Source organism: Populus euphratica, unplaced genomic scaffold (assembly GCF_000495115.2).
Source record: "Populus euphratica unplaced genomic scaffold, PopEup_1.0 scaffold2.1, whole genome shotgun sequence".
NCBI lineage: Eukaryota > Viridiplantae > Streptophyta > Magnoliopsida > Malpighiales > Salicaceae > Populus > Populus euphratica.
Window position 1 is genome coordinate 274,881 of NW_011499846.1, and position 72,089 is coordinate 346,969.

At 30.4% G+C, this 72,089-nt stretch overlaps 6 protein-coding genes and 1 non-coding gene across 10 annotated transcripts in view; 3 read left to right on the forward strand and 4 right to left on the reverse strand.

Annotated features, from left to right (window-relative positions):
- The first annotated feature begins 15,990 nt into the window (after positions 1-15,990).
- Positions 15,991-19,961, forward strand: LOC105128633 (cytochrome P450 84A1-like). The gene is made up of 2 exons (XM_011030395.1): positions 15,991-17,050; positions 18,983-19,961. The coding sequence occupies exons 1-2, from the start codon at positions 16,127-16,129 to the stop codon at positions 19,601-19,603; spliced, it is 1,545 nt and encodes a 514-aa protein (XP_011028697.1). The 5' UTR covers positions 15,991-16,126; the 3' UTR covers positions 19,604-19,961.
- A 5,754-nt stretch (positions 19,962-25,715) lies between these two features.
- Positions 25,716-31,383, reverse strand: LOC105128642 (uncharacterized). Its single transcript, XM_011030406.1, has 5 exons — positions 30,980-31,383; positions 27,568-27,731; positions 27,117-27,186; positions 26,251-26,347; positions 25,716-26,174 (listed from the first exon to the last, which is right to left on the reverse strand). Exons 1-5 carry the CDS (start codon positions 31,173-31,175, stop codon positions 26,054-26,056), a joined length of 648 nt encoding a protein of 215 aa, XP_011028708.1. The 5' UTR covers positions 31,176-31,383; the 3' UTR covers positions 25,716-26,053.
- Positions 31,384-36,267: 4,884 nt separating this feature from the next.
- LOC105128667 (zinc finger CCCH domain-containing protein 44-like) lies at positions 36,268-45,601 on the reverse strand. The gene is made up of 10 exons (XM_011030441.1): positions 44,999-45,601; positions 44,673-44,752; positions 43,729-43,916; positions 42,328-43,294; positions 42,087-42,214; positions 40,472-40,531; positions 40,338-40,388; positions 40,098-40,168; positions 39,292-39,446; positions 36,268-39,182 (listed from the first exon to the last, which is right to left on the reverse strand). The coding sequence occupies exons 1-10, from the start codon at positions 45,406-45,408 to the stop codon at positions 36,508-36,510; spliced, it is 4,785 nt and encodes a 1,594-aa protein (XP_011028743.1). The 5' UTR covers positions 45,409-45,601; the 3' UTR covers positions 36,268-36,507.
- A 6,902-nt stretch (positions 45,602-52,503) lies between these two features.
- On the forward strand, positions 52,504-56,593 carry LOC105128651 (UPF0183 protein At3g51130-like). 3 transcript variants are annotated; one of them, XM_011030429.1, is made up of 15 exons: positions 52,504-52,804; positions 52,902-52,984; positions 53,090-53,164; positions 53,263-53,330; positions 53,419-53,524; positions 53,617-53,677; positions 53,770-53,936; positions 54,159-54,221; positions 54,468-54,515; positions 54,852-54,965; positions 55,067-55,157; positions 55,261-55,313; positions 55,745-55,849; positions 55,971-56,044; positions 56,342-56,593. In XM_011030429.1, exons 1-14 carry the CDS (start codon positions 52,681-52,683, stop codon positions 56,016-56,018), a joined length of 1,206 nt encoding a protein of 401 aa, XP_011028731.1. In that variant the 5' UTR covers positions 52,504-52,680; the 3' UTR covers positions 56,019-56,044; positions 56,342-56,593. The 3 variants fall into 3 exon arrangements, with proteins under 3 accessions (XP_011028731.1, XP_011028720.1, XP_011028726.1); XM_011030418.1 differs by having other exon boundaries at positions 52,505-52,804; positions 55,067-55,166; XM_011030424.1 differs by having other exon boundaries at positions 52,505-52,804; positions 55,067-55,166; positions 55,971-56,033; positions 56,348-56,593.
- Positions 56,594-64,708: 8,115 nt separating this feature from the next.
- TRNAE-CUC (transfer RNA glutamic acid (anticodon CUC)) lies at positions 64,709-64,781 on the forward strand. Its single transcript has one exon. It is a non-coding gene; the product is annotated as a tRNA-Glu (tRNA).
- Positions 64,782-66,252: 1,471 nt separating this feature from the next.
- LOC105128677 (B-box zinc finger protein 18-like) lies at positions 66,253-68,477 on the reverse strand. 2 transcript variants are annotated; one of them, XM_011030460.1, is made up of 5 exons: positions 68,051-68,471; positions 67,476-67,572; positions 67,237-67,352; positions 66,907-67,146; positions 66,253-66,502 (listed from the first exon to the last, which is right to left on the reverse strand). In XM_011030460.1, the coding sequence occupies exons 1-5, from the start codon at positions 68,141-68,143 to the stop codon at positions 66,494-66,496; spliced, it is 555 nt and encodes a 184-aa protein (XP_011028762.1). In that variant the 5' UTR covers positions 68,144-68,471; the 3' UTR covers positions 66,253-66,493. The 2 variants fall into 2 exon arrangements, with proteins under 2 accessions (XP_011028762.1, XP_011028754.1); XM_011030452.1 differs by lacking the exon at positions 66,253-66,502 and having other exon boundaries at positions 66,716-67,146; positions 68,051-68,477.
- Positions 68,478-71,093: 2,616 nt separating this feature from the next.
- Positions 71,094-72,089, reverse strand: part of LOC105128688 (uncharacterized) — a 1,201-nt gene continuing 205 nt past the window's right edge. The window contains exons 1-3 of the mRNA XM_011030473.1: positions 72,034-72,089; positions 71,820-71,937; positions 71,094-71,700 (exon numbers count right to left, since the gene is read on the reverse strand). The exon at positions 72,034-72,089 is cut by the window's right edge and continues 205 nt beyond it. Of these exons, the coding sequence (XP_011028775.1) occupies positions 71,410-71,700; positions 71,820-71,937; positions 72,034-72,089 (465 nt within the window). The 3' untranslated portion in view covers positions 71,094-71,409. The remainder of the gene's footprint in view (positions 71,701-71,819; positions 71,938-72,033) is intronic.

Below are 72,089 nucleotides of genomic sequence, written 5' to 3' on the forward strand. Positions count from 1 at the left end.
CTTTCTTGTTTTTTAAAGGTTTCGATTTTAGCAAATTTCGCTCTCCATCAATTATTTCCTTTTCCATAACTATAAACAATTCCAGGAAATTGTAATCTGAATTATAAAAAATTGTTATCTTATATATATATATATATATATTGGCCAAACAACATCAATGTCTTTTATATAAACCGTCTCTAATAAAAAAAAAATATCACCAAAGAATTCCTTTGAAAACCCTATGATGACAAAAAGGAGAGTCCGAGGGAGCTGTATTGGAGTTTCATCATAGTAAGAAGTGCTTTGGGCCGGTTAAAGCTGAAAGCAGGCCAGCATGAAATCTGTTCATGCTTAGCAGGCCATGAGATTATTTCATTGCGCTAAAAGGCATTCCTCCTTTAATATCAAAGTTCAAATTTTAGAATAGAAGCAGAATTTCTTTAAGGATATTTCTTAATTCTAAATGATCTGATTTAAAATGGATAAAAAATATAGATTTTGTTTCAACATATAAAATATATAATTCATAAGAAACGGTCCGAATGTACCACCGAATTTTAAAATGAAGACAAGAACCAAATCAGATGTTATTTACTGATGGGCACTGGGCAACTAAGAGTGCTACGTTTCATGACTCTACGAGGCCCAACTTTCGGTTCTAATCTGTCGTTTGTTTTATGTTAAGAAAAGACAAGGATATATATTATATAGACATAATTCACCCTCCTGGACTGTTCGAAGCCCTAAAGTTTTTTCTTCCTCCTTGTGATCAATAAAGCCTCTCCAGTTTCTCTCGTGCATCTCTCTCTCTCTCTCTTTCTCTCTCTCTCAATTAGTGGTTCGAGCTCATATAATTAGGAAGAAAGAAAACAATAGGATGGAAAAAAATAAAACAGATCTAGAAAACTCTTGCTTTTTTTTTTCAATTCAAGAAAACTCCACTCCTAAAAAACATACTTTATAAGTTTAAATGAGTTAATAAAATCTCAGTTATTCTAAACGTTTATAAAAGTTATATATTCTGATTCGAACTTGAAATCTATTGTATAAATTTTAAGTTCTTTATCATCATGCTATAACCTTTAAAAGCAATTCTTGTTTTTTGGCAAGTGCAAAATACAAATATTGAACTTTTAAAAATTTGTTGGAAGATTTTGATTAAAAAAAGAAAACTTGATAACATAAAGATGTATATATGAAAGAATGGTCTTTGGTAAGTGCAAAATACAAATATTGAACTTCTAAAAATTTATTCAAAGACTTTAATTAGGAAAAGAAAATTTGATAACATAAAGATCTATCCAGGAAAGAATGGTCAATGATTATCAATGAAATTAAATTATAATTATAGCACAGGGACTAATCAACTACTGTTGATGAAGGTAAATAACCAAATATTTAGGTTTCACTCGCTTAAAAAACACTTACTTTCCATTTAGTAGCAGTGAAGATATATATAATCTCTTCCAGACTCATGGTGATCATTAGCACAGAAATCAAAAGAGCATAACCGAATCATATATGTTATGCTTCAAAATTAAAATATTTCTAGACAATTCTTGTGAGCATCGCATGGAATTGGAACGTGATAATCAAATCCTGTCCTCATGCGGTACAAGTCCAACCCTTTATTTTGTTGTTGTTTCAATCCGCAGTTGCCTGAATGCGACTGTAGTTTATACCACGTGCCCTCGCCTCGTCTTATTGCTTAGATTCCCGGTTTGAAATGGATGAAAATTCATAGATCTGACCCCATCTCCGTTAATGACCACAAATTCCTGGTAGCTTGCTTGCAAGTGGCTATGTCGAAGTCAAATATTGGACAGCAAAAATCACTAGTTATATAACTTTGATTTTCGAACTTTTCACGCAAGACCATTCACACTTGATATACCTAAAGGTTAAGTGAGAAAGAGGAGTCTTAAGAAGCTAAATTACATGAAAAGGACGTAGCAGTGAGAGCTTCCCGCTGTTAGAGGGCACAAGCTCGTTGCCCCCATAACCATCACAGACTTGCATTATTGAGAAAAGCAAATAGAGATTCAAGTAAACGGTTTAATTCATCAATGATGATGAGAGCATTATGCAGTAAAAAAGAGAAAAGAAGAAAGAATTTAATATTTTCTGCCAAGATTTGGAAGATGAAATAATAAAGGACAAAGAGGCGAAAAAGATAGTATTACTCCTGGTGAGGTCAGGGTGACTAGAAATTGAATTAAGAAACCATGGATATATAGCTAGCTACGAAATTAATTAACTTTTAAGAAACAAATTTCTAAATTTCTCTATAATTATTTGTGTATTACTGGTTCCAAAATCATGTGTGTGTAATGAGTTCACGTAGATCATCAGGAGACATACTTTTTTAAAATAATTTTTTATTAAAAATAATATATTTTTTAAAATTAATTTTTGATATAAACACATCAAAACTATTAAAAATATTTACAAATTTAATTTTTAATAAACAATTAAATTGTAACCAACTTATCCTAATTGAAAAAAAAAATTCACACATCATTGAACAAGAAGGGTTGAGAATATGATTATAATTGTTTTTTAAAGTATTTTTTATATAAAAATAATATTTTTTATTTTTTAAAAATTATTTTTGATATTAACATATTAAAATTATCTGAAAATATAAAAAATATTAATTTTAAATAAAAGTTTAAATTTTTTTTAAAATTATTTTTTAAAAATAAAAATAAATTGATGCTAATGGCTTACATGTAACTTGGCATGTAAGAAATCTCTCAAATGAGTTGATTTGACATCTCCTTGAACAGGGAAGGATTCGGTTGACAAGACTGTGCGTTATTTTTTGAATATTCTTGGAGCGTTAATTTTTTTTTTTAAATAAAGTTAGGCCAGGTATAGCGCCTAACTTGCGTTTAACCTGCTTCTTTGTTTTAATTTGTTTTAATTTTTATTTTTTAAAAACAATACATTGCTTGTATATATTTATTTCATATTCTTGATATTTATTTTTAAGTTTTAAAAAAATAATCTGAATAAACAAATGGACTAGTTAGGTTTCAAGAACATGTAATTGGACACAATCTTAAGTTTTGAAATTCAAACTATTGAATCATTTGCCTATTCATTTTTACTAATTTTTGTTTTCATGATTCTAATCTACGTGAGAATTTACACTAATCTCTCTCTCTAATAAGAAAAAGAACTTATGCCATTTAAATCATATTTTTGTTATCAAATTTTATTTCTTTATTGTTTTAATCTATCCTTGTAAGTTATGTTGACATCATTAAGTGTGTTACAATTAGCTTCTCTTTGCATGTTCTTGTATATGCAACATGCATGAGAATATCCTAACGTTAGATTATAGATAGATATTATAAAATAGAATTTTATATCATAATTAAAAAATATTAAGAATAATAAAAAATAAAGAATTATAAAAAAAATCATTTTTATTTTCATTGTTCAAAAGACATAGCAATGCTTTCGGTCATTCTAAAAATTAAAATTTATATATTATTTGATTTTTATTATTTTAAAGTTTTATATTTTAATTTTAAATCACATGTCAACCATAAAATGCTAAATTTTAATAGTGATGGGTTCTTCTAAGGGTTCAATGATGGCGATTTTTTCCTACAAATATGTTTAAAAAACAAATTAAATTTGTGAAGTTTTTTTTATTGGGTTTGAGTTTTTTTAGAAGTGCTTTAAGGGTATTTCAAGATTAAAATGACTTTTTTTAGATTTTTAAGATTTTTTAAACTATTTTTAGATAAAAACCTATAAAAATTAAATTTTTAAGATCCTAAAACTCAAACCTAATTATCTACTCGCTAGAGATGACTGAAAAACATTCTAGGGGAGTGCCAGAGTTTATGCTTTTAGGCCACTTGCAAGGCCTGACCTTCTAGATCAAGAGACGCTTAGCCTATTTTTAAAGGAAAATTTTGACCCATTACCTTTTTTTAATTAATTGTTATGTTTTTAATAAAATGTCTTCAAATAAAATTATTAATATGATCTTTGAAAAATTATTCAATCATGCCATAATTTTAAAATTATTAAGATTATTGTTTTATAATAATATTAGCAATTATTTTATGAATGATTATATAATAATAAAATATGCATAATGTTTTCAAAAAATTCATATAACATATTTTATTTTTATTTTTTATTTTCAATTTTATATATATATATATATATATATATATATATATATATATATATATATTATAAAATTAATTATTCTTTTATTTTTATGTGTAATAATGTTGAAAATATTGAACATGATTTTTGTTTTTTTATTCAAACTATGATAAGTTTTTATTTAACAAATGCATATTTTTATTGAAAAACAAAGAAAATAAATACATGAATAAAAATAAAAGGAAATTTTGACTAAAAATATATTTTCTTGCTTGAGAATGTATAAATCATTGGAGTTGTTAGGAATATTTATTTTGATTATCACAAAATTAAATTGAAATAGTTTTGAAATCTAGAAAAAAAAAACTAGTTTAATCTAAGCCAATTTATGTAAATTAAAAATAGTAAATAAAAAGAGTTCTGTTGAATGAGAAGCCGGCTAAGTTAATTTAATTATCAAGTGCATATAACAAATAAACTAAAAATAAAGGGTCTTTTAAAAGTGTCCATTTGAAATTAAGCCTGGTAATTTTAATTTTTTATTATCAAATTTATAATTAAATTACTAAAATGCTTTTAAAATAATAAAATAAAACTTTGCAGGTTTAGGCTGGCTGGCATCCCAACTAGGGTTGTTGATTTAGTTTGGCAAATGTTTACATCCATGGAAGCAGTTAAGAAATAAAAGAGCCACGTCATTTTGTTATGGATAAATTGATTAGAGGAAGTAATAACATGAAAGTTGAAAGCGAGACAACGAAATTATATATGAAAACAAACTACATACGAGCACCGTTCCCTTTGACATTTTCTTTTACTTTTGTTTCTATACTTTTGTTTAACCTTTCTGATTTAAATTTGAGATTTTAATTTTATTAACAAAACGATGTTTAAATCATTATAATTGTACTTGCTAAACACTATAGGTAGTATTTTTTTTTATCTTTCAACAACTTAATTTTTTTATTTAATTTTTTAATTAATTTTATTTTGAGAATTGAACTTTATACTTTTTATTTTGTTTTTTATAAGGATTATATACTGGTTTTATGAATTTATTTATTTTTTCTTGATTTCAATATTAGATATATTAGAATTGAAGTTTTATAATTATTTTTAATTTGTTTTTAATAAATTTATCTTGATCTCATAATTTAAATAATAAATTTAATAGGTTAACTTGAGTTTTTTTTTTGCCATTTTTTTCTAATTGATTTTTTTATTTTATCCTTTAACATTAAGTTAATTGGAAATTGGACTTCATAATGTTTTTATTTTTTTTATTTTCTTTAAATATAATTATCTTGATTTCATGAGTTAAGTCATAGAATGTTTTTATTTTTTTATTTTTTTATTTTCTTTAAATATGATTATCTTGATTTCATGAGTTAAGTCATAAATTTGGTAAGTAGACTAAGTTAACTCAATTAATTTTTTAGTATTTTTTAATTCAATTTTTTTTTTAATTTCACTCTCTAATAACTCAATCTTCTTTTTGTTTAATTTTTTTTCAATTTAATCCTTTAATATTATGTTATTTGAAAATTGGACTTCGTAATGTTTCTCAAATTTCTTTTTATAGAGTTATCATGATCTCTTGAATTTAGATTTTTTTTCCCGATTTATACCTTTAACATTGGATCTGTTGAAAATAGAGCATTGTATTTTTTTTATTTTATTTTTATGAGATTATCATAGTCTAGTAACCCAAATCACAGGTTAATTTTATTTATTTATTTTCTATGGTGTTATCATGATTTTATGACTCAAGTCGTATTTTAGCAAGTTAACCTAGGTATTTTTTTTTTAATTTAATATCTTATTTTTGAATTTTATTCTTTATCATTAAGTTGATTAGGAATTCACCTTCATAATTTATTTTGATTTATTTTCTATAGTATTATCGTTGTCTCATGACCCAAGTGATAAATTTAATATGTTAACTTGAGTTGATTTAATATATCGTCATCTGAATATTTGAAAATACAATATTATTGAATATGTCATCATATTAATTTTTAAGAAGTTTTTCATTTATTATGCATCATATTTTTAGTTCAAGATTAATTTTTTTGTATTATTAGAAAACATGTTAGTAATACTTGGATTTTTATATATATTAAAAGAATAACCTGACCAATAGCCAATTTCTAGTAGTTCTTGTTGGGTTTCCCAAAACACTCGCACACAACAAAAACTATAAATTTAAATTTTTTTGGGAGTTTCAAGGATCTTGTTAAATAGATCTAAGGTTATTTAAGATTTATACGAAGATTACTTGAAGATCAAATATTCTTTTTAGCTTTAAATAATTGTTTCAAGTTTTTGGCCTCTAATAATAATCCACATGAATCATGAGTGATAAATCTCTTAAACTCTTTTAAGAGAAAGATATTGATACACCTTTGAATACTAACTCTTTTTTTATATATATTTTAGATATTTTTCTATTATACTCTACTCACATAAAATAAAAAACATAGCTTTCTATTTATAGATAAATATAAAAACTCTATATGATAAAATATCGATTTTCCCCTGAATAACATTACATATATTATTTCAGAATAATTTTAAAAATTTTATAAACCCCAGTTGAAAATTAGGTAGAATATATATTACTGGCTGTGAGTTACTTGAAAATAAAATTATCAATATATAACTAAATGAAATTCAAATTCACTTGGGTAAAACTGTTATATAGACAAATGTTTGGATCCAAGATTTTTATCCCGGGAATATGAAATTTACTATTTAAGATATAGAGGAAATTTGAAAAAAAGTTAGCATGTGCGTGTGCGCGCGCTCGGGAAAAAAAAAGAGAGAAAAAAGAGGGAAAACTACCATTTACATGTGATAAAAATAAAATTGTAAATTAAATATAAAATCTTAAGAAACGATCTTGAGGGAACATTAACTAAGCTTAGAGAGCATTAATTGAAAGGAGGAAAAATCAAGTAAAGGTGAGTAGAAAAGGAGAGAGGAAGTTCAGCCAGGATTAAAGAAAAGGAGGAATTGGAGGCTTGATTTGGGAAATGTTTAGAGTTTAATTACTTGCTTGGGAAGACATTGTAAAGACTTTTGATTTGATTTTAATGGTAACCTTTTAGAATGGTACCTTTAAGTAAGTCGGATCTAGAATTGGGTCTCCTAAAAAGAAAAGATGTTGGTAGCGAGGTCTGGGTCGACAATTAGATTAGGAACTACTTGCTCGGATGCTTACTCTTATCTTGCGGCAAACTCTGCCCTCGCCTACATTGCTGATATATAATGGCATCTTTACCTTTACTGTGGGATGAACCGATTACGATTCAAGGTAAATCACTGAATCTATTGTTGGAACCGATTGAATTGCTTAAACAAACATCATACTCCTTTGGTTCCTTTTTTTTTGCTTAAATAAGTTACAATTCTTTCTAACATAGTTGTCTCTATATCCCTTAAAACTTCTAGGTCTTTAAAAGCTTCCTTCATCCTTGGTAGGGCAGTTAATACTTTTTTTTATTGTATTTCATCTCTATATGCTCGGTACCAATCCTCCACCTGTTCAAGTCGTTTCAATATGACTTCTGGTTGTGGATTAGCCGGTGCGGTGCTTCCAAGTGTTTCTCATGTGCGTTCGTTATTCCTATAATTTTTTGTAATGAGTACTTTTCCTATACCCTGACTTAGACAACATTTAGATCTAGCTCTACTCAAACTTTTCTGATTCACACCCTAGCATTCTCTACTTGTCTGACTGTTGCTGAGTTTAATTGATTGAATTTTTAAAATTTAAAAGTTAGGGTTCTTGAATAAATTTAGGGAAAATAAAAATTTATTATAATTTATCATGGGAAATAATATGAAAATTAGAGTAAAGTGATTAAATTTGTAAATGAAGTAAAAATTTTGTAGACTTTTTTACAAAAGAAAAAAAAACCTTAAATTAAGAGTATATCCCAGGATCTTTTACCGTTGGGTTGTTACAAATTTATTCAATCAAGTTCCTACTTGATTTTTCTAAGTTTAGAATTATAATTCCATGTATAAATTATACTATAGTCCTCCATTTCTAAAACTTATTTACAATTAAGTCACACTTGATTAGTCATCCAATTTTAAATTATGATAAATGGTTATTATGTTTGTGATCCATTAGGTTGCTTAATAAGTGAAACCAAATAATAATCACAATCCTAAATAAAATAGAATTAAATAAATTAAACATATGAATTTATTATTAATTCAATAATTGATTAATGTATATTTGAATATCAAGTACAATGTTTAACAACTTGTTATGTTTTTCTAAATATTAAAAAAAGTTATAAGTGATTTAACTTAACATTTTAGTGATCAGTTTCTCAGTGTAATTATTATTCTTTCATCAACAATATTTTGATTTAGATATTATAGTATGAAGTGTGTCTGCTCTGTCAAATCATGTTTGTTCTCAACACCATAATCATTGATTTTTTGAATAAGATTTGAAACTCTTTTCAAATTTCATTTCACTTTACGCAAAGACTTACAATCAATACTATTTGATAATATATGAAATAGTTTTCCTTTATTTACCTAGGATGATGAGTCATTTTTTAATTACTTAAATACTTTTATAGAGTTTATATTATAATCAATATCTGTACATTTGTTACCCTTGAATATGACATGTAGCATGATAAAAACATAGTGTGTGTGTGTGTGTATAAGATAACTTAGTGATCTCAAGTTTAAGAATCACTTATATAACTGTCACGAGAGTCTTTATATAGACACAAGTGATCTCTTCATGTGAAATCCATGCGGGTAAGTTCAATGTATATATCATTTAACAATCATTTATAAATTAATTTTAGGTATCTCTTATACCCTAGAATATGAGAATAATTTCTTTTTTTATTAAAAAAATAAATATATTATATATATATTAGTTTTAATGACTCTAATTAATGTTTGATTTTAATAGAGTATTGATTGGGAACATTTAAAAATAATGTTTTTACAATTTTCTTTGTAAAATATTTTTACCCTGAGAACTTTTTTTTTACTCTAAATTCATTAATAAAATATTTGATGAATATTAAAGATAAATAAATCCTTATTAATAAATTAAATATATTTATATAAAAAAATAACATTACATGTAACCAATCAATTACCTATAAAATATATATACTAATAATTTATACATTGAATAAATACAGGAATGTAATTTTGCATCTTTATTTTTTTTTTATGAGTAGTGACATTGCAACCACTTGGATATCTACATTAGGAAGCTATTTTATTATCCCTTTTACATCAATAGATATCACTTTGTTAACATGTTGAGGTAAAGAATGTAAAATGTTTGTCATTATCAGAACATGCCTTGTTATATTTTGTCATCTCTTTTACCCTGTTATATTTTAACTTAGTCGTAGTCAAAATGCCTCTCATTATCAGAAAAATGTTTAATATTTATGTTACTTGTGGTTATATTTTAACTTAGTGCTGGTCAATGCGTCTCATTATCATAATAATTTGTTAAATATTCATGCTTTGTCTGGGGTGAATAAATAAACTGAGGTCGAGCGAGAGGTGACTTAAATATCCAATCTTAATGATTTTTATAGGGGAGGGGAGGGCCGGGCGATAGGTGATAGCCTGACTGTTCTATTTTTTTATGGCAGTTTACTTCGGGTGCTGAGAAGGCTTGCTTGACTATTGATATATCAGTAACGTCACCCCTTTGCCTCTGCACAGAAGTTGCAAGAGTTGTCACCATGTTTGAATACAAAAAAAAAAAAAAAAAAAGAGATAGATCTCAGCACACAAGGAGAAGGAACATAATATACTTTAATTTTTCAGAAAACCAGAGTGACAAAAAGAAATTAAAATTCATTATTTCTTTGTTCAATTGTTTGTTGTTCTATGGCAGGTTGATATCAATTAACTATCTTGTCATTCATGAGGTTAAAATCATCATATATTCATGTACTGTATTAATTAAGCAAGATCAACAAATCTATGTAAAAGAGGATAAGATTGACCCCCCCACCATATAAATTAGACAATTTTCAACCTACTTCTATGGAATCAGGACATGTGTCAGTGTTCAACTCGCCAACAATTGGTCATATAACATTTTTAATTGGAATCATAACTTCAAAATAATCTAAAATCATTAAAAATAATTTGATGTAAAGAAAAAATTAAAAAATTTAAAATTTTTAAAACATAAAAATAATCCGAGCTAAATCTTTCACTCAAATTTAATTGGTTTCAAACAACGGACAAGAAGCATTTTCAGCACAAGGCAATATCATGGTCTCGTATGGTTTTGTCTCTTTGCATCTTTCTAGATTAACCAACCTACCACCACCTTTCTCCGGCTTGAAAATGGTGGTGCTACCAACCGCGATCCATGACTACTCTAATCAAAAGCCATCTGTCCATTTTGGAAAGGAAATGACGTCAATCACAAAATTGCATCTCTTCTGATTGAAATACCTTTCAAATGCTGACTTTTCTTTTTAATCTTCTTTTCTTTTTTGGATAAATGGTATTTTCGAATCCTTTTATATACTAATAATATTTATTTTTCATGCATTTAGAAGAATTACTTCTCCTTAATTATGACTCTAGAATTTGAACTTGTATACCAAGATAGAAACATACTTTCTTGACCACCGACCATGCTTTTTGAGATTGAAACTGTGTTTTCACCTGGAAATGAACATTCAGAACTCGCCACACGCGATGGCAACTCTTAGATTGTGAAAGACAGGAGAGGGTGATTTGCAGTCCAAAAGGCAAAATTGCAAACTTCTTGGGAAGAACAGAACAAATTTGTTGAAGACTTTAACGGCAACGATATTTTAACGGCAACCATATTTTGATTATTGTCAACTTTACTTAATTACATGGTTGAGCAAAGCTGCCACGCCATTAATACCGAAAAGAATCAACAAGGGCCAAACCCTGCATTCTGTGACAAGATCTGGCAACGCCTTGCTTTTTCTGGTCCAATAATATTATTACAAATCACCTCCACTTGACAATGATGTGCGTTGAAGCTTTGAACATGGTGGCTTTCACTGTGTTGCATAATTGTTGCAAAAAATCTAAAGTCCAGATTATTATTTCTACTGTTTAAGAAACACTGTTTTATACAGCCACGTATAGTACCGTGGATACACTGTTGAATTTTTTTCTTCTAGTCCTTAAACTTTAGTTTTGGGTTTTAGTCGTAATTAATGCCAATTGTTTTTTATTTCTTAAGAAAAGATGGGATTGTAAAAAAATGAAAAAGATATTAATTATATTATTAATTATATTGGTGTGTTTAATGTTTTTCAAACCAAATACACTTAATTCCTTAATATTTAAAAATAACACTTTTTTAATTTTTTAACCATCATAATAGTGATTTGAATTTAACAGCTTATCACTTACTTATGTTTTTTTTCCTAATAAGTTGTTTATCATTTAAAAAAGTTAAAATTGAGCTCAAATACGTGTGTCTGAACTTGAAGGCATACCTAAGTACTTGGACTTTTCTTTACAGCAACCCAAGCCTGTTCGGCTAAAAGCTTGTGCGCCTGAATTTTTATTGGGTTTTTTTTTATATGTTTAAATTAAGTATAAATTAAAAAATAATTATTCAATATAGTTTTGGTTTATGATTCAGATTTCAAGTTTGATGGTTAAGCCACAATACCCAAGCTATTTTATTTTATTTTTTTAATTGATACATTCATGATATGATATGTCTTTTAAAAATATTTTTTAAATTCTTGTTTCGATTAGTGTCCCTTCTTGTGTGAATTTCTTTGAGGCTTATTTAGGCTTATTTAAATTGATATTTTAAAAAAATTATTCCATGTGTATTTAATTTTTAAAGTGATTATTTTAATTTATCTATAATATTTTTTTATCTTTTATATAAATAAAATTTCTTTCTAAAAATAAAAAAATATTTATTTTTAAATAATGTTTTTAGCTTGTTTAGCCTTGCATAATATTTTTTTTAATTAATTTTATATGTGTATCTATTTCTTTTATCATTTGGTTGAATAAAAATTTAATTTTAATAAAAAAATTAGCAAACACAACTAGGTAAATGCTCCAAGTTGCACTGTGAAATTTTTTACCTTCTGTTTCTCTCTTGATTTTTCTAATTTTATTTTTAGTTATAATTAATGATTTTTTTCTTTTATTTTTTTGCACTTATGATATTTTATTTATTTAATTTGATATATGTATAAACTTTTCAATTTACATTTATAATTGTTTATGTAAGAAATACATCCAAAAAGCATGCATGTCTATTTTTTAAAAACAAACCTGACTCGTGGCAAAACTCATATCAAATAGATAGTATTAAAAAGAACTAATTGGAAAGTTTTTATAACTACATATTATATGTATTAGCACTATTCACTATAACAATATAATAATGTTTTTGCATCTCTACCCAAACAACTTAACACATACTTACAAGGATATTAAAGTTTTTTTATATGACCTATTAATTATTATCAAATAAAATAGGAACAAATAAGTATTTTTTTTTTATTTTAATTGTACAATAAAACAACATAAATACCATTGAAAGGAAGAAAAAAAAAAAGTAAACCTAGTGTCAAAAGGTATTTTGGTATTTCCACATTACTTTTTTTTTATTATAATCAAAACTAAGGGGCAATTTGATATTTGTGCATATATTAACAAAAATAACAAAAAATTAAAATGCATGATAAAAGAACTAGAATACCCGTTAAATAAATAATTTTAAACCTTGAGATGCATTTTCAACTTTACATAATGGCTTTTTTATAATAACAAAATCAGCTCAACAATAATTTTATATTTAATTAAAAAAAAAAACATGCATATGTGGCGCACCTAGAGGCACGAGGGAGGTGCCTCCACCCTTAGAGCAGTGCGTACAGTGCCTCTTGATATCTAAAAATATCCTTCTTTAATGTGGTCACATTCTTTAGATTTCTAATTTCTTTTCTTAGGTTTTTTTGTAAAAGTTTTAATAGTTTTTGATTTCATCATTAAATTCAAATTAATGGTATTATATTTTTCAATATAGTTTTCATTGTTTTGATTTTTTTTCCTTGATCATTATGTAAAAGTTATTATTCTTTTCACTTACACCCTTTAATTACAACAATTTTTTATGTCAATTTTAATTCTTATTTTTTTATTTTTTTGTCCTTTTACTAAATTGATTTTTACTTTCAATTGCACCCTTCAATTAAATATAAATTTTATATTGTATTTTAATTTTGATTCTTATTTTTTAATTATTATTTTCTTAAATTCTTTTGTATAATTCAACTTTTTATTTTTTAATTTTATCATTCAATATTTAATTAATTGAGAATTGAACTTCATAATTTTTTTAAATTGATGCTTTGAGTCTGATGATTTCAATCACAAGTTTAAAAAGTTAATTTAATTTAAAAAAAAAACTTTATAATTATCTTTATTTTTTATTTAATTATTTTAATTATTTAATCTGAGTTGCAAATTTAACATAATATCTTAAATTAACATGATTATAAGTTTATCGTTGTTAATTTTTATATTTTTTATTCAATTTTAATATTTAAACATTATTTTTCATATAAAAAATAATCCCTCCAGAAAAACACGGAAGCAAATTTGCTGATAATATATGACACTGTGAAGTGTAAACAGAAGAGTAAAAAACAAAAGTGTCGACAGATCACAACCCACGAACAGGAAGATCAAATTCCCTGTCCGTAATAACAAGGCGTTATGATGATGCTGCTGCACGCAACCTAAGTATATTATATATCTTTGATAATAAGTATAATCATCTTTCAGTGGACATGCTGCCACAATGACATATCACAAATGTCTACTTTAATGTTGATATATCTCTTTTGTTTATTATTATTATTATTATTATTATCCTATCATGGGAAATGAGATTAACTTTTTCAGAGGAAAACTAATTAAAATATCATTTCCAATTTAATCAAAGATATGCAATCTTTAATTCACTGAAGATATTATTATTCGTAAGAATTTGACTTCTTGCATTATTTATTAAAATATATCTTCACCCTCTTGCAATTAGTCCAATTTACTTTCATCAAGTGTTTCATAGACTCCTTTTTTCCTTGTGAAAGTTTGCCGTTTAAATATAGAAATATCTCATGCTTTACAAAATATAACAATCCCCCCTAAGGTATAATAAATTGAACTGAAATGCAAGTCGGTTAAAAGGCCTAAATACTGCCAGGGAATAAAATTTACTCAAAATATTGGGTTTTTCCCCGTCTTGAAAGCTAACTATTATCAGCAAAAATAGGTTTTGAAAATTGTCGATTTTTACTTATATGGTGGAATAAAAACATCAATGGTTCCAATGTCAAACCACGAGAATGACTTGTAAAATTTATAATAAGGTCTATTTTTTTTATCAAGCAATAATAATAAGGTGAGGCATCAAAATCTCTCACTTTCTGCTTCCGATCAAAGATCACTAGGCAGAACTTGCATGGAACACCCACCCCCCCTCTCTATCTCTCTCTATATATCTATATATAAATGCAATCACCCTGCACGAGTGCGTGGCAGTTTTGGATATGCTTTAATAACGGATAACACCGACAGTAGAAAACAAAATATGGGCAATTATAAGTAATTGGAAATTCGTTCGAGGGTAGGTAGGTGGCTCAATTGCAACCAAATAATACTAAGAATTTTTTTGCTGCAAGCAATTAAGAAAATGAAAGATTGCGCATATGTCAACCACTGGGTTAATATTTATGATCTTAATCTTTTCTTTTTTGTATAATTTCTTTTATATGAGTAATTAACATATATAATAAGCCGTGGAATGAAGTCAATCCTTAAGTTTTACATATATGTTTAGGTTAATTAGAAAGGAATTAATTCAATATATAATAAGTTGTTGATTGAAACAAAACATGGTCTGTCAACTCTCTTTTTCGGTGGCTTTTTATTGCGTACGTCCGACCTATTGATTCAGCAAACCCTTTCATACTTATAATATAATAAAGGAGACCTTCAATAACGTTTTGAAATTTAGTATTATGAATTTTATATTCTTGACTTTTTATCCTCGTTTTGACAACATAAAACCTGTATCAACGTGCTCTTGTTTAGGGTTTTCTTTAGACAACTTTATATATAGAGACGACATAACAGAAAAATGTTCGGTCCGAACTCTGGACTACTGATCGAAGTTGTTTCAAATATGATGAATGGTATATCTTACCAAAGTAATTAACTGAGTTATTTCAAGATAACACACAGACAAAACATGTTAGTTTTCGTATAGTGATGTTCAAGGTTTGTGAATACAACGACTTTTGGCATATTTCTTTTTTATCTCTTACTAAAGCAACTGAGCTATGTGAGCACATGATGCTAGGAGCATTAAATCAAAGGTTTTTAGATTCTCAATAGAATGTGTTAATTTCGAATCCTAAAAAATTGAGATGTGGAGATTTGGGGGAAATCTATTATCTTCTATTATTGTTGAAAAGAAAAGGAAAAGGGCACGGTTTTTGTTTTGTGTTCTCCGATAAAATATTTTATTTAAACATAAATTAAAATATTTTTTTATTTTTTAAAATTTATTTTTAATATTAACACTTTAAAATAATTTAAAATACAAAAAATTTCACAAATATATTTTAACTACAAAACAAAGAAATGTGGAAATTAACGTTCTTGATTGTTCTCCGTCCAGATTTTGGTATGCGTTCCCAGTGTGTACTTGTTTCTGAAAGTCTACTCTTATTTTTCAACTTTTCTCAAGACATTGAATTAGCAAACCAAATTTTACGAATTGGATACGAAACCTTCCAGTAATATATAGCGGGGTGGGGGTGGGGTCAACAAAAAACCTGTATATAAAGCCCCGTAATATCTTTCTCAGCTTAGCAACGTCTGAAAGTTGCAATTAATCAGTGGGGTGTACTGTGATGCACACAATACATACCATAGACACAAACACAAAAAACCATCCATGGATTCTCTTCTTCAATCTTTGCAAGCTTTACCCATGTCGTCTTTCTTCTTGATCATTATCTCTTCGCTTTTCTTCTTAGGTCTCATCTCTCGCCTTCGCCGGAGATCACCATATCCGCCAGGGCCTAAAGGGTTTCCACTTATTGGTAGCATGCATCTGATGGACCAATTAACTCACCGTGGCTTAGCTAAACTAGCTAAACAATATGGTGGGCTATTTCATATGCGTATGGGGTACTTGCATATGGTAACTGTTTCGTCTCCTGAAATAGCTCGCCAAGTTTTGCAAGTCCAGGATAACATTTTCTCCAATAGACCAGCCAACATAGCCATAAGCTACTTAACCTATGATCGTGCCGATATGGCCTTTGCCCACTATGGCCCGTTCTGGCGCCAGATGCGTAAGCTCTGCGTCATGAAGCTATTTAGCCGGAAAAGGGCTGAATCATGGGAGTCTGTGAGAGACGAGGTGGACTCAATGGTTAAGACAATTGAATCCAATATAGGCAAGCCTGTGAACGTTGGGGAATTGATTTTTACACTGACCATGAATATCACTTATAGAGCAGCTTTTGGGGCCATAAATGAAGGACAAGATGAGTTCATCAAGATTTTGCAGGAGTTCTCCAAGCTTTTTGGAGCATTCAACATTTCGGATTTCATTCCTTGGCTTGGTTGGATTGACCCCCAAGGGCTCACAGCTAGACTTGTCAAGGCTCGAAGAGCACTTGATAAATTCATCGACCATATCATCGATGATCATATCCAAAAAAGAAAACAGAATAACTACTCTGAAGAGGCTGAAACCGATATGGTTGATGACATGCTTACCTTTTACAGTGAAGAGACAAAAGTAAACGAATCAGATGATTTACAAAACGCCATCAAACTTACTAGAGACAACATCAAAGCCATCATCATGGTAACTTCTATTATCCCTTCTCTACCATAACGTTATCTAATTAATATTTTATATTGAGATGCACACACACACACGTTTTGAGGACATAATTCTTTAATTAGTAATCACTTCATATTTTTTTTCTTAACTTTATTGTCACGATATTGTATTGGTATCCAATTTCCTTTTCGATTTGTATAAAACAAAGAAATTAATAACGTGCACCCATGCTTTCATTTAAACTGTGGGTAGATGAAATTGAAAAGAATGACATAAACACTAAGCGGTGCGGATGCTTTCCGATTAGTTATCTTGGCTATAATAAAATTATTTTTTTGTTCAAAAATATTAAGTCTCGTGAGTAGGTGGTGATGTTTTTTTCTATTTTTTTATAATAAAAATATTTTTTTACTTTTAAAATTAATAAAATATAAAATTATTTATTAAGAGTTTTATTAACTTTGTATAAGTTTTTTAATAACAAAAATATGAATTTTCTCCTGGAGTAAAAAAAAATTATTATATTACTGGATGAAAGTGTTTAATTTTGAGGTTCCCAGAGTTTACTGTGTAATGTAAGTATATTTTTAATTAAATTAAAATGACAAATTATAGGTTTAACATTTAGGAGTTTTTTTTTATATTTTTGTATAGATATTTCATGTAATTGTTAGAATTATGGAGATATTTTAATATTTTTTAATTTATTTTAAATTTTTTAATATTTAAAGTTGCTGGAGTGTGCTCTACATATCCCAGCACATGGATGGTTTTTCACGTTATTTATATAACGTATGTGACACCATCTAATAGACGTAATTAGATGTTTATTGTTTCTTTAAATATGTTATCATATCCTTTTCTATTTAAAGTGATGCATGTTAGATTACAATAGTTGAGTTGTCATCGATAGTCATTTAATTTTTCTTTAATTTTCTCTCACTTAAGAGGTAATGTATATTATTATTCTATTTATTTTTTACTTTTTAATTTCATTTCTCATTCTATTAATTTCTCATTTTGTTTATTTTTTATTTATAAAAGTTTTTATTCTTTTCAATTTAGTCATTCAATTGCAATTTATAATATGTTTAATTTTTTTATTTCGGTCTTTATTTTTAAATTTTTTAAATTTTGTCCTCAACACTTTTGTTGAAGCTTTTTTCCCTTTCAATTTCATCATTTAATCAAATTTTTTGTTGTCTTATTTTTTTCAGTTTGATCCTATTTTTTTATATTTTTTATTCTTTTATTAAAAATATTTTCCAATTCAATTAAACCCTCCAATTAAAAATTCTTATTCCTCTAATTAATGTTTTTTTCACTCTTATTTTTTTTTGTATTCTTTTGTGTAATTAATGTTCTTTATCTAATTCATCTTTCAATATTTAATTTATTGGTAATTTAGCTTCGTACGATGTTATTGTTCTGTATTTTTTAAATATTAATTTTATGATTATTTTCAAGTTTTTTCCATGAGTTTATCTTGTTCTCATGATTAAGGTTATAATTTTTGTATGTCTTTATTTAATATAAGTTTTTTGTTGTTGTTTTATTTTTCAAGATAATATTTTAATTTATCTATAATATTCTATACAAATAAAGTTTATTTTTTAAAATAAAAAATTTATTTTTAAATTATATTGTCATGTATTCAACCTTGCCTAATATATTTTATATATTTTATAGGTATTCAACCTTGCCTAATATATTTTATAGTGTGTGAGTTTATTCAGTTAATTTTATTTATATTTATATTTTAAATCATGAGTTTTTTTATTATATAGATTTATTATTTATTTAAATAAATTTTTAATTTATATTTAGAATTTTTTATATAAAAAATATATGGAATCAACATCCGTTATCTATATTTTATTAAAAACAATTGATAACCCGCCGCTTGTTGCTTATTAATCTATGGGATCAACTCTGTGTATGCATCTATGGCAGGATGTGATGTTTGGTGGGACAGAGACAGTGGCGTCGGCTATAGAGTGGGCCATGGCAGAGCTATTGAAGAGTCCAGAAGATATAAAAAGAGTCCAGCAAGAGCTCGCCGACGTGGTGGGTTTACAGCGGCGCGTGGAGGAAAGTGATTTTGATAAACTAACATTCTTGAAATGCACGCTTAAAGAAACCTTAAGACTTCACCCACCAATCCCGCTTCTCTTACACGAAACATCTGAAGATGCTGAGGTTGCGGGCTATTACGTTCCAAAAAAGACAAGGGTCATGATCAATGCTTATGCTATTGGCAGAGACAAGAATTCATGGGAAGATCCTGATTCTTTTAAGCCTTCGCGGTTTTTGGAACCAGGGGTGCCTGATTTCAAAGGGAATCACTTCGAATTTATTCCGTTTGGGTCTGGTCGGAGGTCTTGCCCTGGCATGCAACTGGGGTTATACGCCCTTGATTTGGCTGTTGCGCATTTGCTTCATTGTTTTACTTGGGAGTTGCCTGATGGCATGAAACCAAGTGAACTCGACATGACTGATATGTTTGGACTCACTGCGCCAAGAGCAACTCGACTCGTTGCCGTCCCGAGAAAGCGCGTGGTCTGTCCACTTTAAGGAAGGGGAAAGAAGAGGTAAGGAATATAAATGGATGGAGTTTCCTCAATTTGTCTATTCTATAAATAATTAGGGCCATGTTGGAGAAGGTGACAGCAAGTGTATTTGCATGTTTTTCCTTAGTTTTTATTTTTACTACTTTTTATATATAATTGAAAAAAAAATCTGACAATAATGAAGAGATAAAATATGGGAGAGATTGTATTTTTACTTGCTGAATATGTTTACAAAGACTCCAATTTCATTTGATTTATGTGGAGATGTGTCTTTCTTGTTGTATCTCTTTCTTTCTTTGCCTTTTAACTTGCAACATTCAAATAAAGCTTGTAAAAGAAGTTCTATTTTGATCAATGAAAGGGGTAAAAAAGCTGCTTCCAAAGGAGCAACTGTTTGTGTCTTTCCATTCTTTGGATCTTCCTCGTCTTCTTGTCTATTAGTTTGGGTCATAGCATGATCCAGTCAAGCGAATATTGAGTAGATGTATATATGGTGCGTTGAAGGATTCAAGCGATTCTCGTTTTCTCGGCGCCAGAAGAAGTTTTTTCGAAGAGAGAACAAATGGAAGGGAAGGTAGAAAAAAGAAATTTAAAAACAAACTAAACATAAAAAAGGTAAAAAAATAAAAAATTCGGGGCTCAGGGAGAGTTGCTCGCTCAAGTCAATTTAATTTTAATAAATTTACTAGCTTGGTTACTTGCACTGTAATACGAGTCAGAGTTATTATTTTTTCAAATACCATAAAAAAATTTAGGGATTGTAAACCTGTCTCATAAAAAAAATTAATTATAAATTTAAAATCAATTATATATTAAATAATATTTTTATTTAATATCAAAATAAAAATATATTAAATTTACTAAGATTAATAGATATACTGAATTTACTATGGTTGATCTGCGTTGATATAAAAACAGTTGGAGATAATCTTAAAATAACAAGCTAGAAAGTTTAATATTAAACTAACGAAAATGGTAAAAGAATAAAATTTAATTTTAAAAAATAACATATGAATTTGATTTAATTAACTAATCTTGTGGTACGAGTCATGCATGCTATTATATTCAATAATTTACTTTTGTTGTGTAGATTATTTTTTTATTAAATAGATTTATATGATAATAAAATATATAATAATTATTTTATATGGAATAATTTAAAAATAAAAGCGTATTATTGATAACAAATAGTCTAATTGATTTATTTTTTAAGTTAAGTAAAAAAAATAATTATCAATAATAAAATTATATTTTTTTTTAAATTAAGGATTAAGAAAATGTACTAAACAAAAAAATAACCTAGATATTATGAATTTCAAACTTGGAATCTGAATCACATACTCAATCAAGATATACACACACTAAAAGACAAAAAAAAAAAAAAAAACTAAAAAAATACATAATAACATGGACCCACGGCTATTATTCTGGGGTTATGAAAGAAAATGCCCAGACATCTGAGCTTTTAAGTCTAGACCTGCACACCTTGGCTTGTATTTCCTTTTTTTTTTATTTAAAGGTTGTTCTTATTCTGTTTTTAGGAAGAAGATGACAAGTCGCTGATTGTTGCAAACGACCAGTTATTTGCTAACTTAAAATCTGATAATTATTATGGTGGTTAAAAAATGAAGTTTGTAAATTTTTTATTTATAAAAAATTATTTTAATATAAAAACACTTTTAAAACATATATAACCGAACATATAAATCTAAAAATAAAAAATAATCAAATTATAAAGTTAATCCAAATAAATTTTTCATTGTTGACTTAAATCTATTTTTATAAAATATTAAAATTTTAAACATTTATTATAAAACTCTCGTTGTTGAATGAATTTTATTAACATCAACTTTAATTATTTTGATAGTTAGAATAAGTATTAATAACAATTATTTTCTTATATCAAATTTCAATAAATGTCTCTTTCATCTCATAGAAAAAACTAAAGAATATAAAAAAATTAATACCATAATAAATTTTCTAACACCTAAAAGGACCACCCATTTATTAACTAAAAAGACAGGAGACCAAACAATTTGTATTTTTTTGGAAAGAAATTCAGAGTCAAAACCTATTTTCTTTTTATTTTTCACCTCAGTGATTTGATTTCATTATCTTGAAAAAACAAGATGAGACTGGCTATTAATTCGGGATTAGAAGAACTTAATTATATATAAAAAAAGAATTAAATTGAATTTTTTTTAAATAAGTGACCATTTCAATCTACGATTTGTGAGGTAAAGCACAATGCAGCTTCAATAGTGAAATCATCACAAGATTCAGTTTTTTTTTTTTCTTTTTGTAATATCATTTGATATCATTCCAAAGAAATTTATTTATAATTTCTTGAATGATATATCATTCAAGAAAAGTGAATCGTCACCAGTGTCATCAGCAAGGCACAATTCTTTGTATAATCCACTTCACATAGCGTGTACTCATCTCCCGTCTCTCCGGGTCTGTCCATTAATTATTTATACTACAAGAATTACTTCAAATCTGTGCACCGATTCTTAACAATGATAGAATTGGCGAGGCTTGATTAAGATATACGCAGTACTGTCATGTTCAAAGTAGCCGTGAAACATGCAAGCGCCGGATCTGCAATCTTTTTCTATTATCTACACAGATTTTAAACCCATCATATCTTCGATCTTCGGATCCTTCTTGCATATAATTTTCGACACCCGACAGGACCCACTACTCGGTTTCCTCTCCTCTTCAATTTTTTTTTTTTTTAATTTTTTTCTGGCTACCCTTTCCCCTTCAATCGATAGGGCCTGTCAGTCACCTTTATAAATTATATACCTAACCGATCTCCCAATCATGCGGGTCCAGGAACGTCAAGTCCAGTTGGATGGATGCCAGTGCCTGCCTGCCTGCTTCCATTTCAAAATTCAAATCCTCTTCTATAATATTGATATCGGTGTAAAAGTTGTTTTTAAAATTTTTATGAATGTATATTGATATTATATACCTAACCGATCTCCTAAACACAAAGGAATGTAATTGAGATTCCTAGCCATTTATGTACGAATCATTTATTAAATTGCTAGTCCTCTCATGTTACATTCCTTTATGTTTTTAGGTATGTTTGGTACGTTGATGGCAATTTTTATTTAAATATATATTTAAATAATTATTTTTTTATATTAATATGTCATAATAATCTAAAAGTATTATAAAACTTTACTTTGAGTAGGGGAACAATGATTTCTCCTCCTCAATAAGTTTTTATTAATGGTCCACTAAAAAAAACATTTTTTAAAAAATTAATGGTCCACTAAAAAAAAATTCTTAAAAAAAAATTCAAATAGTTTGAACCTAAACAATTAAAATTTTCGAGCCATTTAAGCCATTTCCAATCATTCAAGCTGGCTTAAATGACTGAGATTTTCAACAGAAAACTCATTCAGACCCCGTGTTAAAATGGTCTAACAAATCCTACCCATCACATTCTTCAATGCATTTTCTTTGTTTCTCATGAACTGCCCGCATAAACTTTTCATGCACAAATTTTTTTTCTATATAAAGTAGGGTGTCATTTTTTATGCCAATGGCAAACCATTATTGATAGTTTTTACCAATAGCATGCTTGGAACAACACCGATGGATAACACATCAACCAACAACAATCATAACTAGTTAGTGATTTTTTTCCTATCATGGATAACACTCATAAATCATCAATTTTTCACTAATAATATGTTTCATTCTCGATGAATAAACTCTAATGCCTGAATGCATAAAATACACCTATTAACTCACGTAAGGAGCGCAATTCTAGCCATTATCATATAAAAAGAGCATAGCTAGGCTTACAAGTTAGAGAGCAATCTCTAGCAAAACAAGTCTTAGCTGAGGCTAGTCAAAGACTATAAAAGTCAGTTAAAGGTTATGAAAGTCAAGCCTAATCATTGAAAGCTAGACCAAATAGGCTATGGCATACAATTTCTAGGCCAAATATATACTCCTTAACTTTTATTTTATTTTTTTTCTTGTTTATATTTTTTTCAACTACATATACATATTGACTTAACTATTAGAGAGTTTATTGCTTCTCACCAGACTAAAGTTTTTTTAAGCAAATCAAATGGCCACCTATCAACCAATCCAACAAAACCTATTTTTTTGTAAAGTTCTTTCATGATTTTATTAGTGGCGTTGTTTTTTTGGAACATAACAAAAGGCTAGTTCTTTCCTTTCAGTCCTTACTAAAAATAGTTTTCATGGATAACAAAATTCCTAGTTAATGGAATGTAGGTGATCTCTTTACAACTAGGACCCTATTTCCTTTATGTCTCCAACAACTCTCTAAAAAAAATTATTCTATCGTACAAAGACATCTTCGTACTTTTCTGTTTGATAAATAAGAAAGTTAACAAATAACTTTATTATGTGCACTAAATGCACAAAACAAGCCTAATTCCATGAAAGAACAAGGCTAAAGGACATACAAAATATGCATAATACTCTAACTTTGTGAAGAAATCATTTTTGCTATGAAAAGCACTTTTTTATATATTCTAACCACAAGTTTGACTATCTTCATCAACCCTTCTCTAACTTGCATTCATATACTCCTTGAAGAAAAAGACCTAGACGTGATAAAAGATCAACTTTTAAAAATAAACATCATTCCCACAAGGTGAGAGACTCACTACTTTATTATAAAGTATTGCACACTTATTTCTCCAAAAAAAATAGTCTTCATAAAGGTCAATTTAGACAATCATAATCACATATAGCATATATAAAAAACTAAGAACATCCTAGAACTCATAACATAAAAAAGTGATACCATGTATAAAACTCTCTCCACAAGCTTTTATGTATTTGCTAGGGTACACCACAACCTTGAACTTAGCTTTATCCTTGACCTTCATGATCTTTATATGAAGTTCACCTTTCATTTTAGCACTAGCATTTCAACTAAAAAAAAAAACATAATTGAGCTCTTTTTAATCAAGTAATGAGAAGATGAAAACACTAGAGTTTATCTTTAAAGATTCAATAAGAAAATGCTAAACTTGAAAAATATACTCGAATTAATTGCCACTAAAGCTTTGATTAGTGAAGTCTATAACTACTTATTATAGAAACACATAAATACACTTCTTTACAAGAATCTTCTTAATGCAAAATAAGAAAGGGAGAATCATATTCGAGTAGAAAAGGTATCACTATATACAAACCCTCATTTCCAAATAGTAGAATCTTCACAACACCATGAGTCTTCTATTAGAGCATAAAAAAGACATCAAGGGAATATTTATTAGTGTTTAATATTCTTCAATATCCTAACAACACCTCTCATTACTACACATGTTAAGGTATTAGCTGCTATCAAGAGAAAAAACTTCGTGTAATACCCATCTCTTGTAAGAAGTGGTTCAAACAAAAAAACACTAACAAATTTTTCTTTCTACCATGATCATGGACATGATAATTGTTATTACTCAATTTTAGGTTCCTAAAATTATCATCTTCCTTTATAAAAGAATAATAATAATAATACAAAAATAATAATATAAAAAGGATTAAAAAAATATATAGGAGAATAAGCCACATGGTTGGCAAGAACAAATTAAAAGGCATTCTAAATGTATAAATGAGAGATGAAGGGACCAAACTGAATCTTTGACAATATTATAATCTTAATTACATCATTAAAAGACTTAAATATGAAAGACAATGCAAATCCAAAGTTAAGTAAATACTAGATGTATTTACATAAAAATTAAGTACGAGAACTTAATTATATTTTTAATATGTTGATTTGATTTAAACATGAACCTAAACAAAATTTACAATTTTAATTAAGTTTAATAATTAATTTAGCTAAAATTAAAAGAATTAATTAAATATAAAGACATAATTAGACTTTTAATGAATCAAATTAATTTTATTAAGAACTTAATTGTTAAAAAATTAAGTTTAGAAGTTTAATTTAAACTTAATTAAAAATATTAGAATTTCAAAGAACCAAATTTAACTTTGGCAAGCTTAATTAGATGGTATCAATGATAGAATTACAAGAAAATCAAAATTTAGAAGTCAATTAAAAATCAAATCGAAGATTTTCATAACTAAATTTAAAATAAAAAATTATTTTGAAATATATTCTACATCACATTATCATCAAGAAATTTAAGATCAGCTCACTGTATCATACGAAAAGAGCTTTTTGTCATCCCCACCAACCCCACCTGGGCTTTAAATACAATAGATGACATTAACCATATGTATCGTGTTCTGGTGCATGAATAACAGCATGTCAAGTACCACCAGCAACACTGTTTTATTGGTATGAGGGAAGGGTGTGAAGGGGTTTTAAAGGAGTAGAAGTGTGCATGAATCAGAAAGTCGAACAGTACAGGTAGGGATGAAGCACTTTTTTACACCATCAAGCCAATTCTCTTCCTCCGTGCGCATCAATTCAAGAATTTATGACCTACTTGGGTCGCCTTCTGTATGGGTACAAAATATCATCCACACTATCTTTTACGTAATTCCCCACTCTTCGCATGTTTCTGGCCACCCCTGATGCGACCAGGTTTGCATTTCTCGTATACCTGCAGTTTTGCACGAGTCGGATATTTAATGTTCATTCATTAATATATTGAAGAACATTATTAACTGTTTGCTTGCCTGCTCAGGAAGTCATCTGCAGCAGAAATCACTGGTTTCTGTGCTCGGGGCTGAGGTAATTCACGTCGAGGCTGAAGCTGAGGTAATTCACCACCATCTTCAAGAAAACAATTGCCAACGATTAAACGGGTGAGATATGGACAATGAAGTGATTTACCATTCCAGAAAATGACCGAACTAAAAGAATGTCATTGATGCCTTCAGGAAGTATCAAAGAATGCATCAATTTTGAGAAAATGGTCATATTTCATTTTTCATTATCCAAGTTTACCATCAAAAAGGCCCTCGCACAGTTACAATTCCACCAAAGTGGTTCCTAAGAAGGTAAATTCTGAGACCATTTTGCAGTTTAGAATGAAGTACTGCCTCTTGAAGACCATAATTTGTCAAATGTAGATCCCATACCAAACAGTACTGTCATGGCCTGGCCAATGAGTAGCATGGAAAACATATTCACTGTTGAGGTCAAGAGCTTACTGAAGCATGTTGCATTTTTTGTGCTTCAATATCTTGTTGTAAGGACAAATTGACCCAAAAAAAGGAAAGGAAAGAAAAGAAAAAACATTATCAGAATGTAACAGAAATGAAGATTCATCCAATAAAAAGTGAATGGGATCCTCTGATAGGATTTGAATGACAGAGAGAACATATTGTTTTAGTATACAAGACATGACAATGACTAGCATAGCCCTTGATTTTAACCTTACAAGAGAATTGAACCATCAGCTTTGTACATCTGAATAACCTGGGACAGAATAAAAAATCCAGGCCCTACAATTTGCACATCAGGAAATGTGCCTGGAGAACTTGACATCACTAACATGTACATGAAATAAGATGCAGCATAAACATAACGACTTGCTTACCTTCTTTGTGGTGGATATGAGCTGGAGCTGAAGCACTATCTTCAGAAGCAACTCTTCTATCCACTAAAAGCTGCAAAAACTTGTGTCAGTCAGATTATCAAAAAAGCAGATAAAACATGAGATGATAGTACGAATATTCTATTCCCGTTCAAGCAACTTGTCACATGGCCAGAGACAAATTCAAGAAAGCAAGTCTCCTAATTATTTTCACAACGATTATCAAGGTTCAGAAGTGACAAAAAACATATTCAAAAGGTAGTAGTAGTCATGACGTGAGTTACTGGGAGAGTTACTAATTATTTTCACAACTGATTATGGATGGAGTATGATGATCACAAAAATAATTATACAACTTCAAAGTTATTTAAAACAATAACTGCCACGAAAGTTAAAGGCATAGGCCACCTAATAATTACAAACACAGGTGCACACATGCAGAGAGAGAGAGTACCTCCAGACCTACACAGACAGGAAGTTCTGTTTTCGCCACTTGCTTATCAGTTGAGAGGTCTTTATTGACATAAACAGAGTAACCAGCACAACCATAATAAAAATCTATAAGAGTCCGCCCATCTTTTGAAGCTTCAACCTCAGATTGCCCAACATAATTAGGAACTGACCATAAAACCAAGATATCAGCACATATCAAAAGGCCTTGATATTCAACAGCAACAACATGCATATATAACTACTGGAATTGTCAAACACCATGGAACTCAACCATGCAAAAAGTCAAAGAAATGTCTTCTCAACACAATAAGCAATGGCAGAGTAAGGAATTCCTTCCATATAAAATTACTCTAGGAGACATTTAGATCTCCTGACTCTCAGTATGTCATGATGAACAACTCATACCATCACCATCTACACTAGAAATAAAACAATGCACGATATTCCATGTATTAAGTATATAATCTCTTGCATAATCTGACCTCCATCATATTCATTACATGCCTTAATAAAACTGAATTAGATTTTATACTCAACTAATCAATAACAGAAGAGAAGGTACATTGATAATCCAAACTTTATAAGAGTGATAAGGGGACCAAACCAGTCATTAAAGTATGGAAAAGATCATGCATTGCTTTGGTGTGTGTTTGGCATTGTAATAGATTTTATGGTTCTGGTTTGAAAAACGTAGGTTCAAGAAAATCACTTTTAGCTGTGTTGGTTGGGTAAATATACGTGTTTAGTTAAAACTGTAAATGAAGTTATTGTTGAATAAAAAACAATTAAAAGGTGTTTGGTTAAAACTATTGTTAAAAGTATTGTTAATAATAAAATGACTAAAAATGACATGTAGTTCGTAGTTTTGAATTATATTATCGTGCATTGGATTATTAATACATCAAATACAACAATGCAACATTAAGGTCCTGCTTTTATTGTTCCATTAAATTTGCTGCAATCTCAACATGAACATAATCCATTCAAGAAAGCCTTTAATATTCCTGGCTTTGCAAGCATGCAACGACATCGGTTAAAAAATCTTCTCCTCTTGAGCTAACATTCAAGTCATTAGAGACTTGAAAGTTGGTTGGTTGTGTTAGTCCAAAATAAAAGAAACGAATAACATTGATATGCTTAGGGTATTTCTGTTAGTTACCAGAAAAAAATAATCCAAGAGTTACTTAGAATTTTGAAAAAAGATACTATCCAAAAATTGCAATTCAAGAAGTTTGTTTAACTATGAAACTTGACAAACATCTTCATTCATGTTTTACTGATATGCTTTCCTAGCTATACTTCTTACTACTTTTCTAGCATCCATCAATTTCTCTTTAATTACCTCCCATTTTCTGTTTTCGACAAAGCATGAAACAGGCAATCTCAAAACAGAGTAGCCCCAAAACAAAATCACATCCTCTAAAGTAATAGTAGCTTCTTCCCATGGAAAAACAAATGTAATGGTGTTAGATCACGATTTTTTCTGATAAAACAATAATTAACTTAAGCCAATCATAGCATTGAAGGTTTGAACTTTAAAAATATTCAACCAAGCAAAGTTCAATAAGGTAGAATGCTATGCTCAAGCTGGCAACAAAAGTGAATATTAGATTAATAGATTTAAATTGCTATTGACAATAGTACATACAAGAATGCATGACTTCATCACTTAAGAATCTAAGATCATTTGTTGTTGACTATCCATTATCCAACCTTACTATGACTGGACAACCTGGAAAATGATAGTCAATAGACACAAGCAACATAAAGAAAATTATATTAATAACTAGTGGGTTGCCAATAGAATAAGTGAACAAAGAATGGGAACGAGATCAATAAGGTAAAAGTCAAACCACCATTCAAGTGCCTAGTTTCTTCAGCTACAGGTCCCGAAACAAACTAAGAAAGGAACTTACAGTGGAAGAACATCAATCAAGTAAGAAGAGATTTGACTTTTATCTTTCTTGTTGTGTTTATTATTTCTCTTCATATGATTTGAGAAGAGCTAAAGGGTGCTTGAGCAAAAACTTTAGCAAAAGGATAGTGAGGGTTGTTTTGGGTATGTGTATTGTCAATGGTTCTCTCTCTCTCTCTTTGTCGACAAGGTCTCGCTGTATTTTCAACAATTCTCTCCTCGTTTTGGAAAAATAAACTTGACAAGAGAAACTAGTAAATGAGGTCGGACCTCAATAAAAGCAAGTTAAAGTTGTTTCACAATAACTGGGGCAGACCTCAGTTATTGGTGGGACCCACTAGTTAAACCACAACTTCTTATAATTAACCAGACACTATGTTTTTGTGGTTTAGAGGAAAAGCAAACACTAACTCACTCTCAAACAGGCTCTTAGGTTTGAGTCAAACAAAAATGACAAACATACCTAGCTTACTTTTCATAATAGTTAGCAAAGGCAGGCAGTGTAGGAATTTCTGCCAACAATAGATGTCTTTAGAAATCATCAGCATCGAGTTGTTTTCTCTAATCTCCCAAACACAATTAGCTCCCCCAGCTCTCAGAATATCATAATGAGAAGGTAAAATAAAACAATACAAATAGATCAATGCAGCTCAATCGCAGCATTAAGCGTAGAGACCACATTTTGTTCACTTTGGATTGGGACTGGAATGGGAATCACTCAGCAACCTTGTTTAGTCCAACCAATAATGATTCAGATAATAACAAAACGTACTTCTATCTGGAACAGAATCTGGAAGAATCCTACTTCCCATTTCATTCCCTATTCCTTAGTGGAAAAAAATGAGCCATAATCAGTGAAAACCAGTAAATAAGCTCAGCAAGGATATCCTTTCCTACACCCTTTATCAGTTGCTCCAACACCAAGAAGATTGATTCCCAATGTCTGCATTTCGGAACACTGAACTGAATGTCAGCCATAATGTCTCAAATTAATTGGATTACAATCTTATTAGCCTTGCTACAACCAAATCAAATTTTACAATCAGATGATCAAGAAAAAGTGCATTGCTATTCCTAACCCTTATTCATTCAAGGAATAAAGATCATATATCTCTTGAAAAAATCTATAATATAAGCATTTTCTTGTTCAACTTTATGCAATAATCAAGAGTTTCGATCACCTAATTTCTACAAACACAAGGAGAGACTGAAACCCATCAAACCTCTCAAATTTTGAAACCAATCACACTTCTCTAAACACCACGAAATAAAATAAAAACCCAAATTTGATTCCTATAAGCCTTCCAAAAAAAAACCCATCTTCCCTTTTCTCTCATTCTTTTCAAGAACCCAAAAAAAACCTATTCCACACCTAACCTTCCCTTTCCCTCAATAATTCACAGATTCAATAAAAAAGAAACCATTGAAACTCCAACAAGTCGACAAAACATAAAACAAACTTACATAAAGAATGGTAACTGTAAATGACAATACTTACTTTGAGGGAGAGAACGAGGGATTCCAATACAGCGAGGATTGATGCCGTTTGATTTGAGTGTTGAAGAGTAATAAAGATACCCTTTGCATGATTTCCCTTTCAAATTAGAACCCCCTCCTCCTTCGTTTTGGATTTGTTTTCGTTTCTCAGTTTGCTTTTTCTCTTCTTCTCCCCCTTCTTGTTTACCCCTTTCCATGCCGATGCCGATCTCTCTTCTCTGTGTTGCTCTTTTGTCTGTTCTCTCTCTTATTTGTTCGGCCAAATTGTAAAAACTCTCAAACAAATACCCTTAACTAACAAATCTTTGGTTTTCCACCCTCAACATCATGATTTTTTCAATGTGCTCTTTTTCACCCTGAATAATATGATTCTGTTCAATTTGCTCCTCCATTAGAACTACGTTGAGAAATTGAAGAAAAAAACCCATTTATATCATCTCTGTTATTTTTCCCATTATCTGTATAAGCATGTTTTCCCATTACCTGCATGGCAAGGAGCATTCTCGAACCCACTTGTCCTAATTAAAGGTTGGTTTGTTTTGCTTAAATAGAAAATGTTTTTTAGATTTTTTTTGTTTATTTTTAATAAATATTTCTTAGAGAATATTTTCTTTTTGTATTTGTTTCTCCTAAAATATTTATAATCAATATTCAAAATTATTTTATTTACTAAAAAACATTTTCCATACATAAAATTCTATAAAATATTCTAAAAATAATAATCTATTTATAATATTATCTAATCAATTTAATTATCATATTTTTCTAGTCATCACTATTTAATTAGAAAATAATTTAAATGTACAATACTTTTTAATAATAAAATATTTTAAACAAAACGAATAATTCATCTTCAAATTATTTCGAGGGTGCATCCCTCGTATTAAATTGGATTGATACATATAAGAAAGCTTAACATTTTTTCTTAAAATTATCCATAAGAGTTAAATCTATAAAATTAAGAAAAAGCATACCTCCTCAATCACCAAACCAACCCAACATAGTGGCCTTTGGAATCTTTGATTTCTTTCTCTTTTTCGGTCAAAATGAAAAAAAAACATTATGAGTTGTTATTAAAGTTTTTATTTTTATTTTTCCAAATAATGAATTCTTTATAGAATGCTTGTGAGATTTTGTGTCACCTTCATTCGAAGGAAAATCCATGGGTTTTTTAAACTATATGGTATAATATTGATATTTCTCGATCAAGGATATGGTACTATTTATACTAATAGTCCTTATATTTTGTATTAATAATTAAACGATGATCAAAAGAAAAAAAATTATTTGATAGAGCTTCTTTCTATACTTATAAATTCCAGAAATAATACATTGAAAGAATTTTATTTGTTGAGTCTTTTATTTCGCTGCTCTAAGAGTCGTTTACTCTTAATTTATTCTGATTGAAAATCCATGCTCTTATGTATAGCTACGAATTACTAAGACTATGATCATAACTCCTTTTCCTTTTTGTTTCTTTCACAAAAGTCCTTGAGTGAGTAGAGGCTATTGGTAGAAACTAGACGTTAGTTTCTAGAGTCAGATAATTATTTGTGTTGATTTTCAGAGGATGTCTGGGAATGTGGTGTATATTATGTTTTTTTAATAATTTTTATTAAAATTTAATATGTTTTATATATTTTGAATTGTTTTAATATATCAATATTAAAAATAATTTTTTAAAAATAAAAAAATTATTAATATATATTTCAATATAAAAAATTATTTAAAAATCACTTCCAAACACCCATAACATCAGGTAATGTCCACACAAATCTTTCACCAGGTCACCATCTGCAAAGCAGCAGGATGTAAGAAGAATTTCCCAGACGATTGAGTATGAAGCAAAGACACGAATTTGGTAAGGAAACAGCAGAGAAAACGCTTTCACGGAGAGATCTCCTGTCACCTTTCTTGCAGCTTCCCACTTCTCGTCCTTAATAGAGATGGGTTCTCCAAGAAGAACGGCTCTATCTACAACAACTTCAGCTGTCAATTCAGTCTAGAATCCCAATAACTCGCTGTTCAAATTATCGGTTTAAACTGCCATTATAATGGTTGGTCTCGGGGTGATCTTGTTATGAACATGCATGTATTGCTTGCACTGCATGTTGAGATTTTTTGTAATAAATTGATATTTTATTTGTCATGGTGATTGCTTGAAATCTAAATCTGCTATGAAGTTTCACTTTTTATTTTGGTTTGCCTATCATTTTTTGCAATTTTGGTTTGTAGAAAAATGACATGTATATGCAGTATTAAAACAAATCTCTCAAAGTTACAGATGATGACGATGACGACATTTTGGATGAGCTTGCATCATATGTTTTTTATTCAATATTTTAACTTTTATTCTTGTATTATCCAGTCATGAGATGAGGCCACTATTTTTTCTAATGAAAAGATTTATTGTTGTTCGTCTTCACTTTAATATTAAACATACCATTATCAGTGTAGGCAACCTTGACATAGGCATAATTCATAATTTTTTTCTTTTATAAATAAGGACGAATTAGCTTACCATAGCTAAAGTACTATGGTTTTATGAGAGATCATGAGCTCGAGAGGTGCGGGGGTTTATGTAGATTCTGCTTTTCTTTTTTTTCTTTTTCTTTTTTTTTTAATATTTTCTAGCATCAAGTTTTTTTTAGTGGCTGTCCTGCCTTTCTTGGCCAAAATTTTTCAATATTTATAGGCCAAGTATTTTTTTTTTTAATTGATTCGTGCTTCAGTACGTAACTTGGTTTCACTTGGTCCTTCATTTTTTTTTTCTTTTTACTTTGATTCTTTTGTATTTTAATTTTTAAAATATAGACAACTTTAACATCAATTTAATAAAAAAATCAATTGAGATTTTAAAATGAGTGTTTTGATAATTGAAGGTATTGAAAGCAAATTTTTTTAATTTTAAATTATTTAAAAATTTTAAAAATGACACAAATGCATTAAAAAATATATTTTTTTATTGTTATTTTATCACTTTTTATTTTTAAAATAAATAAGAGTAAAAAAATAAATTATGATAGCGCTTACCTACTTGTGTGCTTATTAAAATGATAACAAATAAAGATAAATCTTATCCTTGAAAAATAATGATCTCATAACTCAACAACGTAGGAAAGGAAACAAAACATGCAGATTGGAACATGACACGTTCTTCACCTAAAATATCATCATCAGCCACCACCTCCAGGGATTTATTTAATTATATTATGTATTCATGCAAATAAAAAGCCAAAATGCAACACCATGAACCCCATCACTTCAAATATTGCACGATGTATTAAAAATAATTCTAAATATACAAAAGGGTTGAAAACACCCCCTCGGAAAGATGCTGAGACTCGGTTGGAAAAGTGGTGGTGCGTGGAACCACGCGTCTAAAGTCGGTGGAGTGTGTCGGTTTAGGAATCGGTACGCCCAATCTCTTCTACTTAATTATTGATGATGGCGCGCGGTAGATCTCATCACTATCCAACGAGGGAGATCATGCCTCTTTTTAGTCGGGTCGTCCTCCTCTATTCTCGATCAAAGCTACTGTCAAGGCTGTTGTTGTTGCCACTATTAATGTTGTTACCGTGCTACAATTCATTATTGATGTGCTGCTATTAATGTTGTTATCGTGCTAAAATTCATTGTTGATGTGCTGCTATGCGTGTTCAAGCTAGCTATCTGTTATGTGTGTGGACACAAATGGACGGTGGCAGCCATGGTTGACATGGATATAGTCAAATGGTGGGTGCCTAACTTGCCCACCATTGTTGAACAATTGTCTCCCTCCTCAGCTATAAATAGAGAGTGTATTGATAGCTGAGATAGAAAACGAGATAGAGAGAAACACAGAGAGAGAGCTAAGGGTGAGAGTTGAGTTGAGTAGAGAAGTTTTCTCCTCCTCCTTGTTTTCTTGTTTGTATTGCTTTTGAGCTTGATTAATACAAACCAGTAGCTCCGTGGAGTAGGCAAGTTGCCGAACCACGTAAATTTATGTGTGGTTGAATGTTTGGATCTCCTAACACTATCTTGGTGTGGTAGCGTTGTGGTGGTGACGGTGGCTGCATTTGTGGGTTTGAGGTGAGAGAAAGGCATTTAAAGGGTGATGTTGTTGACGCTGTCATGGCTTATATATTAGGTCGGCATGCTGCTGTTGGATGTGGGATTACCTGTGGTGCTGGTGCCGGCAAGTTTTGGGAGCTGTTTAGTGGTGGTTAAGGTGGCCTTTTGGTGACTGAAACTGGCGAGGTCTAGGGGGCTGTTTTAGGGTTGACATCGCTACGTTTTAGTTTCAAATGTTGGCGATTGGGAAATGGTTGTCAATTGTTGTTGGAGCTTGGAGTGGGAGACAGGAAGAGGACCGGATAATGGTATTTTTTTTATGGTGGCTTTAGGTTCTATGGGTGGTCAGCATAGTGGAGAAAAGGAGGTTGGCTGGTGGTGAAATGGGTCAACGGAGTTGCAGTTTCTTCTTTTGTATATTGGGTTTTCTGACCCACTTTAGCCCTTTTGTTTCCTGTTCTAGATGTTCGCTCCCTTTTCTTTTCTTTTTTTCTCTCTGTGCTCAAGCTCATCCGTTTTTGCTTTCTATTTTTTCAACTAGCATGATTTTTCTCCCTTATTTTCTTTCTTTTACTATTTTTTCGCTTGATTTTTTTTTCTTTTCAATTTTTTTCATAATTTTCTTGAAAGCTTTGTGTGAAATACTAAGAATAATGAAATGGTCAAAAGTTTTAAAAAGAAATCAACCAAATGGCACTGAAATACATTTTTCAGAATTTTTGTAAGAAAAGTTTGAGGAAAACAAGGGTGAAAAACAGTTTATTGCATTAATAATTAATAAATTCCCTTAAATGATCGTTCGTAAATTGTCTTAGACACCACAATTAGCCATATTTAGAGATAAAGAAGATTAGATAAATCTATTATTTTCACCCTATGTTTTCACCAATTAAAAAAAAAACACCCAATTGATTATCAATCGATTAAATATCTATATTTTCAATTTCAATCAATTGAGTATAACATTTCCAATTTTAAAAAAAATGCATAATAGAGAAAATGGGATGGGAGATGATATTATAATAAATACAATGATAATAATAACTCATGCAGTAGCAGTCAATCAATTAAGCTAATTTTTTTAATTTCTAAAATTATACTCAATTAGCTGAAATTATATATATGCTAACCGAAATGATAATTAAAAATAAATAAAAATAAAGTAACGATGCACAGGTGAAGTTGAGAGGATGCAAGTAGCGAGCCTGGCCGAGAAAACATTAAATCGTGATTTTGAGATCTAACAGTGCCCCAAGATAATCATAGAAATGAGAAAGTTGCTAGTCCGTTGAACATGCAGCTCTAAGCTGGAGTATCCAAAGAACAAATATGCATTTATGCCAGCTGAATTCTCCAAGTACAAGTTAGATTAGGACAATGGCAGGGGGGCAGGCAGGGGGTGCTGATACAAATTGTGAATGCAGAATTAAATGCACGCAATTTCCTATGGAAAAGTGGAGGTGTGGAACCAAAATATCACGGGTGCCAAAAACTACATGATGCTCCCTTCTTGCAGTATCCGCTTTCATAAAATTTACAAACTCGCTGCCCTTTGGGCGGGGGTCTGTATGTACTAGCTCCATTTCCATCACCACATAATGGCTGCTTGTTCCATGAAGACCTGTCCCTACCAAAACCTGAATCTCTCTCTCTGCTTTGGAAAGGATTACGGTGGTCTCTTGGACCAGAAAATCTGTCCCCACCATGCCTTGGTTGGCTTCCCCAACTGCCTGATTTGCCTGTAGAATTGGCTGCACTCGTCTTAGCATGTTGCTGAATTGTGCCATGACCATTTCCCCAAACCATGTTCGTATTTCCTTGTGCTCCTCTTCCCTTTACTGTTCCCTGACTAGCATCTTTGCTGGATGGTGAAGGTTGTTGAACATCGGAACCTGCTTCCAATTCACTGACCGTGGATGGAGTAGCAGGTTGGATATCTGAACCTGATTCTCCCTGGTTACCAGTTGATGACGCAGGAGGCTGTGTTTCTGAACCTCTTACCCGTTGGTTAGCTGATACATCTTTTGGCTTCATATTACCTTCCGCTTCAGGACTTGTAGAAGAATGTTCACTGAAGCTATTTTGAGGATTCGGAGCATCAGTCCGTGATAAACCAAGTGGTTCATCTGTCAAAGTCGACTGAGAAGGCCTTTGAGATTTCTCTAGTGGTTCATCTGTAATAGTGGACTGCGAAGGCGTGCAAGATAACTGATGTGATTCATTGGCTACTGTCAACTGAGAAGGCATTAGAGATACACCAAGTGGTTTATCTATTACAGTAGGTCGAGAAGGCATGTGACATAACAACAGTGCTTCACTCACTACAGTCAGCTGAGAAGGGTTTTGTATATCAGCAGTGGAGCTGAATGCATCACTTTTGCCTGGATCAGGTGCTGGGCTAAACCCCTCAACAGGACTGAAGCAATCATCATCATAATCTCGTGTCAATTCCCCAGCAGAGCACAATTTCGAAGTTGGGGAAGGCAAACCACCAAGAGACTCCATCGCTTCAACTTCTGCCAATAGGTCTGAAACAGATTCATCAACTAAAGAGCAGAACTCAGCAGGTTCATGAATGATGGGCTGCCAATTAGGTGCATCAATCACTGGGTGGGTGGGGGGAGCGTGTGTCATTTGGCCACTATCTGGAGTCAGTGTAGCAGCATGATCACTGCCCCCATCTGTAGGTTTCAGTGAAGAGGTGGACACATGATTGGAGTCCCATTCCTCAACAGGTTTAACAGGAGCAGGCGAATAGCCGCCCCATTCACTGGCTACTCCAGCTAAATGTGCTCCACCAACCACTAAACTGGAAGCAGTACTCCAGCAAGGTCCTGAATCCAGAACAGGAAGCTTTGAAGTAGTGTGGTTGTTTTCAACAGCCTGTCCTTGCAAATCCTCGAGTTGCTGCTTCGGTGTTGGACATGGCAAATCAAATAACTCCATTTCCTCATTCTTCTGAGATATTTCAACAGACTTTGTCCCAGAAACTATAGATTTGGAATCCCATCCGCTTGAACTTTTTACAGGGGGTCTCCAGTTCTGTCCGGAAGACTGGTTTGAATAACTCTCACTGTCAGCCTGTCTATCATCACTTCTGCCAATATTATTTTTACCTTCAAGGGTTTTGAGTGAATTCTCATTTACATCACTCAGATCATAAATCCATTTTTCATCCTCATGTTCTTCCTTTACCTGAAGTGATGGAGTTTCACCAAGCTTTCCAGAAGACGGAAACAAGGAAAGTGAATTACACATATTGGATTGATCAGACGAAGCCTTGCACCCCTTGGACAATTCCAAGAGTTGTAGAGCAAGTTGCGCCTGTCCATTGTTGGGAATGGTGACATTCATAGATGTAGTCCAACTTGAAGAATGGGCATCCCATGCATTGCTTCCTAGAAGCTCATCATCATCATTACAATTGACACTTGCATTGTTTTGCACTGACTTCCAGTTGTTAATATTTTTATTGTCTAACTGCACGGCATCAATACTCTGATTCATACCAAATTCATGCATTTTATCTTTATCAGAAGCAACTGTTGCTTCTTGAGTCAGTGAGGAGCGGTTATGGGACAATGCTGGCTCTTTATGGAATCGCCCAACCAATGCATTGGTCAAAAGAATAGAGTCATCTGGTTTCTCATTTATCTTCCACACCCTCAGATTATGAGGGAAAAGCCCACTTGCACTCCATTTACGCAGTTGGGCCATAGCAAATGGTCCTTGAGTTTTTCCAGTTGGATCCTGATAGTGCCACAGATTGTCTGTCTCAATATCAACCAACTGCTCTCTTCCCGTAGAAAGAGGAGGTGGTATATTTCGTGATGCAACCCCAGGATAAGATCCACATTGTACAGCTGCTTCACTATTCCATTCACCAGTCATCGAACCAGTAGAAGCTGCCCTGTTCTTTGATGTATTCTGCCCATTCAGCCCAATTTGTTCTCCTCCTTGACTCTGCATGGACTCGCTCAATCTCTCATGGACCAGGGTAGTGCCATCTCTATCCACATGAAATGTTGTGCATATATCTCTACTCTGTTCAGTAGAGAATGCTGAATTCTGTGGATTGTTTCCTCTGTCACTAGAGTTGAATTCTGCTCCATTTCTACCAGCACTAGCATTTCTTGTTCTTGCATGGTCACCTGCAAAAATGCCAGCAAAGTTATCACCAGCTGAACTCTCTACATAGACAACTTCAAACATAACTGCCAATCACAAATTATTCAACACCAAGAAGTTGTAGCTGGGAACCTTGTTTCTTCTTGAGTGAAACTCCAGCATCTTCTTCAGATTCATTACTTGAGTTGACATTTGGATCAGTATGCACATAGGGAATCTCAAGCAACCTGCGCTGACGTTCTTCAGGTGACTTAAGAATCTCTAATTTCTCCATGCATTCTCTAAGCGTGCAACATAGTTAAGGAATAGTACACTGGTAATAAATTGAAACATTCTACAACACTCTCAGTTGCTAATGTTAAAATGCTAATTGAAACCTTCTACAACGCTCTCGGTCAGTTGCTAATGTCAATATGCTATTATGTCCTCTGTTTGATTGCCAAGGGGAAAAAAAATCAGGAATTATAAGTAGGGAAGGCTTTGGTTGATGTCATGCGACAACAGCTGAAATTACAGTTCACATCAAACAAGCATGCCAAGCAATTGACAAGTAATAAACTTCATGAACAAGACAAGAAAAAACTAAGATGTAGAAATGGATGAGCTTGCGAAAAAAACAAAAAACACAAACAAAACAAAACCAAACAAAAAAAAAAAGGAAAGGACAAGCCTGTTGAACTTTTCAGGAACATGTGACTAATTATTTGTAGTTCCACCTTGGCATCAAGAATATGACCACCAATCCAGATCATCACCCTCACCCTAGTTGCAATTTTCTTATCATCCACGAAATAAATGCAGAAATTTTTTGCTAGAGTAAATTTTTATATGTATCATTGAGGCAGAACATGGTTGATAAAAACCAGTAAATAACCTGATCAAACATGGTAAAAACCATAACCCAAAAAGGGAACACAATTCTATACAGCAAAGGATATTCTTTCCTATGCCCTTTTTCACTAGCTCGGTCACGAAGATGATTAAGCCTTATTATGTGTGCTTCCAGATGCTGGATCGAAAAAGTATGACCACATACAAGAGAAAATCAGGATCATTAATTGCACTTGATAGTTTAAAGAAAAACAAAAGTGAAACCATGATACCGCTGTACAAAACATTAAATCTATCACTGCAATATGGGTTATATGTATCCACATAAATATCAGGAAAAAACTTACATCACAAACTTTGACATCATGAATCGCCATAGCTCTCTTCTGTATCTCACCCTATAACCAGGAAAGTACCTTGTGACAAAGGGGCACATATGTTTAAGCTGAATTATAGAAGTGAACATGACAGAAACACTCACCACTGTAAATGGTTTGATAAGCCCATATTTTATACTCTGACTTAAACGTTTGCATTCATCCTGGAAACATAGTTAACACGTCAAAAATGAATGAAAACTCGTACATTTCTATTCACAAAAACAGCTTCACCTTGTAACTCCTTTTAAGTGTCTGTTTGTGGTAGGTCAACAAAAGCTAGTCTAAAGCCAAAAAAAAGCCTGTTTGAGTTGTTTGCTTACCTTTTCCAATCAAGCTTCTAGCATTAAAGGAACAGTCAAAACACAAATATTGTTTCTTACCGTGGTTTCCAGAACTCAACTACAAAAACACACTTTATCAACTGATATATATATATATATATATGTTGGTTGCATTAAACAGGCTTTTAATACTGGCTCGGGGTACACATTACAACATAATTTTGAATCAGAAAAGAGGTTTCCAGAAATGGCAGATCTACTCACTCTATCAATAACTAAGCCAAACCTGGTGTAAGGGGTTTGCATTTTTTTTATTGATTCCTACAGAATTGATATAAACATTTGTCTAAGTAAACTGGAATTTTGAAGTATAGACTACATTATTACTGTGTCATTCAAAATCAAAAGAGGAATGTAAATGATGCACCAGCTATTATGAAGTCAAGTAAACATCAGAAAAAACTGTTCCTCACATTTATGATAGGTAAAGATCGGAAAGAAACCATTCCTCACAGATTGCATGACAATCCGGGAGGGAAAAAAGCATGAAACTAGGCTTTTGCACATTCATCAATACATGAAGAGAAGTTGATGCAGAATGCGGAAAATGATTGGTCCTTGTGTATTTTATCTGGTTATAGAATTCAGGGTCATTTCTATATTCTAAAATCTGCTGAAATGTTCTAAAATTTCCAGGTTAGCTGAAAATTTAGAATTTGGGTTTCATTTTATATTTGGTACCTTAATAGTCCTAAAATAATTAAGTTTATTGAGAGTTTTCCTAGTCTAAGAATTAATTATGTTTTCTTGCTAGGAGTTTATTTCCAGCAATAGTGCTTTATAATTTTGTGATTGCATCAAGCTTAGCTGTAACTCCTAAGACCCTAGATTGGATGCTTAGGCTATCCTCCTTTCAGATGTGTTTCATAAAAATCCTTCCTTTCATCTTACAAATTCCAGCAATAAAACTTCATTATTCAAGCCTTTAAGCAATCATCTCTTACCCTTTAACCATCCCCGCATTCATATTCAACCAATTACACAGAAATTAACCATTGAAATCAAATCACACCAACAGCGATTCACATTACTGTTCACAGCCCTAAACCTAAGTTTGATAGCTTTCCTGCATCAGCAGTCCCCTCACACTTTGTTATTCCCCCAAGCAGCTATACCATTTTTATAAAAAAACACACCTTTACATAACCCTAAAAACACCCTTAGTTATGTTCATTCAAAATTCCAAAGTTGAAATTACCATTGATACATCCACAAAATTCTGTATAACAATTTCATCTAGCATCACACGTCAAGAAAATACTCGAAATGGTATAAGAAAAACTATACAAAATGTAAGCAGTAAAGAAAAGAGAAGAGTGTCCAGAACTAGAAAAGGAAACACTTAGTTGGGGTGATGTGTTAGTCACCCACTCACCTCTGAGAACTCCTGGTTTGAAATCCCATCAATTGATATGACCTCCTTCTTATCTAAATTTAATATTTCAAGCATGATATCAGTTGTTCTTGTGCCGAACTTATATGACTCAGCAACCTTATTGGTACCTGCAGAAGGAATCATCAGTGACTTGCTAATTTGTCAAGCATATATTATATTAAACCAGTTCTTTTTCCTCCTCTTGATAGATAATTTGGGGCACTGGTGATATGAATAATACCTACAACTTGGACAAGCCTATAAGAATCTTCCTTTTGATCACCACCAGAAGTCCTGATTCGCACAAAAGATCCAACAACCTTTTCATGAAATTTTCCAGCATCATCCATTAAGGTCTCCATCAAACTACGCTTTAAGTAGAGCAAGCTAATATTGTGGACATCAATTGCTGCAAATTCCTCTGGATTAGAATTAATCTGCGGTCCTCTCTCATCTGTCCTTTTATGTGTTTTACGCCTTCGATCACTACCTGACAATAGTTGACTGTCATTATTTCTGACAGCCTCAACCTGGCCACCAACAGCATCAGAAATTCTCATTGCAGCAGTTTCATCATCTGCTGGAGATTCTTCTTTTACAAGAAAGTGGTAATCAAGAAGCTTCAGCATTTCAAAATGACCTACACGTTCTTTTCCAAAGAGCTTCATAAGCCTTGAATCACAAATAATGTGACTTTTCTGGTAAGGATCACGAAGATTGTTTCTTTTTACATATTCTAGCAGAAGACTCTGGACATCAAACTGAGAAAGCACAGACATATCCCCATTTTTCATGTGTGAAACAAACTCCAAGAGCCCCTTTGTTGCCCACAATGTGCCTTCAGGCAGATGCGTGACTTGGTCAACACATGATTTTTCCATAAAATGAGAGTTCTCCTCAGTGTGCAACTTTGTTCGGTCCATTTTTCTTCTCTTGGCATGAATTGCTTCCACATTTCCACAGTAGCTGTTTGAAAAGGAGCCTTTATTATCTTTACCGTGCCAAAACTCACCTTGTTGGTCCTGCTTATGAGCCATCGCACCAGCTCTAATCCAGGAGTTTTTAGTTTTAGGTAGCTCATCTCCTTTCCAAGGATTTTTAGCTTTAATTAGTTCATCTACTGTTAAAGATAGCTTTGCTTTTAAGTAAATCCAGTAGACCTTAAAGAGATACTCCCAGCTAGTTGTGTCATCAAAATCCACTTGAACCTGCATAGGTTATACACAAGAGAAAATATCAGAAATTGACAGAATCAAATAGCAAAAAAGGGAAGGAAAAAAAACACTATTAACTACAGGCCATGTCTCTCCCTGCCCAAAGGACATGAACAACCAAACTGTGACAACACAGTGAAAAAATAGGAGTTATGCTGTTCAAAGTTGAATTCTTCTAAGATCCATTGCTCATTTGAAGTGAATAAAAGAAATTCCATTCACAGCTTTGCAGAAGAATGTAAACATGAACCATTATAAACAATATACGTGCTAGACAAAGGAAACAGTATAAACCCAAAACAAAGGATAGCGAGGTGCCAAAAGACACTGCAGAGTTCATATAATCTTATCATTAATGCTCTTTCACAAAGCAATTAAGACAAGAAAGCTAAACTAGAATAAGATGAAGCATTTAGCAACTAACATACCGTCTCCTGGTTTCCTGTTGCAATATTTTCAATTAGCATTATAGTTCTCATGCATGTACCACAAAATCCTTTATTTCCTCGGACACATAAATAATCAGCATCTTTGGTACATCCTTTGCACAAAGAGTATGTACATGTGTAACACATATAATGTGAAGCCTTCTGACAACTGCTGCAAATATGCCACCCTGAAAATATGCCATAGTAAAAGCATGAGATACATGATAAGGCTCTAGGATTGGTGGAACTACATTAACAGTGGAAATCAGAAATGGAAACTTTGTACATGATGGATTGTGATCACGACTACTATAAAAAAATAAATGATGTTATGCATATGACATCAACTGACACATTAACTAACCATGATTGCTCTACATAAACGAGAATCCAAGCACTTATGGAATTGCAAAGACATGGATTGACATGTTTATTAACCATTTCTACTATAGAAAATACAAGAATGCAGCCAAACATTGCATGCATCAGGCATCAATCAACATGTTTAATGAACCGTGACTACTTTAGAAAAAAACAAGAATCTGATGAAAAATGGAAACTACAACGGAAAATCAACATTCCCGTTCATTAACAAAAAAAATTAGTCATTTGGGCTTCAAATGTCGAGGTTGAGTTAGAATGTGTCTTTCTACAAAAGTATGTTCACCCATGTAGGCAAACCGAAATTCTTACTTTTGAACTATAACATCATTCCTGCCAATAAAGACCCGCCCGCCCATTGCATGCACATGCAGCATTAAGTCATACATTTTGAACTAAAACCTCATCCCGTCCAATTAAAACCCACAAACACACTGCCTCCTACGTTTCACTTCGATAATATTGAAATCCATAAATTAATGCAATGTTCGCCAACACAAGAACAAACTTCAAAAACAAGCGACATAAATTCCATGAGACTTACTACATTTACTGAAACATACCACAGTTCCATTTAGCCTTCGATCGAAAAAATGCCTCATCCCTTTTGATACAAGCCGGATGGTATGCCTTCGGACAACCCCTACATATCAACGGGAAACAGTTAAACCAAGTCAATCGCTACAACCAAACCCACACGGTCAATAAAAGAACCAAACCACCATTTAATCCCAAACCTCACAAACTTTCAATTTGTATCCCCTCATTTAAAACAAATTAGAGCACATTTAACGAAACCAAACGCTTTCATCCTTTCTCAGCCAAAGCTTCAAGTTATAATTTAGTTTGGAAACAACAGAAAAAAGAAATTCAAGATTAGCAAGCTCACCGGCGATCACAAAGAACAAGACTACCGCCATCAAAACAAATAAAACAAACATCTTCTTCATCTTTCTTCTTCCTCTGCGCAGAGAAAGCAGGCGGCCCTACTTTCCCTTGAATTTTAGGCGGCCGGCCTCGCTTTCGCTTCCCAGTGATGATTTCCGCAATTTTCGAGTCATTTGTAACCTCTACGACGGGCACCGTATGTACTGATTCTCTCTTAGACAAGTCCACGTCAGAAGTAACTGCGGTGACTGGAGCTCCAAGGAGCTGTGAACCATCCATTTGTGGGATTGTTTCGCATTGATCGGTGCTCATAGGATCAGAAATCGGTAAGGAATTATCAAAAAGTTTAGGCGCATCTTCTTCGGTCCTATCTGGAATTGAAGGTCTGCAGTCTTCTTGCTGTTGTCGCATGTGCTGAATTAATTGAATTGCGAGGAATTAGTGATTGTGTTGCTCAATAGGAGAGAGATAAAAACCCTAGGTTTTGTTCTTGGGATTTTTGGAGGGGTTGGGGGAGAGGAGAGGGTGGCCTCTAGGACTAGTGGGAGCACATGAGAATAGACTTGGGTGGAGATGTGACAGGGCATTTCCCTCCCTTCTTTTGTTTTTTCTTTTTTCTTTTATGCAATGAGCAACAGGGCACGGATGGGGAGAGACAGTAAGTTTGTAGTTACTATTATGTGTTTTTAATTAAAATAATCTTATTTATTTTTTTATTAACATATTTAATATTTTTTAAAGCAAAAGATAATTTCAAAAACATATTGTAACACAAAAAAAAACATTATCTTCTCAAATGAAGATAGCTTGCTATAATTCAATAATATTAGTATAGTTAATGCACTCTATAAGATATTGTCTAAACTTTAAAGTCAAATCTTGAATGCGTAATTTTTATAATCCAAGAAAATAAATAACGTTGACAAAAATCATGTATGCTTTTAATGAGACTAGAAAAGCATGCTGAGGTCAGCACAGGAATATAGTTCCAGGAGGCTAAAAAAAAGAGGTGAGAGGGAGATAAGGGGAAATGACCACTGAGGGAGGCGTCAAACGCGGCACTTTGATTCTTCTTTTTGGACTGTGGGGGAGTCTTGTGACTTGTGAGCGAGCACCACGTGGGAAGAGGCGGCAATGGCAAGTACCGAGAAGAGGGGTTGAAATGGGTAGGCAGTTGGGGGGGCCCATCCTTTTTGGACCCTTTTGTTTTCAAAATGCTGAAAACATGACCGAAACTCTCTCTTTTTCTCCCTTTTTATTTTTTTCTTAACTTTGGATCGTGGAAAAGTTTTGTTTTTTTTTTATTAATTATTGTTTGTCTGGACGGAGACATCCTTTTTTTAACTCTTTTTACCGTTCATTGAAAAACAAAAACAAAAAACTTTTTTTTCTTACAAGACTGCGGAGAATATTTTGAGTGGTATGCAGATACTTGCGTGAATAAAACAATGTTTAATTTTGTTAGAAAAATCAAATAAAATTGGAACTTGTTATTATTCAAATGCAGTTTTTCCATCTAGAAAATTAAAAAACTAGTTTTTTTTGTTTTTTTTCAGATGTGTGCTTTGAAAATAATATAGTAGAAACTCATCGTATTTTTTTAAATACAAGTTGTTTTTCATATGAAAAAAAAATAATCAATACAATTTATAAACATGCACTTTTTAATATTAAAAAAGATTAAATTATTTTTTATATTTTTTTTCAACTAGTGTCATGAATTTAATATTAGTTTTTCATGATATTTTTTAATTTTAATAAAATAAAATTAATATTCTACAATTAGATTATCACAAATATAAAATATTAAGATGAATATTATAAATTATAGCTCTGATTTTTTATAGTATTTTTTTATGAAAAATAGTCATAATGTTGATGTATTTCTTTTCTTCTTTTTTGTTGAAAAAAATTGTCTTTATTTTCATCAATTGGATACGTTTTTCATTTTCATCAATTGTATGTATAACCTTAAATGATTTCTGTTAAATCAAGTGTCATAGTTTTTTCTTTATTCTGCTTTTATCTATATTTAAGATAACATAGTTTATAGCTAAATAAACATTTATGAACTACGAGATAAACATGATCACAACTTTATATTTTTAAATATTCTTATTTTATTCATCATTATTTTTTTTTTCAAACACCAACATTTCCACATCCTTTAAGCTCCATTTCTTCTATAACCTTGTCAACTTTAGTACGAGAAGGTCCATTAAATGTAACAAGAGACTTGTATTAGTGCTCATGAATCTCAGTACCTCCCAGGCACATAAATCCATTTACAACTTCCTAACTTATTACTAGTTTTGGAAAGGTTTTGATATTTTAGGGTTTTCTTTAAACCTTATCACTGTTATATTTTTATATTCATACCATACCTATTATCTATCAAATAAAAATATTAAATATTTATATCCTATCTATTGAATATTCATTTGAGTATTTTTTTACCCGTGTATTATTTATTCAACATAAAATAAAAAAAAATAATGTGTAATTGTTTGTGTATTAAATAATTAAGCTGTAAGGGTTATAGGTGTGTTATGTCACTATTAAGGCATATATATATTAAATTAGATTAAAAAATCTAAAATTTCATTTGTAAATGTATGTATATAAATATAAATTGACTCGAGTTTGAATTAAGATTGAGTTTGAATTAAGTTTTAGATTGCGATCAAGTTATCTATATCTATTCATTACACATTGGGCAATGTAATTATATAAAAAAAGACCTCCATTCATTTAGGTTGGTGTGAATCTATATCTATTAATAGGAATGAAAATTTTACTCGAATTTGATTGATATTTATCATACTAATCTTGAATTAAAAAAAAATGTTCTAATTCGATCAAGTTTTAGGTTGGACATGAACATTACTCTACACTACTTAAACTAACCTAAATTAATAATTATCTGATATGTGTCAAGCTTTATTTTCAAATATCTTATTATCAAATATTTTTATTGCTATTTCACACTTGCTAATTTTGTTTTTTTTTTCACTAACCCAACAATTGTTCTTCTTATCTCAAAATCCTTTATGGATGTTTTTTAGTGCAATAGTTTTTTTTTAAATACTTTTTAAATAAAAAAAAAACATTCTTAAATAAAAAAAAAAGAAAAGAGAAAGTGTGTTTATAAAGAGTCATTGTTTTTCATCAAATTATTTAAAAATAATCCTAAAATAGAGTGGGACATGCACAAACTTTATTAAACCAATTATAATAATTGGGTATTTATCTTATTGAAGAAAATCTTAAATGAAAATGGTAAATATTGTTAAAATCATGAATTAACTTATAAAATTATATAAAAAATTAAAATGTAATGAAATTAATTCTACATTAAATAAAATCATAATTTTATATTTTATGATTTTATATAAAATATAAATAGCACTCCAATTAACTTGATTTCTACCCTAATTAAACTAAACAAAACCATTATGCCACCACAATGCTAGAAGCTCGGAACAATTGAGTGGCCAAACTCCAGTTTTCTCTAAGATATATATTATTTTAATTGATCCATGATCTCTTATCTTCTTATAATTTATTGGGTCTTATAAAGATCGTGATTGTAAAGGATTTTTTTTTCTTTGTTATTGTCGACAAAACCTGATGAAATATTATTTTAATTTGATCTGATATATTTTTATACATTATATTTTGCTCAATCATAATTTTTATTACTTGAACTAAAGAAATTTAGGGTTTTTTTTCTATTTTCTTTTAATTGGCAACATTACTTAATATATCATTTAATTAATTTAATTTTCTTTTTGTTATAGTTAGATGTGGCGACTCTTATTTTTATCTTATGGAAGAAACTTGTAATCATAAACAAAGTATCATTTTTCTAAGAAGCACAAAATTGAGTGTGTCATCTACAATCTTTTTTTTTATTTTGTATTTTTATGATACTATGTTAATTTAGATAATAGGTCTGTGATGTTGATTTTAATATAGAATCATGATTCATTAGATCAAAATTGAATCTTTTTATATAATTTTTTTAAAACTTCGTATTACATTATTTTGTTTGGTTAGATAGGAATCGAATCTTTGTTTCTAATTCATATAAGAACATCCCATTATTACTTGAGAGACAGGATATATTTTTATGTTTAAAAATATATTTTTATGTTTAAAAACCAAATAATTAAATATATTTTTATGTTTAAAAACAGATTGACAAATTCTTTTTTAACCCAATAATTCGAGTTGATAAGTTTGATATGATTCATTAATTTTTGAGTTTTTATAATTAATTTTAAATTTTTTATAATTTTATAATCTATTTTTATGATTCAAATTCATATTATAATTAATTTTAAATTTCGTTTTTAACCACGTGAAGATGATGCCATTAACTGTTGCGAAGATAGTGCTTATGGATAGTAAAGTGGAATAAAATATAAAACTCTCGGTTTTTGGCTCCTAAGAAAGAAAATCGATCCATGAAAAAAAAAGGGAAGAAAATTAATCATAAAGGAACGATATCCAACGAAATAAATTTTGTTAAATAGTGAATGGCTGTAAATACATATATGGGCTAGGAGTTGAGAAAAAAACTAAAAAATTAATTAAATCAAGAAAATCAAATAATAATTAAGAAATCAAATAATGAAAAAAATAGTTATAATAATTATAATTTTTTTTAAAATAAATCAATTTAATTCAATTTTAGTTTTATAAATCAAAATAAAAAAACCAACTGAATTGAATTTAAATAAAAAAATCAAGCTAAACAAAAAAAATATCAAGATAAATATAACCAAACCAGTTAATTTAAAGAGATTTTTATTTTAAAATAAATAATCAAACTAAAATTTATTTATTTAAATTAATTTTAATTTTTTTTTAATAAAAATCAAATCAAATAAAAATAATAACATGTGATATGTGCATGGAAAGTGGCGGGGGAGATAAAATAAGACAGTTGCAGCAACTGCAAGGCCGAACAGCACCTGCCTTACAGACTGAACAGAGGGGCTTTTCAGGCCAGGTCCAGACAACAACGATCGAAAAGCACCAGTTCGTTCGTGGATGATGGGCCTCGGCCTAAAAACAAAAGATCGAACGACATTCTTCGATGACTTATTGGGACACTATCCCATCGAAACTCTCTAGTTGACATGCTAGCTTTTGGGTTTTATAAATTGTTACAGTCCTCTGTCGGCGGTTTTGTTGTTAGTTTTTGGAAATTCCAAGGATATTCATTATTTATTTTATAAGAACATGTTGTATTAAAAAAATTTAAATATTCTACAAATATGTTTTATATAATATAAATATATATTTTATATTAAATTTGAATGAATTTCAGTTGGATATAACAATATTTATTTCATACTTATTATATTCTAAAATATACTTATTATTCAAAGCAGTGGATAAATATTTATAAAATTCAGATTAAATTGTTATTCTAATTTCAATTAATATTGATGCCACGTCTTTTAAAATATCAGAATAATATCATGAATGTTGTTTTAAAGCATGTTTGGAAATGCAATCTAACCCATATTTTTAAAAAACTTAAAATTTATTTTATTTAAAATTAGTATTTTTTATGATTTTAATATACTAATATTAAAAATAAAAAATTATTTTAAAATATTTTAAAATAAAAAATATTTTAAACTTCAAACATTATTACAATTAAAAAAAACTCTTCATTCACTTTGAAGTTAATAGTTATTAGAATGGCGCATAGTTTTTAACATGCTATCGTCGTGCAACCCCAATTATTGGTTAGTTGTGCGTCTACAGATGTTTTACGCATTCATATGCTGAGACATTTTAATTTTATTTTATTAGTGAGCGCGTGGAATACACAATTAATTAACTTTATTGGTGAGGCAGGCAGCCTCAACTGTAAAGTCGTCGGTTGCTATGATTTCCCTCATGACAGCGCTTTTATGGAAGAAAATATGATTGATTTTTAAAGATTTTTTTTAAATATTTTTATATTTTAAAAAAATATTTTTAATATTAACATATTAATAAAATATAAAAATATATAAAACATTAATTTTAAGACAGAATGCTACCACAAAAATTTAAGGATAGTATGGAAATATAATAATAATTATTTTTTAAAATATTTTTATTTGTAAATATATCAAAATAATATTTTTATATTTTTTTGAATTATATTTTATATTAACATATCAAAATAATCTAAAAACATAAAAAATAATTTTAAATAAAAATAATTTTTTAAAATATTTTAAAAACATTGTTTGAAACACAATTTTAAATTTTAATGAGGAGGAGATTGGTTTTGTCATTTAAAATATTATGATTGTTTGTAGCGTGCATTAGATTTAAACTATTGAATTTAAATTAAATTATTATAATTAATTCATGATAAAAGTGATAACTCTTTATTATTTTATTTTTCTTACTTAACTCAAATATACTTAAATTTTTCAACAGTAATGTTTTTAATTAAAAATTTCATTTGACTTAAAAAGAGGAAGATTTCAATATCTTATATCCCAAACTAATCAAGATATAAGAGAATTATTTAAATATAGAGAATGAAACAAGCTTATACATTGCATTAAGTATCCTAAAATAACATCTTATTTATATATTTTTTTTGTTTTTTCAGATAAGGGGTCTGAAGACTGATTAATTAATAATTTATGTAAAATTTTCAGACCCAATAAAGGAAAGACAAAAACAAGAAACAAGAACCTTAAAAAAAAGAAAATACAAAATAAATTGGATTAAAATACTACAAAACATCATGTCTAGTAGTAAATATATACTAAATCTGAGATTGTTGAAGATAAAATAAATCAGTAAAAAATTATTCAAAAGTAACCATAATTAAGAATAAACTCAAAATTTTTCAATGTCCGTGAAAAGAAAAGGAAGGGAAGAAAAAGGGGTGCCTGCAAGATTATTAAGGATGAAATTATAAATTTAATAGGTTAATTTGTTGATTTAAATTAATATAAAATAAAATATTATTTTAATTATTTTAAGTTTTTTTTTAAATATTAAACTAGTTTGTAGCCAATCAATCATTTTATGAAATAACCTTTTGGTTTAGTTAGACATTCATCCATTTACTTTAATTTAAAATATGATTTATATTAGTTTTCAAATTAATTTATTATTAAATTGATTTATTAGACTGAAATGAGTTTAATAATAGTTTTGAGAGGTACACAAAATAGATAATATATGTGTTTTTAAAATCGTGTTGTAGAGTATTTATTAAAAGAATTTTTAGTTTGAAAATAAATTAAAATAATTATTTTAAATTTATTTGTATAAATTAAAATAATTATTTTAAATTTATGTTTATTAAAATTATAAAAAATAATAAAAAACAATATTCAAAGTAAAAACACAATTAAAAAGTCGGAAAAAGACCATGACTGTGACCTGCCTTTCAGTTTCTCACAGTAAAAGTTAAAACCGACTGAGATTGAGGTTAGAAAGTAGAAACCATAAGTCCATAACAATGTTGCTGTCGTCATTATGCACACCGAACCACAACAACCTGAAAATAATAGAAAACAAAACGAATCGTGCAGACAAAAACTTGGTATAAAAGCATTGAAACTATCTCGCGAAAGTAACGGACTTCTGTAATCCCCATCCAAAGCAAAAAAACCGGACCAATCAAAAACACCCAACCCAGCGAATAACATGTTACACCACCACCACAATCACCACCAGTCACAGCGACCGCGACGCCGCTGTGAAGGCACTGCTATGGGCGTTATCATTCTCGATCTCCGCCCTGGTAACGGCATCGGTCCTTTCTCTCTGGGTAAGCAATCAGTCCCCGTTAAACGACACCGTTATTGAGAGATTATGAATTGAATTTTTTTTATTAATTTTCTGATTTTGGCATTTTTTCTGGTCAGGGATGCCAATATGTGAAGCATTTGCACAGATTGAACATCAACCTAGCATATACGACGTCGTTCATGTGAAGTACTTCGATGAGGTTTTTGTTTCGATTTTGAGAATTTTATTATTTTATTCTAGTTTACGTTTTTTCGATTCTTTTGTTATTCTATGTTTTTTATTATTTTTTTGGGGTTATGTGTAGGAGCCATTAAAACTTGATATTGTTATCAGCTTTCCTGATCATGGGTTTCATCTTCGATTCGATCCGTGGTCACAAGTAATGTGTCTTTTTTTTCTCGCCCGCAATTCTGATTTTTATTTCCCCGTAATTGAGTTGTTTAGATGCATTTTGTGTTTTTATTTTGATTATTTTAGAGGTTACGATTGATTGAGATTTTCGATGTGAAACGTCTTCAAATGCGCTATGCTACATCTCTTATTGGGTAAGCTATGCTCTTTTTCACATGAATTATTGATGATTTTGTCTGTGTTTTTGACATATTGTGTTTTGATTATTACTTTTATATTCAGGGGACCATCAAATCTAGCTACTTTTGTTGCTGTATATGCGCTTTTTGGACCTACATTTCCCGGGATTTACGACAAAGATAGAGGCGTGTACACATTGTTTTACCCAGTATGTGCATGAAAAATGAAATTATGGTGATTTCTCCTTCTTTGCAACTTGTTGGCCTTTGATGATCAGGTTATTTTATGTTGGTTTTTCAGGGTTTGTCATTTGCTTTTCCGATTCCCAGCCAGTATACAGATTGTTTTCATGGTAGAGAAGGTATTGTATTGCAATTTAGACAAGCGAATATAATTGTTTCATCCTGCTTTTCAATATTCTAATTAGTTTCATTTGTTTTCATTTTTTGACAGCGGAACTGCCACTAGAGTTTCCCGATGGCACTACGCCAGTTACATGTCGAGTCTCTATATATGATGGTTCTGCGGATAAAAAAGTAGGTGTTGGATCTTTAATGCATAAGGCTTCTGCTCCCCCAGTACTTCCTGGTAACCTGTATATGGAAGAGGTGCATGTTAAGGTTTTACTTCTTTCTTTGACCCCTCCATTTCTTTTATTAAGCTGTTCAATTAATGACCTATGGGAATCGCACATGCTCAACCATACAAGGACCAGCCTTAGAGTAAGGATTATGCCATGCAGATTTGAGAATTAGCATCGTGGTTTCTTATCTCTTAAGAGGTTAAAAACTCTTCTTGATGTTTGTCTCGTATTTTTTATAATGCAATGTTTATCTCTGCAGCTTGGGGAAGAATTATATTTCTCTGTTGGAGGGCAGCATATTCCTTTTGGTGCATCACCACAGGTAAGTTTTTATGTATTATGTTGCTGTGCTCTAGTATTATACCCCGCAAAAGATCATTTTTGCTGCCTCATGTTGGTATATGCCCAGGAGATATGAATGAGACGATGATACCATACATGGCTTTCACAAGATATTAGGGTAGAACAATAATTGAGATTTTCATCAGGGTGTGCTCTCTTATGTGGGATTATAAGTGCTTCAAATCACTTATCCCGTGTGTTTCTCACAGTTTCCTTTTCGATGCAGGATGTATGGACAGAATTAGGTCGTCCATGTGGAATTCATCAAAAGCAGGTAGCGTTGCTATCCTGGAAATGCAATGTTAAATCTTTTATAGGCAATGTTAGTTTGATGAAGAGAAATAAGACCCTTATAGATTAATAGACAAAATAAGACTTTGATCGAGTGACCAACTTCTCAACTGGACTTCGTGATTACAACTACGTGGGATAGAGATAGGAAAATTTCTGCACACATAAGTCTGGATCATGGCAGGGTACATACATGAGTTGAAAGGACATTAACTGATGGGCCTTCATCATCTTTTTTTTTTAATCATTATTATTTAGCAGTGCCATTCACTTAACCATGCTGTTACTGGGACACATACTAATTTTGGTAGCTGTACAGGTTGACCAAATGGTCATTCACTCTGCTTCTGACCTTCGCCCGAGGACAACCCTTTGTGGAGACTACTTTTACAATTACTTCACTCGTGGTCTGGATATCTTATTTGATGGACAGGTACTTGTATCTTTCTCTGTTCAGGACGACTTTTAGCCATGACTCTGTTCAACTATCTTTCTATTTGGAAGTATTCTGATAACCTTATTTTTTTTTTGCAGACTCACAGAATCAAAAAGTTTGTTTTGCACACAAACTATCCTGGTCATGCAGATTTTAATTCGTACATCAAGTGCAATTTTGTCATCCAAGGTTCTGACTGTAAGTTCTTTTCTGATTTTGAAGGTTTTAGTTGTTGATGCAGAATATAATAAACTCTTTCTTGTTCTTGCTTGCATGTGGGTCTTTGATGAAGTTGACAACTCCAAACAGAGTATTACACCAAGCACAAAATGGGACCAGGTGAAGGTAAAGTTTTAAAGCCGCTGTAGTGTTTCCCCCCAATTTCTATCTGGAAAATCTAATGGCACAGTAATTGTGCTCATAAATGACAAAAGCTTCCTATAGGCATAGCGGTATCTGTTTGTTGGCAACAGTAACTTACTGGTTGCATCGAGTATCTTTCAACTGTTAATTCATTCTGAAGAAATTCTGGATATTTTTGTTTATTGTGCTTACAATAAAAAATTAATGAAACCAAGGATCTTACTGTATGTATTCTGCGCTTTAACCTATCTTCTAAACGGTTCTGATTCACATGTACTGTCCACTTATAGCTGTGTTAGCATGTAATTAGATTTATTACTTGTGCATGCCCTCAACGAGAATTTCAGTCTTAGCATCAAATAATTCTTTTTTATTTGACCTTCATGAGTGCATTATGGTTGCTTCTAAATTAGGAGATCCTTGGGGACTGTGGTCGAGCAGCTATTCAAACACAGGGATCTACAAGCAATCCTTTTGGTTCCACTTTTGTATATGGATATCAGAACATTGCCTTCGAGGTGAGCTTTTGGATAAATTCACTTGCCAATTTTGTGCACTTGCTAAAGGTTTTTTCTTTTTCTTTTTTTTGAAATCCACTTCTGGTTTTTGGTGCTATTCTTACTATTCTGGTGTTAACAGGTGATGAAGAATGGTTATATTGCAACTGTAACTCTCTTCCAGTCGTGATGTTCATCTTTTCTGGTATGTAATGCCAATGAATCCTTCTCTTTAGAGATGTAATGTGTATTTTTATGCTGGGAATTTTTGCCTGTTATCGATTTGTTTAACACTAGTCTTTGTCTTGGGGTTGTCTCACTCAATCCTTGTTATAAAGTTGTTTTTGGCAAATCTTTTATCTTGAGTTATTGTCTTAAATACTCTATTGCCATTTTCAATCATTGTCCTTGGTCATTGTAATTCTTGTAATCACTTGACTTCAATCTCTTGTACCAAGGCTGTTTATTTCTATTGGTAACATCTTCCTTTGTTTTCTTTATTTTTTGTTCGTTTTTCAGTTGACCTAGTGCAACTGGATATTGTACAGAATGTTGAACAGAAAGCTGCATTTAGCGTGTTTAGTGGAAGCTTTCATCACGGGGGAAGCTATGTTAAAGTGTACATATGATTTGTGCAGTTCATTTGTAGTTTATTATTGTTATTAGGGTGTACCTTACTGTATTTGATAAAAAGAATTCCAATATTCTGCATTCAATAATTCAGATTTCATGTGTATTCAAGTTGGATCACTTCGTTTCCTCGTCTTTCTCAGTCTGATCGTTTGCAATTTGTTCTTCAAATGAACCTGCGAAGAATTGAAAACGTAAAGTTTTCACTCTTCAGGAGCGGCAATAGAAAGTCTTATTAAATTTCCAGTATCAATAACCAGATTAATCGTATCGGTAGCTTATGAAAATCATTAAATTTGCAATGGTTTAATGAAAGATAACTTGTGAATTGAGAAACAATTCATGCCGTCAATGAAGCCAATGGAAATGAACGGCAGGGCCTGTTCTTCAGATGGCTCTCTGGACCATGACACTCTTCCTCCAAAATCAGCCCCGGGCCTGAGCATCTGTACTGGCCGTAAAATACAGTCTTGCGAGACATGCGAAACAAACGAGTTATCCAAGCGTGGCACGTATGATGTCAATATCATAGTTTAAACAGGATTAATAACTGCGTTTAATTAAATGATTGGTTGTTGATTACAGATTGATTAACTGCAAGTGTTGGTTATGCCAAATCAAAGTTGATTTTAGTGTTGGAGAGAGAGATCATACATCTCTCTGCTTTTGACCCCGCTATACCATCCTCTAGGGGTGATAATGTCCATGTACGTGTTAGGCAGAGACTACCCTGGAGAAATCGCCCCACGCTCTGCCCAAGTAGAGAGCAGCTGACCCGGTGACCTTGCAGATGACAAAGGAGAAGCTTGTTTCCTCAAGGAAGCTCTTCCTCTTCTATGCAGTCAAGCCTCCAAAGCTAGTTTTTACAGCATCCAAATGGCAATCGTCATTGAGAGCCCGTTTCCGAATATGAAATCTACCGAATCTTCAATGCAGCATTTCTTGAAATAATGCCTTCCAATGTGATCATACAGGGTGTTTTGTGCTCCATTGAACTTACAACTTATGAAGGCTGCTGTGTCTGCTGATATTCGCAGCGCCACTGCCTGCTTTCCAAGAGCTCCTGATGGTGGCAATGGTGCCTTGTTCTGTCATGAAGCGGTAAAAGCCTTGCCTATTAAAGCCTGATTCAATTATACGAACCAGGTTAAAATAATTTGTTATAAAAGATTTTTGGCATGTTTTTTGTAGTCAATGATCTAGTGATTGGTAAAATCAGCAGACTTGTTAATGATTAGCATACAAGATTTACTCTGGTAGTTCTTACAAGAAATTGGATTAATGTGTAGACAAACATTGTAACAGAAGATAACTGTAAGTTTTAGCAAATTCAAACTGTATAATAGATCTTGAAGGTTATGTCTTTTGCGATGAAGCAGGCGGGGGTTGACAGCAAATGTTGCAGAGCCAAAGGCAGCCAATGGCCGCCCATTCTGATTCATTCGGTCGGCCGTGTCATCCCGCTCAATGATGGTCTTGTCTGCACCAGCATGCAGATCAACTGGTCCTGAATTTGCTCTCAAGATATTGCCGGTTTAATTATGATAAATTTTAGGTTTATTAGAGACTTGTCTAATCATTAATTTTTTAATATTTAAAGATTAGTTGAGGTACTTATAAATTAATTAAATATCTATAATTAAAAAAAAATATACGCCAGAATCTCAACCTTCTCCCAGCATTATAATTAAACATAGATGTGAGATAAAGAGAGAGAACATTTTAGCATAACGATTCTCGGTCTCTAGAACCTTGTCAGCGATGAAGAGGAGACCGAACTTTTGGGTCTTGTATGTTACCTGTAAGCCCCTGCAATAATGGAAATGACAACCCTGCAGTTGGTAATAACCGTTAATGAATTGTCGGCTTTTTGCACTGTACGAAATGCTCGCGAGCCTGGTAAGATTGGCCAGTGATTCCTTAGCCTTTCCCCTTTTTATTTTTGGTTTCTTAATATTTTTTTAGCGATCAAAATTGAGTATGCATGTCTGCTCTGTAGCAATAACTAGTTTATTGTCAGGATTTTTGTGGTGGGTTGTGTTAGATTTTTTTAAAATGTGAAAAAAATAATATCTAAACCGCATAAATTTTTAGATATTATTATTAAATTTGGTATAATAGATAAATTAAAAAACCTTTTAATTCAATTTTTTATTTGGCTCAAGTTTTAAATTAAATTACTTGAAAGTTATTTCAACGTAACCTTGTGGATTGAGTAAATTTAAAAAAAAATATTAAAGGAAACAAAAAAAAATATCATGTTAATCCTAGTCAAACCACTAAACTTACAATTCGGGTTACATAATCTATTGAGTTGAATTAATTTTTTTATAATATGATAAAAAAAATACAAAAATTAATTTATTATCAATCTAATACTAAAAGATAAAATTAAATAAAAATATCATATTAGAGGATGAAATTGAAAAAAAAAACTAGATTTTTTTATTATAGAATAAAAAATACAAAAACTAATTGACCATCAACTCAATATTAAATAATAAAATTATATAAAAATTATAAATAAAAATAAATAAATAAGGGGCAACAAACTCAAAGATTAAAAAAACCACATTTAAAAGAATAAAATTAAATAAAAATATTAAAAAATTAAAAACAAAAAAACAAAAAACCTAAAGAAACCACAACAAAGCACATGCACATAGGCTTGAGATAGGCCTTTACGCCCAATCTAATACTAAAAGATTAAATTAAATAAAAATATCATATTAAAGGATGAAATTGAAAAAAAAACTAGATTTTTTTATTATAGAATAAAAATACAAAAACTAATTGACCATCAACTCAACACTAAATGATAAAATTATATAAAAATCATAAATAAAAATAAATAAATAAGGGGCAACAAACCCAAAGATTAAAAAAACTATGTTTAAAAGAATGAAATTAAATAAAAATATTAAAAAATTAAAAAAAAACAAAAAACCTAGAAAAACCACAACAAAGCACATGTACATAGGCTTGAGATAGGCCTTTACGCATGCGCCTATATTTTATTTTGCTTTTAATATAGGATGGATGACTTGATGTACGACCTTTGTATTTTTTTTAAAAGGTAGATGGCAAGTCTTGTGTCGTTTAGAAGCAAATAAAATCCCCCTTGAGTTTGGGACCTCGATGTTATTTCCACATGTTAATCATTAAGCTTCAACATGAAATTTGTAACCAAACAGTTAGTAAAATATATTAGCCTAGTTTATTGTTTATATAAACAGTTAAATTGATCACATACCATTTATTGTTTTTATTAATATTTTATTATATAGATAAATGTTACAACTAAGCATTGACATTAAAGGGTTTAACCGTTTGGTTTGCCAACCTAAAAAAAATTATGTTACTTTATCACAATATGGAGTCTTTACTTTTGTTAGAATGACCTGCTTTCCTCACCTACAATACGAGGGCACTAACTCTTCCAGCCTGCAATGATTATTTTTTCTCGTCAATAATAATTTTTTTTTTTTTTATATATCATCTTAAAAGATATTGACCAATCACCAGCCTCTTCATCAATAGCACAATAAAGAATCACTATCAATGATAAAAATCAACCTCTCCATTAATAGTATAACAACTAGCAACGCTCACTAGGAGAAAACTCTCCATAAAGTAAGCTCATATGACCAAGCCATACAAATATTTTTGGTCACCAGATAATAAACATAAGCAATGGCATAAGACTTCACACACAAAGCAATTTTCATGCACTTCATGCTTTTTTGTTCCTTATACTCCCTACTCCTCAATCTCTTGTTTTTTCTTATACATTATTCCTTCTTCTATATTTACTAGCTTTAATACTAGAGGCTCCTTTCGATAGAAAACTTGTTTTTTTAAATGAGTGTGAAAATACCTTGTTAACCCATTAAACCAGTGGTAAGTTTAGTCACTCCAAAGAGTGGTCAGGTCTATTAACCAATCAGTTGGTCAACCATGTTAAGTCCAATCATTCTACCAACCTAAGATTGTAGTTGTAAAAAACTTAATCTAGATTAAAGTTTTCATGACTTTATTATAAGTGAAGGTAAAAAGAAAAAAAAGAATTGCATTCTCTCTTCTTATATATTATAGCATTATAGAGCTTAATTATGACTTGCACTCCATCATGGGCTAATTCAATTTTTTTAACACAAAAATAAATGTGCATATGCCACTAACACATTATTAACATGAAAAAATTAGTTTTGAATCAAGAAGAGTTGTTTTCAACATGATAAAAGAATATGCCAATATTATAGGTGTGTTTCATAGTTTCATGTTTATTGTAATCAATATATGTAAAAATGATGTTTACACTTAATGATACAATTTAAAATGTAGTATCATGAGAAATAAGTTGAAAAACACTTTCTAGTATCTAGTTATGTATGAAAAATAAGCTGAAAATAACTTATTAATATTTTTTTTAAAGTTTATTAAAATAATGAGAAACAAATCTTATAAATTAAAAAGTTGAATGAGAATGAAATTAAAAAAACATCCTAAGTCCATAAATTATCTCAAATAAAATAAATAACAATCAAATTAATAAAAATCAAATCTAACAGATAAAAAAGTTGAAAGATGATGAAATTAAAAAAATAATTATAATTTAATAAATTATTTTAAATAAAATAAATAATAAAAAAATAAGTATATATATATATATATCACCTTATATATTCTATATAAAATAAATTGTACTACATGGCATGCCGAAGCGCTACTATAGGCTTACAGAGCAAATATATTTGAAGATATTATAATTATAAATTAAAATTGATAAATAATATAAATTAAAGTTCTGATGGAGCTAATATTTTATATATAAAAAAATTAAACTGGTGATAAAAAATCTTAGAGATCGAATAAAATAAGTTGTAGTAATTCACAGTATTTCATGAAAAAAATTACAATACTTTCACTACATGTTTTAGCATGTTGCTATATGATTTAGCTTTTCTACTGATAAAAAAAAATACAAAACTAAATTATCCACTAACTCAACATTAAAAAAATCAAATTGATAAAAATAATTTTAGAAAAAATTATAATAAAAATAATAATCATGTGGTGGAATACTATAGCAATCCACAGTATGTTGTGAGGTAAAACTACAGTGCTTTTCCACATGATTTGACTTCACTTGTAATAATTACTTGTAATTGTAATATTAAAAAAATAAAATTAATAAAGATAATTTTAGAAATAATCACACCAAAAAACTATGAAGTGAAACACTGTAGCAATTCATAGTATTTGGTGATGAAAGTTACAGTCCTTTATCTAATAAAATCAATAAATATAATTTTGAAATAAATCATAACAACAAAAAACCATATAATAAAATACTGTAACAATCCAAATTGTTTTGTGAGAAAAATCACAATGTTTTCTCCACATAATCTAGCTTTACTTGTAGAAAAAAAATACAAAACTAAATTTTTAATCAGCTTAGAAACCATGAAGATTTTGTAAAAAAGCCCGTACACGTGAGCTAAACCCTATGTGGGGAAACACTATAGTAAGAAAAAATCATGTGGGGAAACACTATAACAATTCATATTTTTTTTAAAAAAAAAACTACAAAGCTAAATTATCAACTAACTCAATATGAAGAAAACTAAAATTGACAAAGACAATTATAGATAAAAAAAACAAAGAAAAAAAAACAAAACTATACAGAGAAACACTATAGCAATTAACAGTGTTTTAAAGAAAAAAACTACAAAGTTAAATTCTCAACTAACTTATTATTAAAAAAATAAAATCAATAAAAATAATTTAAAAAAAAATAATAAAAAAAACAAGAAGACAATTTTGGGAAAAAACAAAAAAGTAAAAGTAAAAAATAAAAAAAATATATAGGGAAAACTAAAGTTAAATTCTTAATCAGTTCAATATTAAAAAAAATAAATTTAACTAAGATAATTTAAAAAAACATGTAAAAAAATATTATATCAAAACAAAAACTATACGGGGAAAGAATTGTTGTAATTTATAATATTTTTCTAATAAAAAACTACAAAGTTAAATTTTTAACCAGCTCAATATTAAAAAAAAACTGAAAAGGACCTTCTTAGAGGAAAAAAACATAAAAAGAAGGAAAAAAAATATTGGATAGGTGGTTGGAAATTTGATTTTGGGATTTTTTTGAATCCAAAAAATATTTTTTCAATTTATTTTTATTTAAAAACACTTGATATATATTATTACTATATCAATAAATCAATCTCTCAACTTAAAATATCAATAAATTAATTCAAAAAACAAAATAAAAAAAATTCTTTCTCAATCCCAATCCACCTTTTCAAGCTAACTAAAAAATTAAAAACATTTTAATAAACTTTCATATAAGAAAATATTATAGTAATGCATAATATTTTTTAAATGTCAAAGATAAATTTTTAGTTAGTTCAATATTAAAAAAAACAATAAAAACAATTTAAAAAATACATTTTAAAAAAAAAATCAATCATGAGAAAAGAAAATAAAAAAATTTCAATTAAAAAAATGACAAGAAAATTTTTTTTATAAAAATAAAGAATAAAGTTGATATAACAAACAAATCAAATTAAATTTTAAGGGTTAAAATTGAAAAAAAAAGATTTAAAACAAAATATATAACAATTAAAATTTTAATGATTAAATTTGATATAATCAATAGATAACATGATATTTCTAATTTTTTTCACAACTTTTGAACAATGTTTTCTATCCAAAATAAAAGAAAAATATTTTCTTGAAAATCAAACTAAATTTTTCTTTAACAAATAAATACAAATTTGTTTTTTTAAAAATTACTTTATATAAAACAAATAAATTTTAGTTAATAACTAGTTGTTATGCTCGCGCATTGCCGCGAGCTTATGACATGCTTGTGCGTTGTCATAGATTTATAAAAAAATCATAGTTTTTTTTTTTAAATTATAACAAAAAAAATTATATGGAAAAACACTTTAGCAATCAACGTTGTTTTAAAGAAAAAAAATACAAAACTAAATTTTTAATCAGCTTAGTATTAAAAAAATAAATTTGACAAAAATAATTTTAAAAAATAATCAATAAAAAAATATGTGGGGAAACACTATAGTAAGAAAAAATCATGTGGGGAAACACTATAGCAATCCATACTTTTTTTTTTAAAGAAAAAAATTACAAAGCTAAATTATCAACTAAATCAATATGAAGAAAACTAAAATTGACAAAGATAATTATAGAAAAAAAAACAAAGAAAAAAGAACAAAACTATACAGAGAAACACTATAGCAATTAACAGTGTTTTAAAGAAAAAACTACGAAGTTAAATTCTCAACTAGCTTACTATTAAAAAAATAAAATCAATAAAAATAATTTTAAAAAAACAAAAAAAAAACAAAAAACAAGAAGACAATTTTGGGAAAAAACAAAAAAGCAAACTAAAAAAATAAAAAAAATATATAGGGAAAGCTAAAGCTAAATTCTTAATTAGTTCAATATTAAAAAAATAAATTTAACTAAAATAATTTAAAAAAACATGTAAAAAAATATTATATCAAAACAAAAACTACACGGGGAAAGAATTGTTGTAATTTATAATATTTTTCTAATAAAAAACTACAAAGTTAAATTTTTAACCAGCTCAATATTAAAAAAAAACTGAAAAGGACCTTCTTAGAGGAAAAAAACATAAAAAGAAGGAAAAAAATATTGGATAGGTGGTTGGAAATTTGATTTTGGGATTTTTTTGAATCCAAAAAATCTTATTTCAATTTATTTTCATTTAAAAACACTTGATAAATATTATTACTATATCAATAAATCAATCTCTCAACTCAAAATATCAATAAATTAGTTCAAAAAACAAAAAAAAAAAATTCTTTCTCAATCCCAATTCACCTGTTCAAGCAAGCTAAAAATTTAAAAACATTTTAATAGACTTCCATATAAGAAAATATTATAGCAATTTATAATATTTTTTAAATGTCAAAGGTAAATTTTTAGTTAGTTCAATATTAAAAAAAACAACAAAAATAATTTAAAAAAATATATATTTTTTTAAAGATCAATCATGAGAAAAGAAAATAACAAAAAATATTAGTATAATAAAAATGATAAACATGAAAAAAGCTACAATATTATTTCTATACCTTTCAGAGTATCGTTAACAATTATTCATTTTAAAGCTGCATAAAAATTATTTTTAATGTGGAAAACTAGTAATGGTTGAAAATAAAAGGAATCAAGTTCTTCGAATAAAGAATCAAATCCGTTGTAGTCTAGGTGGTCAGGATACTCGGCTCTCACCCGAGAGACCCGGGTTCAAGTCCCGGCAACGGAATGATTTCCATTTTTCCACAGCACAAAACGACATGGTCTTCATTTATCTTTTTGACTTCTCAGTTGACTGGAGAAACCTTCTTATTTTGAAGATAGGAGTACATTAACATCTTTGATGGTCATCCAAACTTGTGCAAGGAGATTGCAGATTTGGTAAAAAAATGATTTTTGTCCTTCTTCACGCATCAGGTTATTCATCCCGTAGCTGATTTGATGTTCTCCAGTTTTATCAGTACACGAGCTTAAGGAAGCTCTTCCATTTTGAAAAGCATAATTTGCTTAACACAACGAGGATAAATGGTGGAAGCATTTGCTTAGACCAGACCACTCGTATGTTATCATGTTATCCCCAGAAGCAAGCAGGAAGAATGCTTGTGGGGGAAAATGTTACTTTTTCTTTATCACACTAAGCATATCGAGATCGATGTTTACTTTGTTTGGGAATTAGTTTCTCGTGACACTCTTTTCCTGACACATATCTTATGAGGTCCTGAACATATTGTCAATATTCTAACAAAACAATTAACTACTCCCAGGTTTGTTCCTAATTGCCACAAGCTCTTCTCGGTCCAATCTTTCCTTGAGTTAAAGGGGGCATGGAGATGCTCTTCATCGATATTGTGATCATGTCCCCATGATTTTGTCTGCCATAATCTTTTTTTCATAACACCGTGATCTCTAGCAGATACTATGATGTTGTAATCTCTATTTAAAATTAATGTAATATGAGAGAACAAATGTGTCAACTTTCCTACGATAACCGCCCTTCTTTTAGATTGTATACGGGACAAGTTCCCTCTAAAATTCAGAATGTAGGCTCAATAGCATTTCTGGTCTTCTCGAAATGAATTCATATCTGAGCCAAAAGATGCGAAAGGCAGTGTTTCACCATTGGATGGATTCTGAGATGGATCGGAAGTCTGCTTTCAAAAACAACGTTTCGCCATCTAAAACTAAGACAAAGAACAGTTGGAAACTTACATTCGCAATATTTTGAAATAGTATAGCAAATTCTCTAGACTTTCAAGAAATGTCTTGCAACGTCGTCTCTGTGAGCATTATACACTTGGTTACATCTTGTGCTTTACATTGTTTGTGGCTTACAGGTAAATGCCGGAGCGGAGCGGAGCAATGATAACTGACTCTCTGAGATTTATTTCTTATTTTGTTGCAGGAATGATTCATAGGCTGGGGAGTATGGGGCAACACCATTGTGGTATGGTAGAGGGGTATTATAAAAACAAATTAATACTCCTAGAATTTCTTGTGCGTTTAAGATTTTTTGAACGATTTAGAATCTACTATAAATACATATTATGTAACACTATTTTAATATAGTGTAAATAAAAGCTCCTTGCTTCTATGGATATAAATATATTGTCGAAGCATATTAAATCTTATATTATTTCTAGATTCTCTCGCATTACAGTATTCATTTGTAATTACTGCAGGTTTTTCACAGCATATGTGTATACCGTCCAAAGCTTGTCTAAACAACTAAACCGCATCATTGGTAAAAATCCATCCGCAAGACTTAAAAGCACATCATCCATATCAAAGGAAAACAGGAGAGAAGAAAATGAAATAGTGAAACATGAAATGCCAACTACTTGATAAGAGAAGCATAGAAAAAACCCTGCTCTTCTCCAGCTTTCCAGGCAACATAGGAATCCTGCTTTCAGCTTCGCGACCACTCCCGTTAACATAAAAATATTATTGTTCCTGTAAAGAGGTAAGAGGTCTCAAGTGGTATTCTTGGATAACAGAATACACGATTAGGTCTTATGCTTATTACTTTCCTCCGGATTCACATTTCACATAGAAAGAACAACCCAGGTTCTAACCATTGAAGTTTGAATTTGAAAAATCAGCCCAGTCCACCTTCACATCTTTTACTGGAACTTTTTATGTTCTAACCATTGAAGTTTAAAAATATTATAGTTTTGTACTCTTTCATCGACGGTAATTTTTTCCAATGAGCCAAGTACCTTCAGATGGCAAGCAATATAAATAGATAGCATCCAATAATCCATTTCTTTGGATGCAAAATGTGCCCTTATCTTTAGTAGATCATACAGATAAAGTCAGATGCAATTCAGGCAAAGGGATGATGAAAATACAATAACCTGATTATTTGAAGCATATTCATGAATTCGATGAGGCTTCATATTCAAATCAATCATTTTCTTATCCACCTTATCATGCCCATCAGAATTAGTGACCGACATCAGAACTGGAGAAACTTGGAGATTCTGTCTGTTCTCTCCTGCTGTTGCCTTTTGTGGCCTATTCTGTCCTCTTCTTGTCTCCCCTGGATACATAGGTTGCGGTGCTGGGTCCTCAGGCTGAGGTTGATCCCCTGGAAACTATGAACAACCAGAGAAATCAAATTTTAAGGGAATTAGACATAAAAGGAAGAAAATTGTTGGAGTTCTCTACAGAAAACAATGACAAACCTCAATTTTTTGTCTCAACAGAAGATATCTCCTGTGTGTTCTTTTACCTCCAACATGAACAGTCATATCACATTGCAAGCAAAGGGAACTTCCATCTGTCTCACAGTAGAAGAAAGCTGCATGCATGCACGTTTTGAAGCAGAAAACATACGTTCAAAGTTCAAACCCTTGTCCAAAATACCAAATTAATGAATGCTTCAGCCTTAAAGGAGAGAATATACGAGAAAGAGCCTGCATACCAGGTGCATTTTCACATATATCACAAGGAGGAACTTCACTGGGATTCGCCAGACCCACTCGAACATGCCTGCTCGCAAGTTTGTTGCACATATGGACCTGCCAATCCAATTGACAGACTAAAACTTTAATATCAGATGTTCACCAACAATATTGACCAATTTCAAATTCCTAAAGCCTCTATATGAGTTGTAGAAGCAGCAATGTCAAGTTCAAATTTCGACTCAGGGGAAGTTATGTGGTTATTGATACAAGAGAAGAAACCTAAGAAAAGCATCTACAAGAAATAGTGTCCAACATCCATCATTTCCTATCGAAGATGAAACAATTGTGAGATGTTTCTACTTAAATGTCTCTGGTAAAACTTTATACAGATTGGTAGCTTAATTAGTCGCAGCAGAGTCAGGAGCAGAGTTCCTTTCTCTAGGACACTGATAATTAGCATGAGGAAAATAAACAATTGGCCCAATAAATAGAACCACCCACAAACCTACTAAAAATCCAAATAATAAATGATTTTCATGTTTCAACATCAGGATCACAAACAAGAACAGTTGTAAAAGGAAGCAAAGCATACCTTCTCATCGCAGGCAAGGCAAAGTGCGGCCTCATCAGCAGCACAGAAAACAATAGCAAAAGCACTTTCACAAGCGTCACAAAGGGTACGCATAATTACCTCTCACTCTCATTTCTCCAAAATCAACAAAATAGAAAAATATTTACGTACAGTTTCTTTTAATAAAGACAACAAGCACCACAACAAGACACAGCTTCACTATTTGATTTTTAAGTTGTCTATCAAATGTTAATGTTTTTGTTGTTCGTGGTGATAGAAAGAGAGGGACATAATATGGAGGGGTGAAGAGGGGCCTGGAGATATTCTAACAAGAGATGATGATACATGTGGTTGGAGTAGGTGCACAGCTCAAGAAATGAGGTTTTTTGTTTTTTTTCTTAGTTTATATTTTCTCAGACCTTTGTTTCAGTCTCTGTGACCACAAGCTTCAAAGGCAGTGGGGTTTGTTTTTGAGGATGATAGTGCCTTTGAGTTTATTCTTGCCCACCATTTTGATTTCTGACAAGGGGTCCATTTCTTTACATAGCTCTTGCAAAATTTTCTTTGAAGCCTAGCCGTCCGTTCAGACAAAGGCATCTCCTATCAAATCCTGTCATATTAGCTGAATTGATATGCTAATGAATTTATTCTCTTGAAGATATTAGCTTGAATGTAATAAATTTTATAATTATTAAAAATTTATATAATTATTAATTTTAAAGTATTGAAAAATTAGTAGAGAAATGTGTAAATTAAACCGCTCTTTTACAATTACTAAAAAACAATTCCTGTAATATTTCTATAATAGCTGTCTCATCTATGTTCTACAGCACGTCAAATCTTTCTCATATACAAGATTTTTTTATATAAAAATCATGTTAAAAAAAACTATTTTTTAAAATATATATACAACATGGTTTTTATATAAAAAAATCAAAAGTGAAAATAAAAAACAATTATGTATGCAATGCGAAGATATTGCCCCCTGAGCAAATAAACATTTCAGCGCCACGGTCATCAAGGGTGGATGTAAGAAGATATGGCAAGGCATCGTGGCATCCCTTGCCTTGATGTTTGTGACATGCCAATGCTCCAATGTGGTGAAATCTCACACTCACATGAAAAAAGATTTAAATTGTGGTAAAGATTATTTTTTAAAATTTATTTTTAATATTGATATATTAAAATTATCTAAAAATATAAAAACATATTATTTTAAAAAAATAAAAAATTTAAAATTTTTTAAAAACATTTTTCAACCATGATGCCAAACACTGCATTAGATTCTACATTATATTAATGGTGGTAATGACATTCAATTTCTAAGATTCTTTACGGTCCTTGTTTTATTTTTTTATTAATACAGGTTTAGGTCAATTTGTATATATTTTAATTTATCTTATGAATCTTAAAATTAATGATTATATGATTATACAAATTTCAAGTGTTATTTAGGGAATTCAAACTCATGACAATTAAAGAACAAATCCAAAACTTGACCAGTTAAGCTACCCTTTAGAATTTCATCGTTTATTTTTATGTTTGTAATTGTTTGTTAAAAAATATATTTTGGTTTCAAAAATATTAAATTAATATTTATTTTTTTATTTTTTAATAATTTTAATATCCTAATATTAAAAATAAAAAAATATTTTTAAAATATTTTTAATATATTTCAAGAAAAAATACTTTTGTAAAGCACTATATATAACAATGTTAAACACATTATGCAAATGTTTAGAAATGTAAAAATTTTAAATTTTTTAAAAATATTTTTCAACCATAATGCCAAACACTGCATTAGATTCTACATTATATTGATGATGGTAATGGCATTCAATTTCTAAGATTCTTTATATTTCTTGTTTTAATTTTTTATTAATACAGATTTAGGTCAATTTGTATATATTTTGATTTATCCTACGAATCTTAAAATTAAAATTAATAATTATGTAAATTTCAAGTGTTATTTAGGGAATTCAAACTCATGACAATTAAAGAACAAATCCAAAACTTGACCAGTTAAGCTACCCTTTAGAATTTCATCGTTTATTTTTATGTTTGTAATTGTTTGTTAAAAAATATATTTTGGTTTTAAAAATATTAAATTAATATTTATTTTTTGATTTTTTAATAATTTTAATATCCTAATATTTAAAATAAAAAATATTTTTAATATATTTCAAGAAAAAATACTTGTGTAAAGTACTATATATAACAATGTTAGCAAATGTTTAGAAATGTGGTTGATGTTATTTTTTAAAATATATTAAAATATATTTTTTTATTTTTTAAATTTATTTTTAATATCAATATATTAAAATAATCTAAAAAATAAAAAAATTCAAAATTTGTTGAAACTTTAATGTAAACATAGCCCCACTCAGGCCTGCAGCTCCTTTACTGTTGATGTAAATATACTTGTGGACGCCATAGTACCATGATAAAAATATCCCCTGTGAATTCACAACCAGATATAAAAAAATACACCGAAATCCTAGAACACATGTGGTTTCCAAGAACTATAATGAAAACTTTTTTTTTTTTTTTCAACTGAGTCTCAGTTTACTGACAAGATGCTTTTCTAGCTATAAAAACATCACATCAAGTCCATTAAAATAAATTATCAAGCTAATCTCGAATAAAATTAATATGAAAAAATAAAATAAAATAAAAGGAAATTATGTGACTTGAGAAAATAAGAAAACAAATTGCCCTAAACAAATACACAACACGATTGTGTGTACGTGAATGCATTGGATTGCCTAGCTCTGTTAGTTTTTCTTTAATTTAATTGAATTTCAGTAGCCTAGAAATTCAAAGTTCAGGGATGTGATTAAAATCACCTGTGAAGAATGATGGATGCCAAAGAATATTCTGCAGCAATTAGTACTGTTTAATTGCTTGGCCTCCAACAATTAATCAACTATGACTGTTCAGGGATGTGATTAAAATCACCTGTGGAGAATGATGGATGCCAAAGAATATTCTGTAGCAATTAGCACTGTTTAATTGCTTGGCCTCCAATAATTAGTCAACTTTGACTAAATGCATCATTTCTTTCTTTTCTTAAAAATAAAATGCAATTGGAAAATTCAATACTGAACATATTACAGGATTTCATTAAATCAATAAAAAAAAAACTTTCGATGACACCATGTATTTGCACTTTGACATGCAAAAGCCACATCTAGGCTCACAGGTTTTTTTAAAATTGAGTACCAGATGACCAAAATATTCACTCTTCATCACCCAAGACTAGACCTGCAACGTACAGGACTTGTAGTAAAATACATTTGCAACAGGACAATTATAATTTTTTTTTCTTGACAGGCAAAAGCAAGTCGAACTTGTTGATCAGTGATCATTGTTTCTGCGACTCAGAATGAAATGTTCATCATATCCATGCTCAAGCTCTCCATCATCACTTTCTCCATGAACCCACAGTTACTTGGTGCTGCTTTCTTGAAACTTCCCATTCTCGGCTTGACTGGGCAGGATGAGAGAGGAAGGATTGGGATGCTGTCACAGTTGCAGATTTCAACCATGTAACCATCTGGGTCGTGAAAGAACACCTGATCCACCATGATGCCATCTTCTTCCACCACAGCGGTCACATACCTCATTCCCATTTCTTGCAGCCTCCTCTTGACAAGGCCAACATCGGTGCACTGTTGTTCAAAAAAAGAAAAAAGAAAAAAGAAAAAAAAAGAAGACTCACATCAGTATCACCGCAATTATAGTTGCACATTTTCTTAATTTCCTCAAGCTTGGAACTCGTAAATCTTACTTGGAAGGACATATGATTATCCTTGGGATTAATCGGACGTGGTTCGACGATGGTGTCAAACTCATGATCAATTGATGGGTTCTCAATCAAATGTATTCCGATACCATAATTGTACAACCTGCATTTAATCAGACATTCAGTCATTTCGTTTTTAAAACTAAATTATGAACGTATATTTAATGTCCGAAAATGCAAAGCAAGTAAATGAACTGACCAGGCTCCATTGAAATTGAAAGAAGAGGGGCGTTTGATGAGAACAAAGCCCAGAAC

Bases quoted from the DNA above. Each gene is read 5' to 3' on its own strand.
- LOC105128667 (XM_011030441.1), bottom strand. From the start codon at position 45,408: ATGCGACAACAGCAAGAAGACTGCAGACCTTCAATTCCAGATAGGACC. The intron at 43,917-44,672 runs GTATGTTTCAGT...GCATATTTTCAG, and splicing joins GAAGGCTAAATGGAACTGTG to GGTGGCATATTTGCAGCAGT. The intron at 40,389-40,471 runs GTGAGTGTTTCT...TCCTGGTTATAG, and splicing joins TTATCAAACCATTTACAGTG to GGTGAGATACAGAAGAGAGC.
- LOC105128642 (XM_011030406.1), bottom strand. From the start codon at position 31,175: ATGGAAAGGGGTAAACAAGAAGGGGGAGAAGAAGAGAAAAAGCAAACT. The intron at 27,187-27,567 runs GTACTCTCTCTC...AAGTTTTTGCAG, and splicing joins CTGTCTGTGTAGGTCTGGAG to CTTTTAGTGGATAGAAGAGT. The intron at 26,348-27,116 runs GTAAGCAAGTCG...GTTTTCTTGAAG, and splicing joins TCATATCCACCACAAAGAAG to ATGGTGGTGAATTACCTCAG.
- LOC105128651 (XM_011030418.1), top strand. From the start codon at position 52,681: ATGTTACACCACCACCACAATCACCACCAGTCACAGCGACCGCGACGC. The intron at 53,165-53,262 runs GTAATGTGTCTT...TGATTATTTTAG, and splicing joins GATTCGATCCGTGGTCACAA to AGGTTACGATTGATTGAGAT. The intron at 54,966-55,066 runs GTACTTGTATCT...TTTTTTTTGCAG, and splicing joins ATATCTTATTTGATGGACAG to ACTCACAGAATCAAAAAGTT.
- LOC105128633 (XM_011030395.1), top strand. From the start codon at position 16,127: ATGGATTCTCTTCTTCAATCTTTGCAAGCTTTACCCATGTCGTCTTTC. The intron at 17,051-18,982 runs GTAACTTCTATT...CATCTATGGCAG, and splicing joins ACATCAAAGCCATCATCATG to GATGTGATGTTTGGTGGGAC.
- LOC105128677 (XM_011030452.1), bottom strand. From the start codon at position 68,143: ATGCGTACCCTTTGTGACGCTTGTGAAAGTGCTTTTGCTATTGTTTTC. The intron at 67,573-68,050 runs GTATGCTTTGCT...TTGGATTGGCAG, and splicing joins GCCTTGCCTGCGATGAGAAG to GTCCATATGTGCAACAAACT. The intron at 67,147-67,236 runs GTTTGTCATTGT...GGTTGTTCATAG, and splicing joins TGTTGAGACAAAAAATTGAG to TTTCCAGGGGATCAACCTCA.